Source organism: Struthio camelus, chromosome 7 (assembly GCF_040807025.1).
Source record: "Struthio camelus isolate bStrCam1 chromosome 7, bStrCam1.hap1, whole genome shotgun sequence".
Classification (NCBI taxonomy): Eukaryota; Metazoa; Chordata; class Aves; order Struthioniformes; family Struthionidae; genus Struthio; species Struthio camelus.
The window spans coordinates 37,242,323-37,314,411 of record NC_090948.1 but is presented as its reverse complement, the minus strand read 5'-3'; the positions used below and the strand labels follow the sequence as shown (position 1 = coordinate 37,314,411).

The following is a 72,089-nucleotide window of genomic DNA, read 5'->3' as shown; positions in this document are numbered from 1 at the left end:
CAACAGAGGCATAACTATGTGAACTCAAAAATACGAAAAGTGTTACTCTTAAATGGGACTTCCTCAGCCAGAGCACAGGCACGCTTTATAGCCACCAAAGCGTAAGTGTGTGTTTACTTCCCCAGCGCTGCAATTTGCTGCTCTGATTGGTGCTGCCAAGTATGATTTTCACAGTCATAGTAAAATTATTTAATTTAGTTCAGTTTGCAAAACCCTGTCTGCAACTGGCTAATAATTGACTTGATCTGAGCAAAGCATTCTCAATAATTGCAGTATTATCATTTTTCAATTACTTTTTCAATTACTTGCAATTAAGTGCAAGTTTCTCACCTCTGGATGGCTCTACTCTAACTTAAAAATGAGCACCTTGTTTGCCACTTACAAAGACAACCTATTAGCTTTTCTATTAGCAATTCCCAAAGTGACATAATAGCAAGAAATCTAATAGCCATCCAAGTGCAAGACATTGTCAAGAGGAAATGTTTTTTTTAAATTGTCTTAGGGCAACAGTCATTGAGAAGTGATATTACATTCAATCATGCAAATAGCAATGGGCAGAAAAAAACTGTACGCTTTCTTTCACAGACAATTACATATTTGAGTCATACAAAAGCACACAGAGTGCTTTTCTGAAATTATTTCATTCACCACAAGGAGAAAAAAAGAATCTAGAAAAAAATCAAGGCTATTAATACGGTATTTTCAGAAACATGTTTCCATTTTTGTTATAAACTTTTATTTTGTTGTATTTTCATGAATATTACAAAAAACGTTTAAAACATTTTATCCAAATATACATTTTGTCCAATTTTATTTTGATAGCAAATCAAGAGAAGCTATTTCAGAATGATCTGTTTCCAGTGGGTTTGTTACCTGGCAAAAAAAAAAACCCAAATCTTATTCACAAGCTGTGCTTAAAAGATGTGTGTTTTTATTCTTTGAAGAAAACCTTTATAAAGTTTTCTTTGTTTTTTATATGACAGTCCTTTGAAAGGAGCTGAGGCAGAGCTCAGGAGTTTCACAGTCTTATCTCCTATGTCTACCTAAAAGTAATTAAGTAACTGTAACGGTAGTTTCCTGGGAAACCAGGAGTTGATTTATGAGCTCCCATTTAGAAAGTAGGAAAGACAGTGCTGCTGCTTACCTCCGTAGCTCTGCCAGGGGTGGCATATATGTTTAAGTAAAACGAATCAGACTTGCCTACCAAGCTTGCATCACCGATTTCCTCTTCCCTGAAAAACTTAAGTGCAAAGCTCTACATAGGTGCTATGGTGTGGCAGAACAGAGGCACAGATACCAAAATCATGACATTTCTGTCCAGAAAACGGTCCCAATTATATGAGCTCACCTCATTTCTGCTTTTAGGAGAAGAGCCGCCCCAAGTCATCAATCAAACATTTTCCCTCTGACCTTAAACAAAGCGGCATCCTGCTTCTCAAGCTCATGTTCTGGGGGATTAAAAAAGCTGAACGTATTTAGCCTGGCTAGCAATCACAGTAGAGGTACTAATGAATGAATTAACAAGCACGACGACTAAGCTCCCTGTCACAGCCTTAAAAAAAAAACAACATGCCACCAGTGAGCAATGCCATCTCTACATCTTGACACGGTCATCTACCACTTGATACACTGAAGTTATCAGGAAGTTGAGATGAGGGATGGCAGAAAACTAGGCCTTGAAGTAGCCCTTAATTTGCTGTTTGGTCATTGCTCTGCAGAAGGTTATCAAACAGGTCAGGTGATTTTCATGGACAAAGCGTCTGCATAGTGATCAGCAGTATGATGGAAATAGTGACAGAAGGAATTCATTCTCTTGTCACCTCAGATAACGTTAGAGACATCCTTGCGTAGTTTTACTGTCATGGGATAACAGATAAATTATGTATACGGCACAACATCATGCTGATTTTGGGGAGGTCATGGTGAAGGTGAAATGAGACCTTCTGCTCATTAACGTCAATCTAACTGAAGTTGTGAAAGCCGATATTGCTGTCAGACTGCTACATAACAAAGAGAACAGACGGTAAGTTGTCTGGGTGCTTGCCACGTGCAAGAACTGGAAGAAACTTCACTGTTGAAAAAAGAAACAATCTAAGCTCCCCAAAACCCTTTATGCAGTAACAGAGGTGATTTCATTCAAGGTTGAGGCATATCAGAGTCTGAAAACATTGAAAAGAGTAATGAAACCAGCACTAGTTAAACCCTGATACCAATCATGAGGTTAAAAACCAGCAATAAAAAAAAGGATACAGTATTGGATCTTCCTCCTCATACCCACTGTCTAGATATTCCTTCTTTTCTGGATTTTTCCAGCCCATGGGCTATACACCTCTTCAGATCAGTGCAATGCTCCGTTTCCTCCTTGCCTGACAGGGATTGGTTGTATTTTACAGCATACGGGAACAAGACAAATGCTTCAGCAGTTGTGCAGAATGCAAGTAATCAGCAAATCCTGAGGATACAAAACAGAACAAATGTAAGCAACTCTCTATAGAGGATTGCTTCTAATTTAAATACTTTGTTTACCTTCTTACATACATATATGTACACACTTTCCCCCAGATATGAAGAAGCTCTACATCCTTTCCATATTTTTCATAGTATGTGTATTCATTGATATTATTCTAGTTCCAAGATCATTTCTCAACATACTAATAATAATTGCCGTTACATGACGTAGCAGTAATTCAGCCTGGCCCCTTTCACATTATTTTTGAAGAAGGTTTATAATTTATTTACTGAAAAGTAAAATATTTTGTCTCTGAGAAGTTGCTGACAGCTCACATGAATGCAGGTGCTTAAACCTGCTTTTGCCACACACAAAATGTGAGAGTAAACATTACCACACCAATAGCACTTTCATGTCCTCCCAGGTATCTGTCCTTGGCAGTTGTTTTACAGAAATCCGAGACGCAGCTCTGAATGTGACTGCAGGTCAAAGGCAGCAGCCTGAGCTTTTACTGACTGTATGTGAACCATATGACTTAGTATCACATTGTCTACACAACTTAAACACACATGTCTGGCAACTGAAGGTAGAAGAAACAGTTATGACAGAGGGGAAAAAAGAACTGAAGAGAAAGACTGAGGATACCATAGAATGACCGTCCTAGAAAGTTTCTAAAATATGCATGGGAGTATGACTTTTTTTTTTTTTTTTTTTTAAATCTTCTGACACGACCATGAGATGCCAGCATCGTTTAATACTATATTCCATGCAATCAAACATGTAATTGTTGAGTGTGTGAGGCCAAATATCCCTTAGCTTCATCTGACATGTGTCATTCATATGAAAGAATTTCATTATAGCATTGTATACTGTAGCTGTACAAACAGTCCCATGAATGCATTATCATTGGCAAAAGGTCAGCTTTTTCTCCTTTTTATTCCCCACGCTGTATCTCAAAGAGCAGAGCAACCACGTTACTAATGTCAGGACAGGTTCTGCAGCTAGGTGTGACTGTGATAGAAAACATTTGATTTCTTTTACTCTTTGCTACAGAAGAAAATATTTTACCCTCTTCAGAAAATTGTACTTGCAGGATGCTTTATAGGAAACTCCCAGAAGATCGCGTGGGGTACAGACATTCTCCGGAGAGCTCTGTCGTCCTTCAGAAACAACAGCAGGTCTAAAAAATCACCTTTTCAAAACACCATTTCAGCTTCAATTCTGCCATGCAACATACAAAACAGGACATATCCAGGGCTGAAAAAAGGAACAACATTTGAGTGCTCACTGAAGAGCAAATCTATTATAGTTCATGGTAAAAGGAAGGGTGTTGGTTCACATCACAAACTGATCTGTGGGCAAGAAAGCATTTGTAATAGACCATATGGTAGAGCTGGAGCAACACAACACTAAAAATATGCTTTTATTTGTGATTTCAAAGACAGTGAAAATGCCAGTGTAAAAGAAATTGGACCCTGATCAATAAGAAATCTTTGTTTCTTCCATTATACTTGCTATTAACAAGGGAAAAAAAAATGGGGGAAAAAAATGCTCTAAAGCAAAAGCCTTCCAGGGGACCTCCATGATTAAAATAACTGGGTTGCCTGAGCAATGTGTTCCTCACTTAGTGTTTTACAATGCTGAAAGGATCTCTGTTCTCTGGTTCTTTGTTGACTGGAAGTAGAAGTGAAACAGAAGAAACTTTTAAGATCCTCAAAAGACTGCATCTTTCCACTGCCTTACTTACATAAGATCACTGAAATTAGAATGAGAAAAGGGCTGTGGGTTGCTTATTTTGTCTGGAGCGCACTGGTTAAGGAAGTAGCAGTATCTGTCATCTGCTTGAGGAGGAATACTAATAGGAACTAATTTTCTATTCCTGTGAGCTGTATTTCTTTTAAACTGAGGTTTTGTAACACTCGCTCATTTTTGACTCAAGCAATTTATCAAAATTCAGGATCCTGACAGTTGTTTTGATTAGGAGGAGCTCATGATGGAGCCAGGTAACTTTCTGATGAAATCATATTTACTTACATAGGGTGCATGAAGTTTTGTTTCCATGAACACAGGATCAAACAGCAGAGCCTATCATTACTCCCAGCTTGAAGCTGCATCCAGCTGGCAATCAGGCAGAGCAGGCTTTTTCTTCAGCAGCACAAACCTCGTGACTTGTCCCTCTGGTCTTTTGCTCGCACGCACCCCGCTCTGTTCTGGGATGTACCTTGCTGCTTTTCTCACACATTATCTCAATACAGTTACTGCCCCTTCCTCTTAAACTCGCTAAGAGCAAAACAAAAGCCTTGTTGGACTGCATAACTAAAGCCTAAAACAAATGGCCTTGTGCTTCCTTTTGTTTTAAGTAAAGGCTGTTGGAGTTTTCTGCCATTTACTCTATAAAGTGGCTCCTCCCGTGCTTACATTTTACATCTCTTGCTCACTCAAGCTTTCATGAGGTTTGGCCTGGCTCACAAGCTAAAAATTGTGACGAGTATTAGATGGGATGAAACAGTTCAAGTCCTCTCCCTGACCATATTCTCAGTATGCTAGCTGAATCAGCCTTCCCATAGATAAAACGCTTCACATGAGTAGGATTTCAGACAGAACAGAAAAGCTGTCAGACCACCACAAGAATAACACTTTAAGACAGACGGACACTAACATAGACTTAACACATCCAGATAAGAAGCTCAGTCTGTTAAGAGATTGTATTCAAAAAGCTTAAAATAAACAAAGAAAACACCATTATACCAATGGGGAGGGAAGAGGAATAAAATCATAGGAAAACAGGGTCAGAATGGTACCCGAGGCACCCTACATTTCACCCTGTTGTTCAAATGCAGGATTGGGCATATCTCAGCTCCTGCTCTTTGCAAACATGTGGCCAGCCTTTTCTCTTAAAAGCCTCCAGAAAAGAGTCCTGAACCCTTCTGAGGGATCTGCTCCCATCTTGCACTACCTGTTAGAAAGCTTATCCTAACTTCCAACTTAAATCTCATTCTTGCAAATTAAAACCAAGATTTGCTGTCCTGCCTCAAGGAGAAAAGAGCAATTAGTAGCTACTTTCTGCACAAAACCTCTTAAAACTGGGATACTGTTATCATGTCCTTCCATTTTCTTTTCTTTATATTAAACATAAGTACTTCTGCCAACTTTCCTTATGTCGCATGCCTTCTAAATTCTTCTCTCCTTTGTTGCTCTCCCTTGAGTTCCCTCCAATTTGTCTACATCTTTATTAAACTTATTAAATGAAGCCTGTGTTTTTGCAAGAACATCATATTGCTGACCTATATTCCGCTGTCGTCCAGTCCAAGATCTTTTTCTGCCACTCAGGCTGCCTGGGCGGTTATTCTCCAATTTCCACTTCAGCTTGTCCCTTATCCTCCTCTAGGTATGGGACTTTGCAAAGCTGAAGAAGCTGGTCGTGCGGATTTAAGACTCCCCCTCTCCCCCCCAAAAATCAATAAAGCTCTTTTGAATGCCAATTTTTTCTTCCATTGTCCTTATAGCATATTAGCTTGCTGTCCTCTGTGCATTTGACCCATGTAACCTCTATTTAATTATCCAAGTCTTTAATGAAAACACTGAACAGAAGCAGGCTGCTTCAGCTCCACTTTAATGCTCTCAGCCTGGCAGTGAACAGCTACTCCTTTTCGGGGGGTTTTTCAATCCATTGTGTGCAGTGTTTTCATGCTAGACATATTTCCCTGTGTTGTATATAAAGATACTGTGACAATAAAGTCAAAAGCTTAAGAGAAGTCAAATTATACATCCCCTCTGCGTACTGGGCCTGTTATCCTGCCCAAGAAATCAGATTAGTCTGAGATGATTTGTTCCCAAAAAATACATAGGGTTGGGGGGGGGGGTGAGGGGTTTTTTGGTTGTTTTCTTAAACACTCCATCTTCAGTAGCTGATAAATTGACTGTTTAATAATTTGTCCCAGAATGTTTCCAGGGGCTGAAGTTTGGCTAACTGCTCTAGAACGTCTCAAGACCAGCCCTTTTCCTTCTTTTTCCCACTTTAAATCTTCAAGTGAAAACTTTGTGAAACCTGACCTACTAAATAAAACCTATTCTACAGAAGGATAAACATGATGAATGTGCCAGAAAGAGATCTGGATTAAAAACAAACCAAAAAAAAACCCCCTCACCTATTTACATGAACAATCTCAGGAGTTTTGCAAAGGACAACGGCTCATCCAGTGAAATTGCCAGAAAACAAGAACAACTGAGACTATTTTCACAAGAACATGATCAGAAGGGACATGCTGGAGGGATGTGAATGAGAGCACAGCATGAAGAAGTTAGCAAAATGCTCCAGTTAATCCTCCTGCAATGCAAAACAAGCAGGTATGCAACAAAACTGACAAGCCCACTTTTTAATGATAAAAGGACATTCTCCTCATTTTAAAAATTCAAGGTATGGATCCTCAGAAAGTGCTGCCAACAGTCAACACCAATGGCAAAAGCCTAGCAGGATGCAAGGATTAGACCTTGGTGTAGACGAGAGGCAGGAGTGAACCCAACCCCCTCTTCCCCCCCAGGGAACCCACTTCGCCTTCTCAAATCTACACTGAGAGCACAGCAACAGGGACCAGCTACCGCGAGCAGCCCTGGGGTCTCGGCACAGCTCCCAGTGCACCAAGCACTGACCGGACGATTCGCTGCGTCTCCTAGCATGTCCCTACACATGGGCTTCTCCCACTAATTGGCCACATGCTTCTCTCCCACCCACCCTCCCGCAAACACACCAATCTTGCAGCTGTATGGCACCTGACCAGCCTTGACCGCTTTGCAGTAAGTACTTGCTCCAAGACCAGCAAGTTAATTACACAACTGACCCACAGAGCTCTGTGGTTAAAAGTTGCCAAATCTTCTTTCCCAAGCTCTACTTCTACACCAGATCTGGTGCTCCCATTTCTATCCATTCATTTCCACAACTCACCTGGCCTTTTCCTCACCTTGAAAATTATCCTCTTAATTGAAAAACTGAGCTGAAAGACCCATTGAGCCCAGGACCATGTATTGCTTCTGTTCAGCCTTCTCTTTCTCCTTAACAGCCTTTTTTTTTTCTTTTGCATGATTAAACCCAAACAGCTTTACAGTCTTTTTTTCAAATACCTTTGCAAAGTTCAGCTCAGCACAGCTTTTATTTGTATTCTCATTTTAGCCCCATACTTTTTGCCCAGCAAGACATATTTACTGCACATTGTTCAAAGTTTGCTCTGAAGACAGAACTATTAATTTTCTTAGGATTTTTTATGGCACCTATCATGATGATATTAGCACTTCATAAGTGTTAGAGGTGTGGTGAAATAAATGCCATTTGTTTGAAGGGGGTGACTTCCCCCCTACACACACTTTTAGGCTCAAAACTGAGGCAAACAGAAAATAACGTCAATATACTGCACTTGAACATTGTGTGCCCAAATGAGATGCCTCAAATCTGACTTCTCAAAACTTAACACAACATCATGGTTATGCGCTTAAAGCGCATCTACTACTGACCTGATCTGCCACTGCTAGTCAGCACTTCAGCAAATCAGTCCCCAGAGGCTTTAACGATGCAGCAGGGAAAAGCAGCTCACACAAGCACTCATGAGAAACGTGCTTCGTTCCCATGACCTGCTCCGTGGGCATGCAGTCACAAAGGCACTGAGCAAAGTCAAGTCTCCAGTGCACCATTCGGATGAACCTTCATCATGAAAGCATCTTTTCTTCCTCAGTCTCTGCCTATCTCTGACTATTCGCAGCCCAGACCAGAGGCTCACGCCACAGCCCCTCGCTTGGTTCTTTTTCACTGCACCCTCATTCCTCATTTTTTCCTTATTGTCTTCCTCAAGTAGTAGTTTGCAACTCTCTTCCAGTCTCCATTCCTCCCGCTCTGATGCTTCCCTCCAGTATGCAGTTATGTAATTAAAAGCCATTTTGTAAATGCATGCACGCAGAGGGCTACGTGAAGATCGCACAAGTATTCCGAGCGCTTGACTTGGCAAATTTAATGTCTCTGTAAGCTTGTGGGGGCACATGCCTGTAATACAGAAGTAGTAATAAATAGTAACGCTTTGCACTTATTCAGTGTCTTTTTTCCCCAGAGCAACGGGAAGAACAAACGTCCTGTGCCCTCCATCTCTCTGCACATGCACACACAGAACCACCACGGGCTGGGACCCACCCTGCACGAAACAAGACAGCAGATGGAGCCGAAACTCAGATGCTTTTCCGTGCAGTCGCACACTCCTCTTTCCATGCTCAGCAGTGACAACTCCTTCCTGCTCCCTGGGGCACAGAGATGCAAGACCTGGATTCAGTAGGAAGAGACAGGGAACAGCAGTACTAGGCAGCAGGCTCTTCTGGGATGCCACCGGTACCTACGTATGTGCCACCACCTGCTCCACCCCAGCTAGAAATGACTTGCGTCTTCCCAGAGCAGAGCGAGCCACAGCATCTTACCCCAAAGCTTCCTCCTCTGCTGAATTTTCCATACTCTCCATTTCCACTGGCTCACTGCTACAGGGTCGCAAGTGACCTGTTGAGGAGGGAGCCTAGAAAGCATCTAGATCCTCTAAAATATAAAGTGCCACTTATATAGTGCCATCACAGGTATCCAGTGATACCTGTATAGAAAAGACTCTTCACAAGTGACAGCAAAAATCCTCTCTTCTTTGCTGATGCAAAATCCCAAACTAGGAGGGAGAAAGAATAAAGGGGAATAGTTAAAAAGGTGGAGGGAATTAAAAGAAAAAGGGGAAGGGGGGAGAATCACCAAGAGTTAAATGTGCGTAGCCAGCATTTTATACTGAAGCTTTTAACACAGAAAAAGAATGCATTGCATCAAGGGCAAGGACTCATTCTGACAATTGCATATTGCTGGGACCTTCAGCCAGGGAATGTGAGAGGCACTGTGCGCTTTGGCAGGAGTTAAATTGGCCCATTAGAGATCAGTGATTCAGCTCATTTTGTCCAATAGCCAGCTGTAGGGATCTGCAAAAGAAGGACACTGCAGTTGTGTTTGTTGTTTTGCTTTCAGTACAGTGACCTAACAGCAGTCTATCGCAGCCACTTAATGTGTTTAGAGACTGGCAGAATGATCAGATGTAATCTTTTTAGTGCCCCCATTTTTGCCAGAAAGGCATACGAGAGCAACTGACTTTTTCCAGAAATGCCATGGATTGTGTTATGAAGGTTTAAGTGCAGATTTTACTTCCTCAAAATGGATTTATTTTGCTAGAGGAAGGGGGATTTCTCTGCTTGGCTTCCGATGCAGCGTGTGCCCTTGAAAGATTAATGTTTGCCAACAGAAGGTTTACTTTCCTCCACTGGTGGCTTTGCCATCACATCGCTGCTTCTGAAGCGCTCACGCAGCAGTGAGCTGGGGGGCTCACAACACCTCCTGCTCCCCATCCCCAACGTGGGGCTCCCGCGTACCCAGGGAGAGGGCCAGTGCTCTCTGCTCACCCTAGTTTCAGCAGATGTCACATCCTCAGACCCAGCAAGGATCACCTGTCCAAGAAGCTGAGCTCTAGGTGGCTATAGTAGTAACGTATATTACCTGGATAACAGGCTTTGTCAATAAAAGACCTTTTTCAGTGAGCAGAGAGTTCTTTCTACCAACATGGCAGTAATTACCAAGTTCCTATAAATACTTCAGTGTGAGTAATCATCATCCAGCAATCTGAAGGCTCTTACGAATCACCCACTTTAGGCGAAGAAACTGAGGAAGCTGAGCTAGGCGACCTACCCTGAGCCACCCAGCAATTTCTGTGATGGTGCTGAATACCCAGCAAGCAGATTTTCACCAAAGTTTATTTTGTCTTCTCTGCATTTCATTTCTCCTGCATGTAGTGTTTAGTTAACAATACTGCTCACTAGAAATACACACCATTACTCAGCTACTTGCATCATTGCATGTTTTTACTGTTTATTTCCATTGCGGAAGGAGCCATTGCTTTTGGCAAGTCAATAAAAAAAGCTCCCGTCGTTCCCAGGTTCAGTCCTCACATTTCTCAAATCTATTAGAGGAAAGATTCTGTCATTTACCAGCACTTTTCATTTTGTGTAGCCCTAAACACCAGCAGCTGGATTGAGATTGCCTTTTCAGAGTTCACAGGGGACTTTTACAGCTGTCAGATCTAAGCAAGACTTAAAAACTATTTCTCAAAGCAAGATTTATTGGAAAGCTAGCATCTGGTGACAAATGTTGCAGGAATAATAAAATCCTTTGTACTGTGGAGTTTCCTGACCTGCCTGGTTATTAATGTTCATCTTTCCTCCTAACTAAAAAGCACAGGCCAAACTTTTGACGCATCCTTATGGAAACCTTATGGAAACGAATAAAATAGTGCTGCTTCCTCTGCTTGCCCACATCAGGAAAATCAGTTCATTACAATATTAGCATGGAAGATGCCAATAATTACACTGCACTGCTTTCCCTGTACAGACTTGACCATCAAACCTCTTCCAGTTCCACAAAACAAAAAGAAGCGCTTACTAGTCTCCCTTATACAAATCTAGACTTTTGCACCTCATTTCCAGGGTGCAAGGACCTTAGTCTGACACAACACCCAGGCCCAGGAGCCAGACAACTGTAGGGGAGTAGCCCTTCCCTTAGCCTGCGCTCTCCCCTGCCGGATTTCGTGCTCCCTTCCCTCCTGGACCGCGGCCTGAGCAGTGATTTACACTCTCCTAGAATGAATTTAGAAGGCAAGGCTAAACATTAAACCAGCTAATAAGAAAAACACCCCATCTCACTTCATCGATCTTCTTGAAGGCCCTTTTGTTCTGTGAATATCTTACTGGGAATAAATCATCAAAATAATGCCCCCGATCCAATCGCAATTAATCCTTTTGTATAACCCAGGCGCATAGTGAAAGCTTCCATTATCGCTGTGTTCTTGCAGCAATATAGGCCAGAATCGCATCGCTACAGGATTTCTGTTGCGACTAGCTCACTGTTTACTATAACCATTAACTGGCTGCAACATTGCTGCTTTCCAGGTTTCTGATTTGCACAGGTGTCTTAGGCATCATACTCCTTTGGCAAGTGACTTAGCAACATAGTCAAAGACCCCACTGTGTTACAGAAGTTATCATCATAATAAAAAATGCATTAATCAAAAACTGGTAAGAGTTCCCACCCCTTCTGTGTTCACAACTATCATCCACATTCATGTGTTTCCATGAACATCCCCCAGATTAATCTATTGGCTGGAGATGTCTTGGAAGCAGCTAATTTTAAGTAAACTACACATAATACTTAGGCAAATAAAACCTATATTGTAACTAGAACCCCTTTAGGTACTGAGAAGAACAGGCACACATCAGTAGAAAACAACACAGTTTGATTTTTTTAAAACTTGCTACAGGTTATTTTCAGACACATTTCAACCTGTTCTACAAAGACACGTAGATAGACCCACATCACACCCTGGAATTAATCCTTTTGTTTTCAAAAGATAATACAGTAGCAACAGAGCCCTGTCTCAGGTCCGCTTCCATCTACAGTTTGCAGAGGGACTCCTTGCAACCTTAACTGCTTGTACATACATTTTGCAACACCTATTCCTCAGGCTGGGGCATCAGATACACGGTTTGGGGCAGCAGCATTGTACACTTGGGTCTCTGGGTGTGCTTATATGTGCTTATCCAGTATAGCAACTCCCTAACCTGCTCTTTGTGAGAAATGTGCAGATCTGAACTCAGAAATAAGACTGAAATCCGATGGCTTAATTATAAAGCGGGACAAACTAGTCTTCCTCAACTAGTCTTCCTTCCTTACACATCCCTAATAATAAAGGAGTTTAATTATTTGTAGTAATTATTGAGGGACTTGCTATGAATTAAAAAACAAATTTTAAGAAACCTCATTGGCCACTACCAGGAAATTTGTCAACCAAAGGAAAGAAATTCATCAAATAATTATCCCATGTGAATTATCTGGGCAGCCCTGGTAAATATATAACCTCTTTCCAATTTTATTAGCTGCTGCCCAGCTCCCACACACAAAATGCCAGTGATCGTATATGCAATAAATATTAATGGTTCATAAATTAAATAGCATTATTCTTTCTGACATAACACCATTTTGCAAGGCCCCACGGAAAAGGTACAGGCAGTTTGTTGAGCAAGCTCTGATAGAAGAAAAATATGCCTTGGTTTTCTCTTTTAAAAGCATTTGTCAGGATTTATAGGGTATATCCAGAAGGCAATTAAGGCGACATTTTACGGAAAGCTACCATATGCCTCAAATAACAAAGAGCAATAAAAGGAAAGTGTGACCCGTGAAAACCATTTGATTTATAGAATTACGTTTATAAAATGTAGGTACTTCCAAGTCTAAGCAATTCGTATGGGAGGAGCTTGTGCATACAGATGACCCAGACTCTTGACTGGGGATAAGCCGCATTATTCAATCTCAGCAGTGCTTCACTGCTGAGGCTTCATTTTGGGGTGATAACAGGGAGGTGGCCTCTGGCCCCCAGATGCCACATGCCCTGGAAGACGTGGCATTACTGCCGGGTAAGCTGCAAGACTGGCAGAAGAGGCACCCCCAGAGCTGCTCGGCTGCCACACGAGGAGCTTCAGTCACCCACAATTAGACCGAAAAGGAGAAGCGGATGAGTGAGAAAGGCAAGTGCCATTTTCAGGGCAGTTTACAGTGTTTTCAGCATCTTGGACAGGCCTAGAAGGGTCTTAAAAGTGAAGATACATTATGTGTAGATGGGAAGAAAACAAGCTCATGGAGGGACGCAAAGAGAGTGAAGAGCTCAAATTAACAAGGCGAGAAATGAAACTCAGTAGCAGTGTTTTGAGCGGATATAAAGTGAGTGAGAGCACTTTCATTACTCACTCCAAACACAAGGCGGCACACTTGGGTAAGAGCTTTAGCAGCACAGGCAGAGATGACAGGGCAACAAGGAAGATGGCAGGATGGACACGCGTCCTGGGAGGATGGTGTGATGAAGGCAGGTTGAAGGCAACACTAACATTGCAGCCTGGGCCACAGCACAGATGGCAGTTTTGTCTTCAGTGCCTGGGGAAAAACGAGATAGAAAAGTGGCCTTTAGTAAGAGAAGGGGGAGATACTGAATTTTTTTAGCTGACTTTCCAAAAAGTGTTGTCTGAAATGCCATAATCTGAGCTTGCATTCATCAACTATGCATAGATCCCTGAATCTGAGTCCATATATGAGATTTTCAGTTGACAGTATGTTACAGGGGGGAAAAAAGGAGATGTAGTTAGACCTCCAGCGAAGGTCTGTCAGGAGTGAAGGTGTTTCAGTTCAAAACTGAAGATAAACTGGAGAGGATCTACCACAAGACAGCAGAAAGCCGTTCAGCAGAAAGCTTTAGGGTGAAAGAAGGGATGGAGAGAGGGAAACAGGCCGAAAGGTAGCTCGTTTATTTTAAGGCATTAGAGTGAGATTGTATTTTCAGGGGAGGAGCCTGCCAAATGACAATAGTTGAGGATGGTTAAGGGAGGAACTGCAAGCAGAGGGGTCCCAGGAACTAGGAGAGATTAGAAAAATGTGCTCAAGTAGGTTCCCCCCCCCACCTCCAAAGGTATGCTTAGAGTTGCTAAGGAAAAAGGGGAAGGAGGCTCCCAACAGTGCAGGTGGATTGAAACGTAGGAGCTCATGCAAGGGACATGCTGAGCATTTCCTGCCAAAGCCCTCAGCTCCAGCTGCTGCCAGGAAGAAGCAGGGCAGGCCCTGGCAGGTGGCCCAAGTCACCAGCAAATAAGCTTGATGGAGAGTTTAAGTGGTCCAGTTCTCATCCGAGATGGGACTTGGACAGGCTGAGAGCACTGTGATTTGAGTTAATATAGAGGAATACAAACATGGAAATACTGCTTCTCTCTTTAGATCAGATGTAATACAGGACAGCATTTGCATTGTCTCTCACAAATACTGGGTCACTACAGACGAGCTGAGTCAGGGATCACCACACTTGGGAACACATAAGGAAAACAATTCCTCACCTGCAGGACGTAGAGGGAGGTGTTAGAGGTAGAAAACATGCAGAGACAGCAGACAGACAGCTGTAGAGCAGGAGGACGCCCCAAATCCTAACTCAACTCACAAGCAAGTGCCCAGCACCAGGAGTTCCTTATGGAGTACAAACGCTTTCCCATTATCGACAAGACTTTGGTTCCTCTGACCAGAGAAACAGGGCTCCAAGGCCTCATCCCTACCGTGAAGGCTAATGGAGGGGCCTCAGCTGAGAAAATACCGATATCCGAGGAGAAGCTAGAGAGCAGAAGGATCCCATGCAGTATAGCAGTGCAAAACCAAAGGCACCTTCTGTTTCTATGAAGTAAAGCTATGCCTTCTGCTCACTTAACTTCTTTATAGCATTTCAGAAATCCCCAGGACTGGAAAAGATTCTGCCAGATGTGGCAAAGAAATATTAAGCCATGCTAAGTAAGTTATTTGGACATCACTTAGTTTCAGCTACTCGACAGTAAGTGACAGGGCTCTCCTGGGGGCTCCTTCTCTGCAGTTTTACCGTGACTTCAAACCATGCTTCTGTGCTGCTAGTTCAGCAGTTAATTCCTTTATAAATATAATGTTTCCATTTGCATTCGCTGCCTGGGTCAAAAGAGACATGTATTCAGCATCCAAAGCACCTCCTGTGCCTCTATGTTGAAAGTAAAGGATATAAAAGTGCAGAACACCTGCTTGCCACAACTGCCTGGCTCCGAACTGATGCAACAGGGCAGTAGTCAGTAATTTATAGAGCCACAAAGACAGCACAATCAGAGGCTGCAGTTGTGTGACCAACAAACCAACAAAACAAGAGAGGGAAGGGGGATGTGATTTGAGATAGTCAGACTAAAAATGACACAGATGTCTGCTTCATGCTGTGTCAGCTGGAAAAAAGCACTCCAGCAATGCCATCCATCCTAAAAGACGGACAGCAGTGAGGGAAGGTCATCTGCTGCAGCCACCACATGTTTTATGTGGGTTTGGTTACTGAGAAGGAGTGCAGAGCTGAGGCCGCGGGGGCGGCTGGCTGCAGCGGCTCCTCCGCTCTGCAGCCTGGCCCACAGCCCTCGAGGGCGGCGCTTGCTGCTGGGCTTGTTGGGGAGAAGCACAACATTCAAACCACTACCTCGGCAAATTGCAAAAAGTTGCCTCCTCATGCCATGCCACCATGTGTCTAGGCTACAGACTGAAAGAATTAACTTCTAAAGTGTTCATGCCCTGCAAACAGAAGGACTCTTTTTTTCTCCACCTTAAGCTTCCTGTCCCACAGGCTCACTAGAAGACGGTTGATTTTCAAGAATTTCACAAGCTGGGTACAAGCTGGGTAACAGTCACTTTCAGATTTCTTCTGATAAAAGATTTCAATGCTAGTACATGCAATTTCAGCATAATGAAAACACATAAGTACAGCAAATATATATATATTTTTTTCCAGCCGACAGAAGAAAGGCCATGGCCAGGCTCTCCCCGGCAAGTCTCTGACACCTACCTGGTTTGGGACGCCACCATCCCCAGGTGCCCGTCGCCCAAGGAGGCCTCCTTTGGGACTTTGCTCCTCCTTCGCTCCCTGCAACAAAACCAGTCAGCCCAAGGTGGCTGTTCCTGGCAAGCGAAGGAGCAATGAGCTATCAGGGAGCAAGATGCTTCTGGCCGAAATGGCCCAGCCTTTGGGGCAGCCCTTCGCGGCCAGGGCTGGGGCCTCAGGCCTCATGTATCGTGTCCTGGCCAAACTGGTCAAGGGTTCTCCAGGTTAATCTTGCTTTTATCTAGACAGTGATGTGAAGGCTTTGGAAAACAACCAAATAAACAAATCACGAGCTCACACATTTCCTGAAGTGATGAGAAAAGTAGGTATTGTCTGCATAGTAATTACCCTGGGTGAATTACAGTGAGAATAGTCTTAAAATAAAAGTTGGTCTCCTGCCTCTGGGGGCGGGGGGGGGGGGGGGAATGAGTAAGAAACTATAATTATCTTCCTTACTTATTTCCATGAGAGTTGAAGTATTTCCCATATAGGATTAAAAAGACACTACTTAGCATGAAAATAAGACATTTATTTTCATGAGATATGGAAAATTCTACACGCTACCCCTCTAAAACCTTCTGTTCATTGCCTCTAATGTTCAATAATTTTTACCCCAAAGTAGTACTTCTTAGGCAGACTATCAGCCGCTCCGGAGTCACGTTATTATATGCCAGGCATGTTAATATAAGCCTGCAGTCATTCTGCTGAAGCCAACGTGCTAACAGTGGTCTTGATTATTTTTCCGTACTACCTTAGTGTCAGTGTAGTTGCACAGATGACACTGATAGTTCCCATTTACACAGGGAGAATAAATCCCTAAGATTATACGACTATGTATTTTCAAACCTGCTGATGACTTTCCCCAAGAAATTGCACAAATAAATCACCTGGAAGCAATAACAGCATAGAAAAATCCTACAGCTCCAGACAATGTGCAATCAGCCAATGCACCTGGTATATATTCCTTTGCCTTTATCATGTCTGACAAGCGTACAGTTTGAGACTGACAACAGAGACAGTCTGTTCATCAAGAACAGGGCAGAATTTATAGAAAAACCCTCTTGAAAGGAAGCACTCCAGCTGGAGTGCCAAATCTCCATGTCACCTCCAGCCTGGCAATAACTTGTGCTCTGTTTTCTTGCAACGCAACCTTTTGTTATAAGAATATTCAAAGAGCTTTTGAAGCTGAGTGTAAATACTTCAGCTATAACACTTCTACTAGCATGCCATAGTACAACAAGAAGGAGAAAGAACACAGATGACTCGGGATATAGCAAGGTATATAGATGTGCCTTTGACCTCTAAATTACCATGTTAAAAATAGTCTGGACAGCTGCCTAGCAAATTCTGCTACTGAAAACAGTCCAGCTCCCCATTCATAGGAGCCAGGCTCTGATCTGGATGGACCCAGGTCTACACCTGGGAAAATACCAAGGAAATCAGTGAAGGAAGTGTTGGGGTTTTATTAACAAATCTAAAATAGGAAGTATCACTGCTGCTGTCAATGGCACAAACCCACCATTTTTCCCACCACTGCCACCAGTGGGACTGAAACAGCTCAGCTAAGAGGCCAAGGACTACGTTACACTTTTTTTTTTTTTTTTTCCCTCCATCAGAGCAATACTCCCAGGCTGCAGACAAGCTCACAGCCCTTGCATGTGCTATAGCTACACCCTGCGCAGGTAGTAGCTTCCTCAAGAAGCGATGCAAAAGTACCTCCTTGCCCTTTGGGTATCGCACTGTCACATCTTCAGGCAGATCCAGGAAGATGGTCTGTCCTGTCCCAGCATGCCAGCATTTCTGACGCAGAGGATCCTGCTACATCTGAGCATTTCGGTGGGGCTCGATGATGCAGGCAGGCACAGCCTGGCCCCCACCTCTGCCACAGGAAAGAGCTGGCCCAAAAACTGTATCTTTAAGGCTGTTAACAGTGATGGATGGAAAAGCAGAAAATCATTGGCCTCAGGATCCGAGTTCAGCCTGATGCATGAAAAATGCCTGCAGAAAACAACCTGATACTGCAGGAACTGGGATCGATAACTTATCACTGCTACAGAGAAGAAGGGAAAAAAAATCCAAGCTCTCCCAGGCCTGTTGGTTCTGCCTGCTAAATAGGGCTCGGCTGTAGCAGTCGATATTTTTGCAAGCTGTTGTACTGGATGTAATTCATGCATGAATACAGCATGGACCTGGAGGTGGCAGAGGAGAAAGGGAGATAACAGAATAAAAATTGTGTCTAGTCACTATTTGAGTTTGGAGACTGTACAGAGGCTCTGGTGACTATCAGGTGAGGGAATTTCTTTCTCTATGGCAGCTCAGAAAAAAATTGGTGTCGCAAGGTCACCCTGATTTGTGCTCCCAAGGTGGGAATGAAGGGTTATTGTAATCACGGACAGGTAAGGAGAGAGGAGAAACGCTTTAACTCCTGCCTCTGTACGTTACAAGTGTTATTACAATTTCCCACTATGTCATTTGATTTCTATAAACAAGTATCACACGGTGTCTGTTTTCAGAAGAAATTTTCTGGCATGCTTTAAAAATATAAAATTCTGAGAATTGCTTTTAAAGGAGTTAATATCCGAAAATTGTGTTTCATTTACAGTCTAAATAAAAAAAAATGTAACTAGCTGATCAGCCCTCAAATTGCACGCAATTTGAAGCACGAGTATCAAGTTAAAAATGAGTTATTCCATACTTAAAATAACCAACACTCACTTTCACTTTACGCTGCAGGTCATTTACACAAGCTGTGTATACTAATTTGGATGAGAAAAAGAGCAAAATACACATTTGCATAGACAAAACTATGTTTTTATAATTCAATCCAGTTTTCATATTGTCACTCAGACAAATTAGCTCTACATTCTCAAGACCTGCTGCGTTATGCTGGTGGGGGGGGGGGGGGAAGGTGCATCCCTGCTTTGCTAAATCATGGGGGAGTAGACGCAGTGGGATGGAAAGGAAAACTGATGAAAACAATCCATTTCATGCTGAAGCTGTGGGTAGGCTCCAGGATATTTTGGTAACTCACTCACAAAATACACCACCGCAGCAGGGAGAAAAAACGACACCTCAGAGAAGCAGAGATGGACACTTGCCTCCCCAGTGGCCAAACTGCCCTGGACACTCCAGGTTACTTCTAGAGAGGTCCAAAAACCCACCAAGTATGGCAGTGGCAGAAGAGAGAAGCCACAAGCACATTACCACTCCTAACGCTCATGTCCCCTCTGCACCCCTGTGAGGTGAGGAAACAAGGCAACGTTGCTACCATGTTTAGAGCTGGGAAAGAGAGGCGCAGCGCTCCTGGACCCCAGGATATCCATTGGTGGCTAACGCCACTGAAATCCCTTGTGGATTTGGGCCTCCATTCCCTTACAAGTTCGAATGGGACACAAGTGGTTGCTGCTGTCTCTTTTCCCAAACCCTGACTTTTCTTTCCACCCTTCAGTGAGTCCATAAGCAAGGCAGCAGGTTTAAAGGCAGAGGAAAGCCGAGGTCTGCGGACATCCTCGCACATGTGGGGACTCCCTCTCTGCCCAGCTGGTCCAGGCACCAGCAATTTATGTGATTGAAGTGCAGAATCAGGTTCCCTTAACACCATGTCTGACCTTGTGATAGGCGCTTTCTCCACATCGGGCTGTCTCTGACTACTCAGGATGAACTTTTATCCAACTGGGGAGGAGCAAGGAGAGCAACACCTCTGAGCTCAGAGGACTATGATCACGTTATCCTGCTAAGGTTCATTTTGGGGAACGTTACACATACTCAGAAAAAAGGGCTATAGAAGACCCATGTGCTCTCGACCACCTCATCTCAATGAGCTTCTGGCTGCAGGGAGCCCCAGGAATAATCACCTGCCTGGACACTTTTTCAGCATTCCCAGGTTTAATAGGGAAGCAACGGTCCCGCACTGCCCCGCATGCTCAGAGGCTTGGTGACCATTACTTCTACACCCAGCCATTTTGCCCTTTCATCATTTTATAATGTTTTCCCAGTCATTCAGATTGCATTTTGTGTGCACTGCCCTGCTCGGCTGGGCTATTGGAAGAAACTTTCCTGGTCAGCTTCATTGCTGTGAGGTGCAATAGGAGCAATGCACCCCCAGGACACGCTGCGAGTTTATTATTGCCAGAATAACTCGTTATGTATGGGCCATGAAGCCTCTGCTTCAGCACAGTCCAAACCTTAGGAGAACAGGATTGCTTTGCTACTAGGGCTTCCACATCAAAAGCAGCTTCAACAGTCTCAAGTAAACAAGGGGCAAAAGTTAACGCTATCTGAAATTAAGTGCTGTTGTTTTTCAAACAAGACATCTAATATTCTCATCCTTGGAAAAGCAGTGATATAGAGCCAAAGAAGCTAACCCTGCATCCCAAGGGCTTGAGCTTGAATGCTGAAGAAAATTACTGTGGTTTTTCCCCTACAGAGATAGAAAGATAGCAGAAGTGGAAATTAAGAGGTTTGTTTTGGGGAATTTTTGGAACAAGACTTAGAAGATGCTCCAAATGGTGTAAATTATTAATGCAGTAAGAATGACAACGTGCATTTGATGCACTCAATTAACAATAAAGTTTTGCAAATTGGGCCACTCTGTAGGCACTGCAAGACAGGAAAGAGTGAGCTCAATGGGGCACAAGGCCCCAGCGTCTCCGTCCAGACGCTCACTGCCTCTGGGACTCACCAGGGAGAAGCTAAAGTTACCATATCAGCTGGGTGATATGCTGCAGACTGGGATCTGTCATTTTTGTTACAGAGAACTTTCTGCTGGATCAGACCTATAAAGTATTGGTGCAAAAAAAGTGAAGCCACTGTGGGAAAAATAAGTCAAGTCTCTCAGCACCAGCAGAGCCGCCAGGGAGGAGGTGGCCATCACTTGGTTGCGGCTTGCTCTGGTCTGAGCACGCCACCGCATGCAACACGTGTGTAAAAAACACAGAGGGTGAGAAGAAAAACTCTGCCTTGCAACAACCCTCGGCTGGGTTCATACAGCTTAATAATTGGTGATAAAAACAAACAAACAAAGAAGCCAGAGCTATGCTCAGGAAACGCCTGTTAGCCAACTTAATTCTTACCATACACCCCGAGCAGTCAACTGCAAACACAGTCACAGATCTTGGTAATAAAATATTAATAGCTCTTGTATACTGCTTCCACAAGGTAATGTAGTAAAAAACGAATGTTGCTCACACATTTCCACGTTCTCTCTGGTGTTACTGCTGAAAGCTTATGTTTGAGAAAGTCAGTTTACTGCAGCATTATTCCTGGTTTTCCTGGGGGTATCTTTCCTTCAAACCATAGAGAGTAATTAAAATTTCTCACATAGGACAATGGTAAATAAGATTAGGATCTGCGTTTCAGATGTAGCATGCTAATGGCATTTTTGGACTCCCTAATAAATCATCTCTATTCTATTTCATTAGCAGAGTAAAAGCACAAACCCCCTGAAACGCACATAGCCATAAACGAGTTTCATTCCTTGACGCCAATTTTGTGTGTTCGTATCACTGCCTTCCTTGGATACGTTATGTACTGGAGACCCAATATTCGTTTTTTGTCTATCCCACTATATGCTCATTAACAGCAAACGCCGCAGGAAGCTGGTGGCCCGCCGGTGCCTGGCCGCCACACCGGGGCCTGCTGTTGGTGACCAGCAGCTGAACACGCGTTTGCTCTGTCCAATTCACTTCATCACTTGCTTTTTTAGTGCTGAGCTGAGAGAGAAGCGTTTTAATACCCAATATGAGGACCACTTATTGCAATATGCTATTTCTTTGCTTTCCAAACTCACCTTTTGGGGCTCTCATCTCTTCCATCAGTTTTTGACATTTACATTTGTGCTGCGGAGCTGCAGTTTGCCCCACTGCACACAGTGGGATCATGATTGGATAGTCCCATTACCTGATGGGTTTTGGGCAAGCCTTTCCCATGCTTCCCATCTCCCCTGTGCTTTAGCATGCTGCTTGTTCCCTGGTTTGGGGGCAAATCCAGCTCTCCTGATTCAGCTTTGAGTTCAAGTAAATCCCGACCCTCTATGAAACCATGGGAGAGTGAAATGGCCAAGTTTACACCATGCCTGATAAAACCCATCCTAGATTGCCTGAAGTCCTGCTGGGTTTCCACAATTAGTTAACTCTTAGCATTAATTCCCTCTAGGAAGTCCTTTTGGCTTAACACAGATAACAAACAAGTTTCTGTTTATCCATTTCCACAAGTAGGAGACATGAAAAACAGAGAAAAGATTATGAAATATGGAGTGCACGTGTATTAATTTTCAGAAAATTGTGTAGCTAAAACAGAAGCCATCCCTTCACCCCACCCCCGACATTCTCCCAAATCCCCTTTAAGTTAAATTTTCTGCTGTACTTCACAGGTAAGCAATCAGTCCTGCTTGGCTTCAGCTCACACCATCAATATAAATAGAAATATTGTTACCTTGAAATGCTAACTAACAACGTTTTCTCTCTTTCTGTTGACACCTCGGGGCTGGAGCAGATAGTCCTCACAGGGTCATGACAACAAAATCTGGACTATGGGCTTCCTGTACAGTCTTTACTATTGGCTTCCATGTTACTGTGGCAATGGAAAGGTTGTCCTTTTGAGGCCACCTTTCAGGAAGCTTGAGCTTATATATCACCAGACAAGCTGAGCCCCAGCTGACTCGTGCCCGATTTCGGCATGCCATGGCCGGAGCACAGCTGGCAATCATGGGACCGGCATTAGCCCTGCCCAACGCTGCCTGTGCACAGGCAGCCAGAAGGTGTGAAGTTTAGCCAGAAATTTCGACAGATTTTGACAAAACAAAGCTGCTGCAACCTTTCCTTACCTCAGGGACTTGAAGTGCCACTTCGGAATGAGCCCTGCAATTCAGGGGCCAGGGCAGTAATTTGATTACTGAATTATTTTGAATAGTTACAGCAGTTCCCTCTGGGGCTGAGCTATTTTGCACATGGCTCGTTTGGAGGAGCTTGTTCAGAAACTGCTCTTAACTCTTTTCTGGAAGGTTTCCACAGCAAGGCAGGAGAGTTGGGGATACAGCAGTAATAAGTCTCACACACAAAATCCAATAACTACGAAAATAAACATGCGGTCATTTCTCAAAACAGTGTGCATAATGCCCGCCGCTAACGGAGGCGGACTGATGCGGGCCCCTGCATTACTCCCATGACTTGCCAGCATGGAGCATCACCACATACAGGACATGGTCGCCATGGTCAGCGCGCATCTGCCCACTGCAGCACGCTTTTACAGCCATAAAATCTTATCATTTTGCCCTCTTCACAGCTTATCCTCCTGCCATCCTACCCCACACTGCTCATCAGCACAAGCATGGAAAAAGACAGAAGCAGCTTTTTAGAACAGAACAAAAACAAAACAAAAATCGCCAAATATTCAAGTGTCATCACTCTGTTTTTGTTAGACATCCTGCTCACCTCTGAGCACGAGCGCCAGCGCAGGTCTCCGGAGTACCACGCACGGGGGGCTGCTTCACAGCTGTCCTTTCCCATAAGCAGTTGCAGGCGCAAGCTGCTGGCGTGTGGACAGTTCCCCACCCGCCGCTGCCGGCAGCCCACACGAGGCCTCAGCCTAAAACAAAAAGAACAAAAAAAAAAAAACCACACGAAACACTGCTCCTCTGGGCCGGGTCCCCAGCCACCGCGCCAGCACACTGCCAACAGCAAAGCCAGGCACCTATTTGCAGTTGCGTCCATCTCAGTTTGAATTATTACAGGTAAGATTAAACAGCTACACTTCTGTATATATTACCTATCTAAATTACTCTTCCAGCACGTGAATATTAATCATTGGAAGAGCGGATGAACTCCATTACCAAACGACAGCAAGAAGAGAAAGATTCAAACGAATATTGTCCTAACAAAATGTTTAATGGGAACAAGGAGCCCTCTGACTCCAGCAATATTTCACTGTTTTCTTCTGAGTCCTGAACTGGGCAATAGCGTTCCAACTTGCTGTGCTAATACATAAAAAAAACCTCACTCTTAGCATTGACTTGCTTAGCATAGTCTTGCTTTACAAGATCTACATTTTAATCAAAGCATTTCTACGAAAAATCATACAAATCGATTCCTCCAATCTAAACAGCAGGAGTGAAAAGCAACACATTACCAAGCAGCTTTATTTATTTATTTATTTTAAATAAAAGCTTTCCTGTCAACCATGTTTCTTTTCAAACCTTTCTTAACACGTAAGTAGGAAAGTGGATCAACCCGCTCTGGTGCGACCTGCTGCTAAATCCTACCCATCGCCCCTCTCCCCTCCCGCTGCCCGGGCGCACGAGGGGCAGCCCGCAGGACCACTGCCTCATTCTCCGGGCGCTAGCATCCATGATCTCCAGATCCACTATTTGTGGTTTCATACAGCTTTAATTTCCTGCGCAGTTAACAACAACGCCAGTAAGACTTGACACCAGGCAAATAAAACCGAACAACCACCTTGGCTGTAAGCCTGACCAAAGCAAAGGCAGCAGGGGCATCTCCCAGCTCCCCGATCCACATGTCCAGCACTCCCTTCCCCATGCTGGCCTTCTGTGACAGCGGGGAAGACATTACGTGATCTACCAAATTGGACAGGAATTAGTTTGACATGGCTGAAACTTCAGAATTAGTGCCCCAACCAAAATAACTACTTGGCAGCCAACCTTGTCTCAAAAGAAGAACGCAAACCAAACCAAGGGCTCTGCTAACACGCACTGTCGGAAAAGGGCATTTTGAGGTGATACCAGCCTGTCCAGCAGCAAGGAGACAGCCTAGAAAATAACCTCAACAGCCTCCGCTGGTTGAAGTGCCATTGGCCCTGGAGACGTGACGCCTATGTCTATATAGGGAGATTTTCATCTTCAGTTTCTAAAGAATAAAAAAACTGAAACAAAACACCCACACACCACACAATTAGCAGAGGGCTGAACTTTCAGCTCCTCTGGTCTGACGATAATAACTGAAAACAACCCACAATCGTCACTACCTAGAGATCATCCGTGAAGAAAAACAGTATTTATTTCAAAGCCTTCCCAGTACTAATTGCTACAAATAACAAGTTTCAGAAGCTGGGGTTAAAAATAGATACAACTCCACATTTTTTGATTTGAAACAAGTGCCATTATTTAAAATACTGTCAATAACATGTGAGGGCACCTACCTGGCAGTGACAAGACATCTGACACCTAATCTATTACCATCAGCTAATATTCACCTAAAAGTAAGATGCAGTAGCATTTAAAGTTGTATAGTTCCTTCAGCTGGATAAAAAAGCATGAAAGAAAAGCTAATATGCATTTTCTTAGTTTATATCTCAGTCTGCTTTCACTGCTCATGCCGCAAGTTCTGTGTAGGTTGCAGGGAGTGATATTTGAATTCCTACAGTCTTCTCAGAGTTTCAACTTAAGTTAGAAAGATAGTTTTGAGCTACCAACACTGCAAGACACCACTGAAATATGGCATCAACAGTCAAGCCATTTTAATCAGTGATGCTCCTAGTCACTGAAGCACGTTGCCGATCTTCGGCTAAATCACGCAAAAGAAAATTGCATTCATGCTCCCTGGTATTGCTGCTCCTCAGCAATCCATTACTGCATTGAAACAGGTCAAAAACCCTTTTCTCAAAGGCATCTTTTCTAAGAGCTCTCCCGAGGAAGGCTAAAAGCAACAGGTCTGCAGGCCGCAGTCCCACTGAGGCTGTTTGGTTTGTGCCTGCAGTCCATCACCACCTTTGGGACAAGGGGACACCAAGGTCCTGCACAGTGACAGCTCCTGCAGCCCCAGGAGACACAGCAGGGGAAGAAGGCAAAACCTCCCGGTGCCACAACCCCAGCCAGGAAGTACAGTTTCATCTAACTGCACAATTAGGGCTGGTTTAGGACATGATAGAAGTCTTCCTTGATATTTGCAATCTCCCTGCTAGTCTGAATCCAGCTTAACCCACAGCCGAGGATCAGCTCCTCAGCACTCAGATATGTTGCTGGAAGTGAAAAGCTTCATGAAACTGAGCACTTACCTCCACTTCAAATAACGCATTTCCAAAGAGGAGATGTACATAAATGCTGTTAGTATGGGGCTAGTAAGCATCCAGCACGTTCGGAAAAAAGGTAACCCACTATCTGAAGGAAATACAGCATGGCTGCTTCTGACTTTTATGTATTTTATACGTAATACTTCATTATCATGCTATAATACATGCACAGTTTTGGTTGACTAATTGAATTTCTTCTCGTAGATGTATCCAGAAAAATAATCTCATCTGGAGATTGTCTTTTCTGTCAGTGAATTAAAAGGGTATCTCTTCCATCATCTTGTTCGTTCCTTCTCTCTCTCTTCTTCTCCTTCTCTCCCACCCCTCTTCTTTTTATACCCAGGGTCTTGTTTCTAGCTATTGCACCCACCTGTATTTGCACTGCGCTTAGTCAACACCAAAGCCCAGACAGAGCATATTTGCAGCGTTGGTAGGTTTCATGGATTCTGATGAATGTGTAACTGAATTTTGCACTAACCTTTCAGCAGGACCATAACCCTTGGCACCTCTGAAAGGACATTTACTTCCCAAACCCTGTGTGCTATACACACAGCGACTGAACAGCACTCTGCAAAGCGCTGTAAAATCTTTCAATTATCAAGATTTTATACCACCCTCGAGAAAGAGAGGAGAAAAGAAGCTTCATAGTAGAGACAAAGCAGAGAATAATTGGCTAGGTGAGAGGATGGATTTCAGGCTACAGCAAGCCACCAACTGTATCCAAGTCAAAGCCTCAACGGAAGTAAAAATAACTCTCATTTTGGAATGTATTTGCAGGGATGCCATCACTAAAGAGCCCTCAGGCCAAATCACTAAGCCTTGTCATGTTTGGGGAGTGTTTTTTTTTTTTTTTTCCTCTCCTTTTCTCCTCCGCATTTTGGATCTTCAATTTGCAATTGTGCCCCATTTTTAGCTTTCCCCTTAGCCACAGGGTCACACACTTAAGGCACTTCGACAGACTCAGATTTCTCCAAGATTCATGGCACTGGTGCCAAATGCCACCAAGCCAGTAAAGCTGTGAGAGCTGGTACCACTGCTAAGCAAAGGAGCCCCCTTAAATTACCTTTTCCCGGCTCCCTGAACTCACTTACCACGCAGGAATGAACACGGATCCCTGCAGAAGCATTTGTGTTTCCCTCGATAAATGGAGCCGCTCGGTCCAGGGAGGCCGTGGGAGCCGACTGTTCCCCGGCAGCGCTGCTGGCTCTCGCAGCAGCACTGCGATGCTGCGCTCTCGTAAATCCTGGGTTTCTTCGGCCACATGAGCAAAGGATTCTCAGCTTCACTTAGAACCAGATCCTCTTCTGGGACTGCTAAACCATAGAGAAAGAGCTTGGAGATGCTGGAAATACATCAGAAAATTACATATTACTATTTTTTTAAGCACTGCTGCTGTGTGTTTTCAAAGGTTTATGGCCAAAGTACTGTACAGAGTATCTCAATTTCATTATGAAGCAGGAGGCCAGTATCCCAGGGAGCTCAAGTCCCAGTGACCGCACAACAAGATCTGTCCTTACAGCACGCTTCTGCTTCCGAGATGCCTAGGCTATGGGGTGCAGCTCCTCACGGGCAACCGCAGGCAAAGCCGCACTTCAAGCTCCAAGTCGAACCACTGCTGGGGCTCTGCGGCTCGCTCCGCTCAGCTGCCTCCCTTCCAAATCGCTCTAAATTTGAGTTACCACAGGAAATTTAAAGCTTTCAAATGGCACAAGTGGAGCTCTGCTCCTCGCTGAGGTTGCCCCAAGAGTCATACAAGAACACACAGGCTGCTCACGCAGCTCTCACCAAGCCCAGCTTGGAGAGCGGCGTTTGCCCTTACCTGTGCCTCAAAGTTATATGACCAAGGAAATATAATTGCTGAGTTTATGGGCTCTCAGGCCTAAAGCGTAGGAATAACACTAGGAGCTAGCACAACATTTCACTGCTATTGAATCTAGGCCATGGATCAGCCTTAAACTGGCTTAAAATGCACATGTGAGTTCAAACACACGGTGAAGGCTGCTAGGCCAAAGCACATAAACCTTTCAAAGCCATCACAGAAATCAAGGAAACACAACAGCCATTTCACCATCAGTTGTGAATACAGAGACTGCAAAATCAGAAAGAAACGCAAATCAGAAGCAGAGAGCAGGTTTTATGACCCTCCCTTCCATGTTGTCAAGCCAACATTGGGGCCTAAATTTGCCTAACTTTGACCAACTGACAATTTTATATGTTGTTTCCTAACTAGGCAACTTGCTTTGCCTGTTAACAGTCTGCAAAATCAAAACTGTTTCTTCAAACAGCATTCGTTCAATTTTTTTTTTTTTTAAGCACTTGAGCTTGCAACTTTAGATGTGTGTTTAAATACATCATCTATAACACACAGCTGCCAGACCAGTTTAATTTTGTCCTCAGTGATCCACGGAAAGAAGGACAAGGTCTGACGCTACAAGAAATAAAATAAAATAAAAAGAAGATGAGACTAGCTCCTATATAGTCTCCCCAGCAAATCCTTGCCTGATTGTCTCTTGTCTGCATGATTGATATCTGCAAAGGGAACATAAAAGCCAAGTGGTGAAGAGGACCAGAGATGGTGGTAGGATGAAAGGGGGATTCACCTGGTCATCCCTCATTCACTGCACCATTTGCTGATTTTTCAGTTACAGGTTCTTCCTGCTGTCCTATTAGTTTTTAGCCTCTTTGGGGGAAGCAGCAGCTCAGAGCCCATCTTGGCTCTCCCTGACATTTCACTAAGCAGAGCAGGAGGACACGGTGGTGGTTCTGTCCAAGCTCCCCAGATGCAGGAGCCCCACATCCGTAAGCCACGTGGCCGGGTGTGGCCTTTTGCTCTGCTCTCTGGAAAGTCTCGCGTTCAGGGAGCCCGTGGCAGTGGGCAGATACCATCTGCAGATAGAGAAATGTAGTATCCCCCCCTCCTTCTCCTGTTTGATTCCTGCTGGCCTTTGCTTTGTGGCAGGAGCCCTGGCAAGTCACATCTCCCGTGACGCAGCTGCCACCTGCAGGAGCCCAAGCTCCTCACTGGGAGCCACATCCTCAGGCGCCAACTGCCACCATCGGAGAGGCTTTTCCTTCCCCTCCACCTTGTTTGCTGTTTCTCTGCTTTCCATCTGTTCCTCCCTCCCTGCTCCTGGCCTCGCTACTGTCTCCATATGCTTACCCTGCCAATGTCTATGTTGTTCCTCACCTTCGCATATGCCCGTCTCCGTGACGGGACAGAGCTGCAGTCTAAGCTTTTAGCTGCCACCAAGCGTCAGAAGGAAATTTCTCCTTGAGATGCTGCCACCTGGCACACCACCACCAAAAAAGGTCAAAACCCCTTAAATGGACAGGCCCTTCCCTCCCATCCTCAGCACCAGGAGCCCACTTCAAAGCCCATCCTTTGTGGCTGCTCGGCAGTGCTTATGCCCCTTCCAAGTACGGCACGCTGACTGCAGGGAGAACCTCAGGGGCACCCCACATCTGAGGCCAAACAGGAGGAGACGCCCCAAAATCCAGCCCTCGTGTCCTGCCTAACCCCCTCCCAAACAGTTTCACCATTTAAGATTAACATGCTGAGGCAGGGAGAGGAATTAATGTCACATAGCTCACTCCTCTCATCGTCTCTCTCAAGCAGAGCCTTTTTAAAATTATTTACCTATCTTCGGAAGTAAAGGGCCTATTTAACAAGCCACACGCACCACGGTATCTTTTATCATGTTGTCAGCAAGCTGAGAGTGAAAACTGAAAAACAAGATTGTATTAGAGGGAAGAACTCCTTGTTGCAGCCCAAAATATATTCAATTATCCCTCCTTGCTGCAAAACTCTGCTAATGAAACACGCAGACCCCAAAGGGAAAAAACAGGCCCCTTAGCATAGCATAAACACAACAAGCAAATACTGGCCTTATTTCACTTCTAGCCATCTTTCTTCACAACTGGATGGAGACGATGGAAATCCACGCTCGGCAGCATCACCGCCGCTTTGGCATTTCTCCTCGCATAAGTCATGACTTTCTTGGGCTACCGAACCAAGGAGCTGCGCAGGTACCAGGACACATCTGATACAGCTTTCGAGACCTAAAAAAATTTTTACCTAACCTGCTACAACAGCTAGCAACAGTCTTAAACTCTCCTAAATGTGCTTTGCAACACACAGATTTTGCTTTCCTTGTGACAGGAACATGCTTGGCACCTTCGCCACAGCTCACCCACACCTCAGCCAGATGCACCAGTGCTGCAGCCCAGGGATGAAGTGAGAGGAAGTATGGATTTGGTCACATGGGTTTGAGTTAAAATCAAAAAGGTTTCGTGTTAAAATGTACATGGGTCAATGTGGCAGATGCACACTTGCGTCTGGGATGTTCAGCTGACTTTTGACTCTGAAACTGTAAGAGTCTTGTTGAAGGGGAGTTGCTCTGACCGAGTTGTACCTCTGGCTCCGCAGCTGCCACCAAGCAAATTGCGCCGGTCTCACCTGGGGATAAAGCACCAAAGACAGGATTAGTCCAGTCTGTTATCAAAGCTTGGAAGATCGTCTGCATGACGCAATCCTGACTTGCTTCCCCCTCTCTGTGCACCGCTCTTGTTCATTACATATGTTAATGTGCAATTGCTAGCTTGGGTCACCCTAATGCCCATAATCTTTCGCTGGTGGTGTCCAGGCAAATGAGAACACTGCAAAAAAGTATCCGATTACAAACAGCAAGCTGGAGGCATGGCATAGAGCTGGTTTTCAAAACTATGTCAGAAGCTACTAACAGTGGGCATCAGTGAAGCCACTTTTTTGCCAAACATTCCTTCAGAAAAACAAGCAGGATGTTCAAAATAATTTTTTCTTGTTTTTAAGCATTTCTGAGAAACGAGAGGAACCATTTTAGAAAAAAAAAAAAAAGTGGGGAGATGGGCAAAGAATAAAAGATATCCCGCACCATGCAGTCCTTCCCCAGCTGCACCCAGGTGAGGACATGGGCAGCTTCACTGTCATGCCAGCCCTCAAAGGAGAAAAACAGGCCATTGCCCAAAAAGCTAACAGGCAATGCCTAAAAACGCAACCAGTCACTACCAAGAGCCTGTAAAATCCCAGGGTGGGTCCCACGCAGGCTGGGTGCTCGCAGTGCCTCTGCCCCCTTGTCCGCTGTGTAAATAAATCTCAGCAGCCACCAGGAGCTCAGGAGCAGGGCTGACAGCACAGCAGGGAGTTTCCTGCTATTTCAATATATATTTTTTAGTAAGCCCCCAGGGTGCCGATGTCACCAGCCGCTTTCCTGGCTCTGCAGGTGCTGCCAGCAATGCCCTTGGGAACACTTCCTTGGGGCACGAGGCTGCATTTGGAAATAAGCAATTTCCCCCATGCAAATTGCAGAAAAGTATCCCAAAGAACACATGATAATACCAGAGTGCTCAAATTAATTGCTTGCATGGCAGGCAACCAGTAGGTAAATAACCAACATCAATATTTTCACATTTCAATTTCTATCTTGCACCGCTAGAAATTATTCTCACATTTAAATAGCACACTTACACTTAAACTAATCAGGACTTAACAGTTGAGACACAATTGAAAAATACCAGGGGCATCTTATTTGAGCCGCTAGTGCTGATTATCCTGTATTTTCAAAATTGTAATTGGAGGACTGTAACCTTTTTCCCCCTAGCTACCACAGCAGAAAATTGCCTTTTTTAAGTCACTTCTTCTGAAATTTTTACTGGTATCCGTAAGCACACCTCTTGCCCATATCAAGACTTTTGTTTCCCTTGCATGAACACGTACTGAGATGCTGGCTAGTAACCGAGGGGTTTGTCCTGGCCAATGTTTGAGATACATGTTCTGCCTTAGTTTTGGTACCTTCCTTAAAGGTCAGCACCCATCATACCTAACCCGACTTGTAATTGCCCCAGTAAACATGACTGAACAGATTAATTTAAATGTTTAAAACACACACATTAAACAGCACATTTAAATATACAGGATTATATTACATTTGTTTCTGTTCCTAATGAACCCAATAACAAGAAACGCAGCTACAGCACTTTTCCAGTGCACAGACACAGTTTGTGCTTGTTTCAGTTGCCTTGAAAGGCCCTTTTCCACCCCAAAGGCTGGGTTTGCCCATGCTGCTGATGGGGGCATCCGGGCACTTTGGCCACCAAACCAAAGGGCGATGGAGGTGCCAGAACTCATCTATGCCACCCCACATGCAGTAACACTTATTTAATGGATTAAAATGATAACGGAGGACTGGAGGAGCACATGGCTGAAGCAAACTTCTCCCCGAAACCCCGGCAAGGTCCGTCGTCCCCGGCCACCCGCCGTTGCCCCACACAGGATGGGGCCAGACCACCAGAGCCCTGGCGAGGTCGGCTGCAACAGTTACTGCGTTTCTTGCCAGCGCTGAATTGGGAAGCTCCTGCATGTCTCCATAGCACAACACAAGAAATCCGGCAAACCAAACCGCTTCTATAATGCTGCTTCGCTATCTGTGCCTGCAATCAAAATACAATTTTTCAGCAGCAATTGTGTTTCTCCTGCGAGAAGGGAGCAGAGATGCCAGCCAAAGCCCCAACAGGAGCAGCCGCGGGTTCCTGCGTAAAAAACAAACAGCTCTCGTCCCTCCAAACCCCACAGCTATGATATTTAATACAAACAGCAGGCTCCGTTCCCTGACGGAGTCAGGGTAAAGAGATTATTCAAAAGAAAAAAACATATCGCCCAACAAATAAATATTAAGTGAAACAAAATAACTACAGAAAAATCATAATTTCGAAAGCACAACTCCTGTCAGTGTCTAGCCTAAGAAAATTGTTGGCTGATATTGGACTAATACCCGCAGTGGTGTTGTCGAGCCCACTGAGGACGACGGCGAGACTGCGCTTGACGCACCGCGCCGCTGCCGCACGCCGGGGTGGGAGCAGCTAAATCGGACCCGGGCTGGTACGCTGGGGCAAACGAACATCTCCTGCCAATCTAGAAAAGTGCACGCTGCCTTCCTCCACAAACATATCACATACACAAAACAGGCATGGTAGGACAAGAGGCGCAATAACCTTAAATATCTGCTTTTTGTACATTGGCACGGATGCCCCGGGCCGCCACGGCCCCACAGACGCGCTTTACGTTTAGTTTACTATGCGCGCAAAGTTTTGCCCAAAGGCTCTGGGTTCTGTCAACCTTCCTCCACACGGGATGCTCCAGGCATGTGCAAGCCTGAGCCTATATCTGCTTCCCATGAGCATCATCAAAACACATTTACTTATTCTCTACTCAGCTACGCGTGTGCTACGTCAAACTCGTATTTGGGGATAAGTATGCACGTGCCAAACGTGGTATCTGCACGTTACTTAAGTTTTTAACATATTCCCAAGAGCTGAACAAATTAATACTTTGATTAACTTGCTGCTTGCTCATGTGTGATTATTTTCTGAAATTAATGCATTATTTAAATTTATTCAATAAAATTGCTTCTGGGGAGGTTCTCCTCTGGGCTGATGATAAACACTGGAGCTCAGACACGCGTAACCAGAGGTGAGGGGCTGCAGCTGTAATCATGCAGGTAACGGCCGGGTGCCAGCGCACTCCCTGGGCGCAGGTGCGCTCCCGCACGTGAGCCAAATCCAGCGCTCGGGGCCAGCAACACAACCTCAACATTTGCTTCCATCAGACCTTCAGCCAAATAAATCATGAGACCAATTAAGATTAAGAAAGTACAATTAGTACTTTCTTAACAAACAGTCTTCCATATTCTGTCTCACCTCAGAGCTAAGAAACAGCAACCTCAGGTATTCTGGAAAGTTTCACCACCTTAACTGGCATTAGGAGCAGTGCAACTGGAAAAAAAAAAAGCACCGGCTCCAGCACACTCACGGCACACGAGCAGGTCTGCATTCATGTAGTGAGCAGCGACGTCCTGCCAGCGTACCGTTCCTCCCGACTGCCCCGCGGCGCGCAGTAAATAACCGTGCTTTATTCTGCCCCTCCCAGGCAAACAAACATGTGCAAAATGCGTTTTTCATCCTAAATGAAAGAGTACCAGCTGACAGATAGCTCCTACGCCAAAAACAGAGAGAGAGTGCAGAGGACAACAATCTGTTCATTAGTTCTTTGCTAAACCTGGAATCGGTGGCTTTTTAAACAACCAGAATCAAAAGAGAAAAAGATAAAAGGCCCTGTTATTTAAATTTGTTCGGATCCATTTGGATGCTCCTGTTAACATGCAGAGCGGAGTTCTGCGGTTTATGTACACCGATTCACCTGTTTCTTCAATTCAAATGGCCATAATGATTTTTGACTGTACTAAATATAAGTAATATACTGCTCAAGTGACTTACCCAGTTGGAACACCATTAAAAAAAAAGCAGAATTCAACAAACGTTGCCAGAAGAGTGCCAGTGCTGCAAAGTAACCAGCAGCAACCCACCCCGAGGAAAGGCAGCTCAGGGCATCCCAGAGGGAGCTGTGAAACGCCACTATGGTTATTGGAAACATTACACCTAAAAAGCAGTTGTCAACTCCTTAAATACATGGAGTGCCAGGTTTAGAAGAAGGTTTCTGGCCGAGTTTAAATTTGTTGCCAAGTGCCAAACGACTGCAGAGAAAGGAAACCCGGCGCGTTTCCTCTGTATAAGTTAGCCCCTGCTGCCACCTGCAGTTCCCGTAAAACACGGTCTCGGAGCAACGCCGTTTCCAGGCAGAAGCCGGGCGCTGCCCTGAGTACCAAACCGGGCTGGTGCCTCCAACCAGGCAACTGGCAGTGCCACCCCTTCGTGGTGCGTTTTCTGCCGTTTCATGTCATTTGTGCTCATCGCATGAAGGCGGGCAGCATCCTGCCCAAACCTGAGAGCAGGACACCCAAAACAGGAGTGAAGCTATTAATATCTAAATGTATATATGGCTCCTCTAACCTACAATTTGCATTTTGACTACTGGCACATATGGAAAGCAGCATATTACCAGACTCTTCCCCAGTGACTGAAGGACTGGGCCCAGGAAAGAGGCCAACAGGGCATCCCGCACCCCAGGAGCCTGGCCCTGGGGCTCCCAGTGTGTCCCCAGGCAGGCAGCTTTTTCATCGTGAAAAGACTACATCTGTGCCTTAGCAAACAATGCTTTTTGTCTATGTAGGCAGCACAATTCCCTTCAAGAAATCAAGAGCAAAACCATTTTCTGAATTCACAGAGCGAGGCAGGGTCCCAGCATAACACCACCCCTCCCCAAAACGCTCATCACAGGCTACCGCAATGATTTATTTTTGCTGAGGGTGCCCAGCTCTTAGGACAAACCAGGCAATCAACAAAACTGAACCAAGAAACAACCTCAAGGTTTTGTTCTTCAATCATATATTCATGAGGCAACTTACTGGTATTTGGGATGCAGCGAACGCGTTTCCCAAATCTGCTCTTGCATAAACATTCTTTTTTTTTTTTTGCAATTTACTTCCTGTATTCTTAAAGTCGTTCTCTTTTACCTTTTACTTATCCCTCTTCTCAGTAATTAAGCAGCTTCACCGCAGCGTTATAAGGATTTTCATGCATTTTATTCCAATTTTTTCCACTGCTTTAGAAGACTTTGGGCAAGTATCATATTGTACGTGCTCGAAAATTAAGGCGGTTGCAGAAAGCTGGATTCTGATGGCAAACGCCACATCCAAAAGGAGATTAAACTGAGTACCAGCATCTGCAGCTCATAAACAAAAAAAAAAAACATGTCAAAATGAGGAGGCAGCTTCTCCTGGTGGGAAGAAAGAAAAGGGGGATTGTGTACTGCAAATGAGCAAGATGAAAAACATGAATCAAGCTGTCGCACATGAAGGCATCTGCGAGTTATTATTGTTGTACATCACACAGCAGGTGAAGTCGAGCGCTAGGAATAGCTGGGAAGCCAGAGTGAGGCAAGAGCAGAGATTTCATTTCAAAAGCCATAAAACAAAACTCAAAGATCAAGCCTGTGCCAACAGGAGAGTGTTCAGAAGCCACATTTCAAGACCTTTCATCTTTATTTACAAGCCCATAATACAGTTCTTTCATGGTTTCATTCTGGATAATGCTATTACTGTATAGCAGAAAGCACAGGCTGAAAGCATCAGTCTGATTTATCATGATAACCCCAACTAACTTCCGGGGGTCCCTGAACACCATGGCCAAGCATCCCCTGCTAGCATGGTGCAGTCAGGAGATGGCCTCCCAAAAATTCACGCAGAAAAATGTGGCAGTCTTGGGGAGGGAGGTTGTTTAAGGATTTTGGGGGGGGGAGGGGGAAGTTAAGCAATAAAAATCCTCCAAATGAATACCATCTAAACCTAATATCCCACACGCACAAATATGTGTGCGTGTGTATTTTTATATATTTTTATTTTTATATAAAGTATGCATCGAAATCCCTAATATTGCTAACGTCATCTGCAGCTGATATCCCAGGTAAATGAAAAGAGCCTAGCCAACTCTATTTTCAGCATAAGGATTTAAAGGGTCATGGCTCACATGTAAGATGTTTTGAGCTGAAGGCCCACCAGAGATGGGTCCTGCCACCCATATTCATGCCAAGGAAGTAGAAATCACCATCATGCTAGGAAGTAGAAATCACCATGCTCTTTCTTAAAACCAGATGGATTTCCCCAGGGCTGTCCCAAAACCAGAGGCTGCCCTTCTTCATCCTAACTAGCCCTGAAGTACTGGGCCTGCTTTGATGTAGCCAGAGGTGGGCTACGATATCTGAACCTATTTTGAAGGTCAAAAGGATTTTTTTTTTTTTTAATGTTCTTTTTTCATTTTCAAGATTAAAGTTTGAGTGCTGGATTTTTTATTATAGTCACAGGGATTAATTTTGTTTTCCCTTGCAGTTCTATTAAAAGTCTATGCATTTTAATGTTCTCAAGCAAAGTCTCCAACTTATAGATCCATATTTATCAGTCTTAAGGAAAAGAAAAAAAACCACACCCCTTTGTCTTTTTGCTGTTCTCCCTCAAACTCATTCAAGTTACCTTAAGTTTTTCTGTAATCCATGCAAGACGAAGAGACTATCACCACTCAGTGTTAGCCTCCTGCAGCATAAATACATTAGGTCATGGTCTGTACGCAAGCTGAAATTGTCAATTAAGTATACAGAAAGCATCATCTAGAGTGACAGGGCAGCATCTGATGTTAATCCCATCAAGACAAAATGCAAACAAGCTCATCATAATTTGCTTCCAGCCCTGCCATCATCTGAGATCCAGAAGAGCTGGGTGGATTTTTGCCTAGCCCCCTCAGAGCTGAAGAGCTAACATCATTTCGGGCACGAGTGTATTGATTAACTTTCAAGAGCACTTAAACAAAGACCAGACATTTAGTTAATATTATTGTGCTCTTTTAGCCTTATTACCAGAGGGAAGTATAAAGCTGCCTAAGAGCACAGCATAAAATTTTATTCTTATCCTCCTTCATTTCATTGTCTTTTTATGAACAACAAATTACAAAGACAGAAAGATTACACTTTCTGATACCATTTCCAAACCTCCATGGCTCATCACAGCAGCAAGCATCGTGCCACCCAGAGCACAGAGCTGTGATTTATTGACTTGGGTGCCCCTCCGGCAGGGGGTTTCCACCTGGGAATCTGCCACAGGGAAATCAGAGCAAGGCAGCCATGCCTGTGGGCTACTGCTTTTTCTGCCCAACTTTTTTGCTAGCAATAAAATAAAGATGCCAAGGGGAGCTCCATCGTCCTCCTGCCAGGCTGGAGCCTACCTGCACTGCCAGAGTGTTTTTGACATTGCGTGTCGGAAAGTCAGGTGACATCTGGAGCCAGCTTTCAACTCAGCATGGGAGTGTTCTGGCGAGCTCTCATCACACGGTGCTCTGCAGGTTTGGGAAAATCCAAGGCATTCATAAATCTGTTCAATTTTACTATTCCCAATATATCCTACTAGCACTAGATGTCTGCACAAAGGTAAAATTAAATTAGAGGATGAACTTCCCTCTCTTTGTGGATATACTTTGATATATGAGGAGAGAGAACAAGGGAGAACACCTGTGTCAGCAAACAAGGATAAAACAGACCTTTAAATAAGAGAGTGCTATCTGAAGTTATTTAGAAGCATCTACTAACACTTCATAATGCCTCATTTGACTTCATTTCTTCCTCACTAATGACTGGGGAGGAAATGGCATAATTTACCCGAGTTGCCCAATATTACTGCAGACTCTCGATTATACTGTTGAGTTATGTGCAAAAGCAGCAACACTGAACACGAACATACTCCAGTGAACTCATATGGGCACTGTTGGTATATTTAAAATACATGCTCCTGTAAGCAAACGTTGTACTCTCATAAATCCTCAAACAAGCAAAAATTAACTCAAAGTTGGAAAAAAAAAAAAGATCTGCACCCTACAAATCTTATACACTGATGAGCAAATTCATTGTTACAGAACTGGTGACTGGGGTGTAAGCATTATCAGTACAAACACACAGGTTTTAATTAGGAAAGACCTCCTTTCCCCAATAATCCAACCTGGTGATCACTCCAAATCTGAAAGCAGCTCTAAAGTAGCTATCTCACTACCTGTCGTCTAAATTCAGCATTTGTTGGAATACAGAAGTAGCGTTCTTAAGTACAAAAAATAGTCCATTTGATAAATAAAGTTATAGGAATTTCTGCAAAGTTAAAACCATACATTGTTGCTATAGGAAAGCGATGCAACCTGCGAAACAGGAAGGACTCTTTAGGATGCAAAGCCCATTCACAGCTCACATGAGCTTCATGCGTGCCTCCACCTTGGTGGGTCCTCTTGCTCCCGGCATCACTGGTCCCATCCCGGACACGGAAAGGGGCCGGCTGCAGGCACTCTGGGCTGCTACAAGAGACCGTTTGCATTATTTCCCAGATTAAACCATCTCATACAAACACACACACACACCCTCCCCTCTGTGCTAATACTGGTTTTTCCCTGGTGCCTTTTTATCGATGGTTCAAATTAAGTCTTGAATTTTAATACAAATTTAATTACGCAGAACATCTTATAAGTTCAGTGTAGTGCACAGCTTTCCTAACAAAAGTCCCATTCATAATAAAATGACATGTGCATCCATTAGGGCAGAAATTGAAGGGGTATGGACCATCACAGAGATTTTGTACATTAAGGGAAAAAAAAAAAAACTATCAGGTGCTAATCAAAAGGATAATAGCTGGCAGGAAATAAAACCCACAAACACCAAAGATTTAGTTCATACTCTATTTCATCTTGAGCAGGACTGAAGAAAATATACCCATTTATACTCTACTGGCATAAACAACAATAAAACACCATAGCAACAGCAAGCGAGTGTACAGGTTTAAGGAACAGATGGGCAACAAACTCAGAAGATGAATTAAGCCTGTCCTCACTCCTTTCACTCAGCATCGCAAGTGCAGCTTGGCCTTCTTTCGAGCCAGAAGAAGTCATACTCGTGCCTGCTGCTGGCACCCTGCATTTGGCAGAGGCTGGGGTGAGACACAGAGCCTGAGTGGGGGTTTTAACACTGTTTGCTAGAGCCAGAGACCAGCAAGAGAGGTTTGACAGCAAAGGGAAGGATTTCTGCAGTCCTTTTTGTCCCAGCAATGACAACCAAATAAGTTACTCCTCCTTCACACTAAGTCCTCTCTATTCTAGTTTAGAAATCAGATCTTTTCAGCAGACTATTTACCATCTTCACAATAAATCAGAATTAAAAAAAAGAAGTGCTGAAGGTCTAGGCAGAGATTCTATTTTCTTTAGTGGTTAAACTGCAGCCTCCAGCAAACCTAAACCAGCTTCAAGAAAGGCCTTTCAAACCTTCTCCGTTATTGCACCAGTATGCAAAAAGACAACAGATTTTCCAAGTGGCTCTTTTTTTGCATACCTACTCCAGTGCGTGAGGCCAGTTCCTTCCTTCACAAGCCTCTGGCAACTGTTGGTGTTTTTCGTGTCAGTTTTCTGCCACTATGCCCATCACAGTACAAAGTATTAGCCGCAAACTTTAAATTAGATGTGCTGGAGTATTCATGTTTGGCTTAAGAAATTTATTTCATCCCCTCAGATTTCTTGTCTTCAGATCCCTCAGTACAACCAGATTCCTCCAGCACTGCCCGACAGAATAGACTGCTGGGTAACCTCCAGGAAAACACAGAGGAAATTTACAGTTTTTATTTTCCAAAAAAAGAAACCTATAACATGCTGAGAAATCACGAAATCACAGAATCAGGACAAGCTGCAGCAAAAAGGCTGGCCTTTACCATGCTCACTGACAATCTGGTGGCATCTCAAGAAAACAAAACAATCTACATCTAAGCAATTCCAGACACCCGTACCATCCAGCAAATTGGGGATGGTAGGACATACTATAGGGGGAGCAAACACAGATGAAAAGTCTATTCAAATCATGATTCAAGACCTATTGTACTTTATGTATCCCCGTTATTTACCTGAGGAATTTTGAGCAGTGGCTTCAAGTACAGCACCTGTACGTTTGTGGATAAGCTCTAGACGTCAATAGCAAGTTCTGCAAATTCTGAGTAGCTTGCTTCCTCCTCCCCCCTTTTCTTATCTTTTTGAACTGATCAATTAACCCAGTATCTCATTATAGCTTTTCCAAAGTACATTTCTGGCCTAAAAACACAGCAAAGTATTTGACTCAATTGAGTATTTGACTCAATTTAACTCAACGTTAAGGTGAAATCAATGTAGTCTTAAGGGAAATTTTTTTTTCCATTGAATACATCTCATCTGAGGCATACCATAAACCCACTACACATGTAATTTTATGTAATTAGTCATGTGTTTGTAAACCTACCAGTTCAATCATGTTTAATTAGCCACAATGTAATTGGAACATTTGAGAGTTAAATGTTGTCTTGTTGAACTGATAAATACCTGAAATGGCTAATTAGTTCCATCACCAATAAATTAAATTTAACTAAAATCCGTCATTAATAATTATTTTCCTTCCTTCCTGGTGGACCACTAGGATTAAGATAATAAGCAGCCAACTCAGATCCGCAGCAGTTTAAGATCACAACTGCAAGCGCCCTCCTGCCACCAAATATACTCTTCAACAACACATTCTTTAACAAAGATGACTATTTTTCGCATGTCATTTTTTCCCTTTCTTTCAAATTACAGTTCTAAAACTAATTTTTACCCATTTCTTTGATAGGAATTACCAAACGAAGGCAAATTTTAAAAGGTACTTCCATGTGAGGAGCAGGGAGAAACAATCACCTCAGCATGTAGGTATTTGACTGTTCTGTGGAAAGAGAGACTGTCAGTTATAAGACTTTTTGGAGATGGCCCTGTGCACACAAACGTCCTGAACACCTCCGAAGCAGCTCAGCACAGGGGACGGGCACCATCACTCCAGGAGGGATATTTCCACTCCTGCACGCAAAGGACTCAGAGAGCTGGGATAAACTCTGCAAACCGCAGCTGCACTTACTTTCTCTGGAGTTTAAAACCCAAGAAATTGCAGTATACAAGTGCAACCTCCAGTAGAGAGTAGGAATTAGGTAGCACAGAACAAAGCAGCAATGATAAAAGCTACTTTGTGTGGATGTCCCACCCGGGCTGCTGCAGCTTGTGTGCCGAGGAACAGGGCTGTTGCTGAGGTGCTGGAGGTCGTGTCAGGCTCTCAGTCCAACTCTCCCAAACACTCCACCCGGGGGGAATCAGCCAGGAAAAAATCTCAGAGCATTAAAAATACTCCTCAAATCCCATCAAAGCAGCTCAGGAACTGACCGTGGGGGAACCCCTCCTCTATTTAAAGGGAAGGTAGGGTTCTGGGTCCTCCTCACAGATAGCTGGAGATGAGCCCCTGCAAGTCAGCGTAGTCACTCCAATCCTGGTACAGCGGCTACAGCTGCTACTTTATCAGCAAGGCTTAACACAAATAAGATCAATTACATGCTTAGAGTTTCCTTACGCAAGCAACTTGAATCATTTGCTTACCCATACAGAGACACAGGGATAGATGGACAGACGTAATAATCTAAGGCCCTAGGAAAGCCTCCATTTCTAGAAATAATTGGAACGTTCTGAAAGGAGAGAAACCAGACAATACCATATAACACATTAAACTGCCAGGTGTGTCATCAGGTCGAGTGCTTCTGTTCGTTGTTACTATTCCTGATCAAGGATATCTGCAGCAGAGCCAAGTGGCAGCAGATCTAAAATGATAAAATGAAACAAATCTAATGCAATGTTAGTTTGCTGAACTGACTGCCCTATGATCTCTTGAAATCAAGAGATTAAGAGGCTTTAAAAAAAGGCTTAGACAGTTTTATGAACATAGCTTATCATAAGGATTGAGTAACAGTTCGAAACAGAAGTGATACCTCCGGAGCTGAAGCAGAAAGCCTGGCCAAGGACACTGCGTGTCAGGTGCTGCTGCTGCTCTTCTGCTCTGGGTGGTCAGGCCTTCCACCTGCTGCCCTCAAGAAAAGAGAGAGGGCACATCCTGCTTGTCTACAGGAATATATCCATCTATGATCTTGCTCCTGTGCTGGCTGCTATCTTATACACATGTCCTGCTTTAGCACCCATAGTCCCCATCAGGGCCCCTACACTGGCAATGGGCTTCAGATCTTCCCCCCCCCCCCCCCCTTTAAATCACTTCCCCAAAAGCACACTGGTTGTGGGGAAGAAAGGAAAAAGCTCAAAGGAGCTGCTAAGTGGGCCAGTAGACATATTAACAATTCAGGGCAGCCCTAAGGAATAAAAAAATGCTGATAATCAGGAGAGATGAGATACTACATTTACCAATCTGCCACGCATAACCATCTATTTTTACTCCATCCTGCAATACCCTCCAAGGCCTTAGAGAAAGTTAATCCTCTGACAGTCACCTACTGTCACTGAATACTGACACCAAGCATTTATAAACGTGACCAATCATGAGACTGGGGCTGGTGAAAAGAAGTAACAGTTTCTTTGAATCTGGATACGCACCTGGAGTATCGCCATTTTGTGCACACAGATTCTAGTGTCCTTAAACATGCAGACAACATACTGTATGGTCTTTCTTTTCCTTCTCCTATCAATATAAGGAGCTAGAAAATTCAGTCAGGCCTTTGGTTGCTATGGATGGGATACAGGTAAGAAAAAAGATAAGAGAGAACATAAGAACAACCATGGGAGCAAGACTGTGACACACAGGAGATGAAGTGTTGCAGATGCAGAATTTATCAGGAAAAGAGTTGAAAGGTGAATAGTCACAAGCTTTACTTGGAGTCTTCCAGGAAAAGGACATTCAAATATAGCCAGCTGGACATTGGCAATACTTTTATTTGGCAGCCAAAAATCCAGTACAGAAAGTTTCAGCCCAAATGATCGAAGACGTTAAAAAAAAGTTACTAGCCAGTGAGTCCACTTAGTCTTAGCTGTTGTTAATGTGACTTGGTTGCTATTACATGAAAAGATGTCACTTCAAAGCAGTGCTTCTAGCCCCCTTTTATTAGGAGAAAAGCTGAGAAAAGCCAGTCTAAGCTTGGCATCTCTTTGGGTTGCCACAGGAATCCATGCCATCAAGCCAATTCACTTAGAGTTATACTATACCTTCATAAGCTATCAAAACTCCTGCAACGTGTTTGTTTCCTAAATCACTCATCCTAATACTGGCTTGTTTCCTAAGCCAGGAGGCTTCCCAGGGGACAGGAATACATCTGGTGCAATAAGAATTGTAAACGTTTTACACCAAGTTAAGACGGGCCTGATGCACATCATGCCACAAGCATGTAGGAGTTGAAAACAGAACTTGATTCCCAATCTGCATCTCCTTTACTTTTCAGCCACGTGCCACTTTCCTTTTCCCTCACAAACATCTCCAGCTTCTGTGCTCTGTCCTCCTCAGGTGGGCATGCACAGAAGTATGCCCACTAAACACCACAACCCACACACTGCTTTGCAGATTTGGAAATCCTGGCAAAAAGAAATTCTGTTACCACAAGAAAGATCATCCAAGTTTTACAGATAGTTTGCCTGGAGCTGTACATCTGTTGATCATTTCCACAATTTTAACTCTAATGGAAGGACTGCATCCAGCAAAAATCATCTCCAAGAAACTTTGCATCTCCTGTAGCAAGTGACGCAGAGTCAGATGACCTTTACAACAAACTGCTGATAACTCACCGCGTGGAAAAAATTAAGGCAGTTGTTTGCCTCAAGCAAGCTAAAAATTGAATGGCAGAACCAGCTGGTTACAGATGGTACTGTGAAAAGTTCACTTCCTTCTTTCTCTGCTGCTTAGCTGCAAGAGCATTAGTCAAAGCAAAGGATTATTTGTACTTCACTCTACTCAGATTAAAAAGGATAAATTCTAAAAATGAAACTATAAACTTCAATTCAAGCAATGACATACAGCGCTCTGACAAAACAAGAAATTGCTTTGATGAAACACAAAATGGGATAATGAAAAAAGATCACTGAGATGAGCTTGACACGAATCCTGTGCAAAGTTACTTTTCTGTGAAAAGAACTCAAGTGCTGTCTTCACACCTGACCCAATTTAAAATCTGGGGGGGGGGGGGGGGGGAATCACTGGCCGATGATAATAAAGCTGAGGATATTTGCAAGTCAGGGATATGTAGAGTGAGCAGAACCCCCACTGGCACTGTGTGTTGACCCTACCCTTAGAATAGCTACAGAACGACAACAAGGGAGAAGAAATACAAAAGAATGCATGCAACCAGAGGAGCCACGGGGGAATCCTGGGGACCGACACATTTAGAACAGATACTCTTCCCCTGAGAAGGCGTAAATTGGGGTTTAACCAAACCTGGCCAAGAATTAAAGGATAAAGACTGCATAATGACAGGGAAACACAATTAAAAGGTAAGTGGCATAAATGAATGCTCTAGCTCTGCCTCCGCTCAGCAATCTTAGCTCGTAAGACAGAAAACAATAGCACTTATCAGGAAGAAATACAGTAAGATTAAAGGTGAAACATGGAAGGGGGGGGGGGGGGGAAGAATCCTTTCAGACTTCCTTTCTAGATGGCCTGCATCATGGATGAGCTTAAGGAAAGCACATAGGCCAAGGTAAGGTAAGAAGCAAGAATGAAAGTTTCCCTACCTATTCTCTTTCAGGAGCTCGAGACAAAATACCAGAACCATGTGCCAAACCTGGCCTACAATCATAAAAAAAAAGCAGCTGCAGGTACCACGTATTATAACAGAGCTGTTGAAGAGATCATTAACTTCTTTCCAGGATTCACAGCTCTCTGGCCATCAATCCATTAAATTTACAAAAAAAAATCCACCGAGGCAGAGAGTTCATTAATTCCACATCAAATAAACCGAAATAAGCATGCTCAAAATACAAGTGATATTTGTTTCATGTTTTTTAAATGACGTGGAATAAAAAAAAAGAAAAAAATGCACTGATGTAGGGCAATGCATTTAACATCTGGCAGGAGGGGGGAAATAGACTGCCAACAGATAACAGCAGCCTCAGGAAACTCCTGTTCGGAGTTTTGTTGCTGTTTTATGAATACAACTTTAAAATATGCTATTTCACATTTTCTTTTCTCACAAAAAAACTGAAGTCAACAGTAACAACACTCGGTCCTCACTATTTCTAGTTGATATCATTATCCTTCACAGAGGTATAATCAGTCACTACGGTTATAAATGTTAATGGAATGGAAGATACTAATATTATTCAGAAATACTTTCATCAGCCCATTTCTACTGCTCACAAAAATGAAGTATGACAAAAACAATGAGGAACAATAATCAGAAGATAAAAGTTTGCATCATATTCTGTATTTTGGTGGTCAAACTTCAGCCCCAGAGGTTAAACACACACATACACAGTCCACCACTATGTTAACATTATCTAAGCACTGTTCTGATGGCCAATTAACTTTCATCTCTCTGAGACCTGATCAGGCTATTTGTAAAGCACATGCAGACTGATAAACCCATACATAGCACAAGTTTCCATGAGCCATCTAGGCACAGCAATCTGTGTATACATATATACGTTTGTGTGCATGTATGCATATGCCCGTGCACTTGTGTGGGTGCCTGTTAATTTGCAGAAATATCAACTAACTGTGAAACTTACTCAAAATGCAGAGGCACTTCATCAGCCTTTTCTTATTAGATGCATTAAACAATGGGCCAAAATCAAAATGATGCAAATATTCTTCAAAAAGCCTGGGTAAACATCCTAGTGAAAGAAGCATTCATAACAGACATTTAATAAATTTATTTTTAATAAAAAAAATTGTACTAGCCATCAAGAACTAACATTCATGATGCATCTGTATGTAAATGTAAATATATTAACTGTTAACCAGAATTTTCCTTTTCTCCCTACAACTGAAATTTTCAGTTCTTATAGGAAAAGTCTTTGATTATATATATTACATATATATCAATAATTTCTGATAATTTCTAGCTACAGAGGTGCAGCTAGAACTCAGCAACCTTTGACTGTAAGTATTCATCTCCTCCTTTAAATACTCTTTTCCCCACACTCAAAAAGCTGTTATCTTTTTTTCCGTATAGTATTGTTTTTAACTTTATATATCTTTTCATATATAACTGGATCAAAAAATTACTTTCTCCCCCACTAAAATGCATTTATTCCCCTTTCACATCTCCCGCTCAGTTTGACTAGGTTTCTTACGCTAGACACACTAAGGCCAATAACCTGTAAAAATCTTTGGTATCTTCATACTGTGAGGTATACTGTAATTTAAAGCCAAAAGACCGTCTTGAGAAGATTAGCATGTAGAGAGTGCTGTTACTTTTCACAATTACAGCTTATCTGAACATATAAGGCCACCTAAAGTTAAAATTATACATATCACAACTGCAACGCTATAGCTTAATCTGAAGCTAACAATTACATTTTGTAAAATAAATTAATTGAATACTTCATCATTTTAAGAAGTTGTAGAAGAGTCCAAACATCCAAAGTCTGTTTGTAAGTCATAAGTTAATGCACAGACTTGTCACCTTTTTCACAAGCTTTGATCAATTTTTTCCATCTTCTCAATTTGACTCCACATAAAACCGTTCAACATGCTGCAAATAGCATTATACATAAAATCCTCTGAAATTCCCATTCTGATATCAGGACGCATCAGGACTCTGCCCGTCAACTGTTACAGCACCTTCTCGGAAGCTTTATTTTTCACCAGAGGCACCTTTGGAAATTTAAGTATTTTCTTCTGACTGGTTTACCTGTCAAACAGATGAAAAATATTTATTAAAAAACAGTTTATACATCTTATTTTTCCTATCCAACCGTATAGGCTAACAAAAATTTGGAAGACCAAATTCACTGATTTAACAATTTTAACAAAATTAATTCCAAAAAAGCACAGAAATTATTCCTTTCTCCACCATTTCAACTGAATGCAGGATTACTATGTATTAGACTACTGTAAGCAGAAAGGGCTCGTAATACGATTAAACTGATGAAGTGTACAGTAATTATTAGATAATTAACAAGCTTGCCTATGAAGACATGCATTCGCTTATACCTATACTAAGCCTACTTACTTCCAAGTTAACATTTTCGCTGTTACAGGAAATACTTTGTGAAGCCAACTGCAAAATTCGTAGACGCATTTCACATTTCCTATCATGAGCTAAATAAGTTTCAATTTCCTTACATTGAAGTTTATGATGCTATACAAGTTAAGGCTTTGATTTCCTCTTACTATAATTTACACAAACAATGGAAATTGGTTTGCAGCCTTTGTACTACTAAGTCACAATATAATGACACTCTGAAATTAAAAGCTGAAGACAACGTGATTTTTAAACCATCCCAGCTACACTGTTTGAGGCCTCCAGTTATTGCCTGTTTAAACAAACAAAACTTCTCCCATTTCAAGTGTTTTATTTGGTGTGCATCCGCAACAACAAAACACTTCAAATGGTTCTAACCCAGGGGATTAATAAGGGATAAAACACTTCTTCAAATATATATCTCTACACTGTATTTCACTATGAAACACGAGAAAGAAAAAGGCACGATCTAATACAGGAAACATTTTCTTAGTTGTCTTAGGGTAAAAGTACAAGGCATGTTAGTGAATCTATTCTCCCTGCTTATTTTACAATGCCTTTTAAAATTTGTTTCTCCTTCAGTTAGCAAAACAGCGTTGGCTTACGTGTAATTTCATACATATAAGTGAAAAATTATAGCTTTTTGGACTGTAAGGCACTAAACAACTTAAAAAGGAATACATTTAATTCTCTACTTAATGCAAGAGAAAGACTGCTTAACGAAGTTCATGCTCAGGTTTATTCATGCACAAACTAAGTAATATGCTTATATTATACATGCTAATATCATAGCTTGCCTAAGATAAAGGGAAAATAACACAGACTACAGCCAAAAAAAAAATTACTCTGCCTTTTTGTTTTTAAGCATTTGGTATTTGGGAATCTGAAGATCTTCAACGCTCTCTGCAACTGGCTTATTTAGTGTTTCTGGCAGAAGGAGAGTCAAGAATCCAGCTGACAATCCACTGATTCCAAACACCATGAAAGGTACAGAAGGACCAAGAGATTTCTGAAATTAAAAATCCACAGTAAAAACCCAATATTATTCCCTGCTCTGTAAAATATATTATCCATATGAACTACAGTCAAAACCACACCCACACACCTACCCATGTATTTGCAGAATTACACATAAAGAAACACAGTAAATGTGATTTCACAGGAACAGCTTCTTAGGAAAACTTCTTTAGTGTGCAGGCCTAAAAGTATTCAGATACAGAGCAAACCTTAGCAACACAGACTGCATTATATGATGATCGGTTCCCTAACAGATTAACGCAACACAGAATGTTAGATTCTTTCTGAAAAGAATAACATAGTTATTTTTAAGCATCTTGTTCATTAATTCTTGGAACTGACCAAACAAACTTTATTTAATTTCTCATAAAAAGACGGATTTTTTCAAGGGATTTAATGTATCACAATCAGCAAAATACTTTTGAAAAAACTTAAAATATCGAGTTTTGAAGTAAAAAATAAAATTTTTAATAAAACAATCTTACCATAGACGGCACAAACGGAGCCAAAACGCCTCCAAATCTGCAAGACATGGAACAGACACCCAAGCCAGCATTTCTGTTTGAAACAAAGGACAAAAGATTTGTAATTTTAAAATACGTTAATGATTACAACATGCAGGAACATGCAGCGGCACTGTTGAAACTAACAGCCTACACTTTGTCTTTCTTTTAGTTGTCAATAGGATTAAAAAAAAAAAAAAAAGTTACTGAAGACCTCCAGCAATTACTCCAAGATCTACTACAACAAGCTACTAAAAGGTATATCGCGTTCTTTCAAACGCTAACAAAAGCACTCTGCTATCCAGTCCTTCTCAAAGGTTTGAGTAGATAGGTTTGCCAACTTGCCATATAGAGCAATACAACTGGGCATTCCTGCGGCGGACAAGGAATCATTTCAGGAGTTGGCAGGATCTTCAGAGAAGCAGCCAATCGGTATCTGCACCTCAGCAGCAACCTCTCTGATCCTGCTTCAAGTTACACAGATGAAAAGTTAGTGCTTACTTTCAAACAGAAAATAGCATTTGCTAGTGTGACGCGTAAAACATCTGGCCACGTGTGTCACTAGGTGGGCTGCTGAATTCTGTGCTTCTTTCAGTTTGCAAACAAGTTTAAAACAATCTCATCTAGAACAAATGATAATCAAAGCAGGGATTAGGACAGCAGGATCCTCCTCAAAAGGTACCAAAAAAAAACCCCACAAAAAATACCCTCCTAAGTCTTTCACTTCCTCATCAAAGGCAAGAAGGTTTCCCCTCTCTGCATCACTCCTAAGAAATGGTATTTAGCAGCCACTTCACAGACTAACACTAGCACCAGTTGTGACCAAGAGACTACCAGCAATAACCTCACAATGTCCGTTCTCTTCCTAAAAATCTCTCAGTTGCTTCCTCTAACTGATCACCACTCCCAGTCACACCATCGAGCTGAGCTTTCTCCTGCTCACCCCTATTTGTTTCCTCTCATCTGAACACTGAAAGACAGCGGCAGAATTAAACAACACAAGCACAGAAGTGACCTGGGTCGCTGGTATACCAAAACCACCCATGCCCACGTTGCTTCCTAACAGCCTTTTGCAGAGGTTAAAGGAAACAGATGATGGAAGGACCCAATGAGAACCCAGTGACTTTGGTGTAGAAGCAGAAAGACAAAGCAACCTATTTTCTCTTGGAAAAGGCGGATAACCCCGTAAGACTCATTATCCTAATGAGGAGTGTAGCAAAAGGAGATCATAAATACAATATATTTTGTTTCAATTCCTTGCAAAATGAAAGTCGTCTTTAAAAGAAATGTTTAGGATCTCACTAATCCAGATTTCAGCAGAAGTGGGGTTATTCAGAACAATGTCATGGTAACTGAGCAGAAAAAAACACATTACATGCAGAACGTTTAGGAAGCGTTTATGAGACGCTGCACTGCACAACAGCTCACTACGGCCTCTCCTACCTTAATACCCCATTTCCTCATGCTCACTGGAAGACCTGCTTAACCAGACTCCACAAACACGCTCACACCACACAGAGCTGCACCAATGCAAACCAAAATAGCTCTAGAACCAGGGTAATCACATCAGCACAGCGCTTTGCTCAAGGCAATTGGTCTTGCAGCAGCTGCCTGGCTGATTACAGCACACTGCCCAGCACGCCTCTGGCTGCGCTCTTGTGCAGCTGGGCCCAGCTGGAGCAGTTCAACACTGCAAGCACCCAAAAGCCTGCTTGCTGCTGGGAGCTGACACAGCACTATGCTCACTACGCTTGCAACAGAAAAAGTTATGGAGACTTTCTTTCAGAGAAAGCCATAGATCAAATGGACAAGTGTTGTTAAACAGTACAAACATATCTACCACCACTGAACAAACAAGTGAATATACAGAAGTTTCACACCTTTGTGAAAAAGTATTTTCAGATGCTATCTTAGTCCAGCGGCCTCAACCCCATCACATACAAGGATGCCGTATGTACTTTGTAACCCTTCTCTCATGGGGGGGCGGGGGGAAGCACAGTTTCTTCTCCACCTATATAACCAGACTTACGATTGCATTTTGTTCCCTAACACTTCAACATAAATTTCCTTTTTGTTTAAGATTCAAAAACAGTGATGTTTTCTATTTTTAACTTTTTATATCGCAGCAGGTATTTTAAAGACATGTCAAGATGGCCAGAGGGGAGGGGAACCCCAACGCACAGGCACACACCAGTTTCTTCCCTTTTCCTTCCCATTTCTAGCATGAGATGTATTTGCCACTCTTCAGCGTACCAAGTAGCATGATAAACATGCCAAGCACACTCCTCATTCTTAAAGTACTAAGCAGGTTTAAACAAGGAGTGCTATCACTGAAGACTTTTTTTGCAAAATTTCCTGGGGGGGGGGGGGGGGAGGGTGGAAGGAGGCTTTTTCCACCCACCTCCTCTCCAGTGCCCCTGAAAGGCTACTTAGGGCCTTGAAGCCTGAAAGGCGTCTTATCACACAGCATGATGAAGCTCCACTGTCAGAGGAACGCCAAGATCATTACCAAGCTTTGCAAAGACCACCAGATGGTGCTGATGCTTCGTATTACACTAACCACTTGCCATCACTGCTTTGGTTGCATAAACTAATATTTGCAATTAAAATACCAGACAGATATCAAACCAGTTTTTTTTTTTTTTTTAATCAAAATAAGTTCTCATGTGTGAGAATTTCATACAGTAGCTCCAACATAATAGCTTAGCATATTATTCAACCTGAGTTGCCTAATAAAGCTGTAAAGAGTTTAGGCAATTAGCACTTTTCCCCACCAGCACTCTGTAGCTTTGACATACACCTCTTAGTTAATTTTGTGCCAGAACATCAGCGCAGTGAAGCAGCACTTCATTTGACTAACTTTTTTTTTTTTTTTTTAAAACACTCCTAATCGCAAACATCTAATTTCTAACACACTGAGGCACTACTCTAATTTCTGCAGCATATGAGCTGTCACACATGTGGCACCAAACGGCAACAGGACTTAAGACAAAAGTAACCTGAATCGTGCAAACACAGTAACACCAGCACAAAAGCCAAGAAATTAAAATCTTTTCACCCTAGCTTTGATTCTCTGTTCTCAACTCCCGAAGAGCAGAGAGGACAAGATTCAAGAGAAGAAGAAGAAGGAAAAAAAAAAAAAAAAAAGGTTAACTGGGGAAACTAAACAAACCCCAAAATCCAGTTGCAGTCAGTGCGTTTGGGACTTGCATACTAAACCTAAACCTTTGCCAAGGATCACAAGCTCAGCATTTATCTATTACCTTGGGACAGCAAGAGAGCAGCCTTGCAAAGAGTTGATTATAACTACAAAATATAAAGTCAAGTTTTAGCCCACTTGTTCATGGATTACATGCTGTGCAGTGAGTCATGACCACATGGAAACTCTTAAGTGAGTTGCATTATGAATATTTCAGTCGATAACAAAGATATGCAGAAGTACTTGTTTTTCTAGAAGCAATAAACAGTAACTATATGGCAGGTTCAAGCATACAGAAGCACTGTAAACAGTCCTTACTGCATATTCTATATTTATAATTAAGTTACCATACAGTTCCATTACATTATTAGGTTTGTGCTTGTACCCTTTAATTTTACTTCCAAAATCAACAGTAGAAATGAAAAATACTGCACTTATCATTGTAGTGCAAGAAGGTTGTTTTCCATATTTTCAGTCGGGATTTAGACTTAATGGAAGCTGCCGCAAACAGCCCTGGAGAGCCAATCAGTGCAAACATGCGACTAATATAAGAAGCAGTTTCAAGCCCCGGCAAACTGCACATCTGCTTCGATTACAGGGGACACACGCACATGCGCACACACACAACCCCCCCCCCGAAACACACAAAGCCCTCATATTGTTATTTCAGGTAAAAATAATTAAAGATAAGTATTAAAGCACAGCAGCCATCAGTATCACTGCGTGGAAAAAGCATTTTCCATAGCCCACATGCTTTGCTAAGTTACCTCAGTACTGTTGGGTACAGTTCAGAAGTGTAAATATACACAATGTTGAAAGCAGCGCTGACCATCATTTTTCCACACAAAGCTAACAAAGTGGGGCTGAAGAACAAACCTTTCAGGAGAGAGAAAATAAACTGTAAGCATAAATAGTCTGTTTTCTTATTCTTTTTATATAAAGTTGAAAACAGAGGTATCATCCAGTCCTTTTTAAGACACTTCCACATAAAAACAAAGCTCAGTCTATATTTTTTCAACTACAAGAGTTAACCACAAACAACATCTCATGTTTCTCCTCAAACAACCTAAAACTAATGTAAAGAAGGAATACATGAGATAGAAAATTGTCTTGGTCCTAAATATAACTACTTCTTTTTGGAAAAGCTAAGATTATCACAGTTCTAGAAGGCAGGGCTAAGACTTACAGCTGCAGTGTCAGAAAAATCCTATATGGTAATTGCATTTTTCGGTAAAGAACAAACAAACAATTAAACCTCCTACACTAATTTATTAAATTAAAACCATACAACTTGATCCACTGCTACAGCTTATTTGCTCTCCCAGGACATCCTTTGGAAACTTAAAATGCAGCAGTTCTGTAAATGAAAAGAACAAATGCTAACGCAGAGCCTAGCTTACTAACAGGCGATCCTTTTGACTAAACAGGAGTGCGAGTCTTTTAAGAGTCCCAGAGAAATACGTTCCCTTCGTCAACACTGAGTTCAGAGAAGTTTTGGTTTGGATCAAGTGAAGTTGGCTAGATATGACAAAGTCTGACTGCTTCTCAACCGTTTTTTTGTTTTAATGTCATCCTTGACTATTTTCAACTCTACGCATCTGATCAAGTTAGAGCCTATTTCAACTGAAGCAGAAATTTTATTTGCATATAAACTGAAATCCAGAAACTTGATTTAATTTGCAGTGTGATACATTTCGGCAGTATTTCTGTAATTCATGCAAAATGGACACAGCCTGTTCATCCCAGTTCTCCTTTTGCTGGATTACATGGAGTTGCCAGCTGCAGAGGTGTGAGCCCAGGCCTCAGAGTTCTGCTGGGCACCAGCAAGGCTGGGACACTCCTTTCATTCATCAAGCAAACATGAAGCAACGAAGAATAGATCTGTAAATCTCAAACGCATCTTAAAATTTCCACGCTGTCTCTCTCTCAGCGACACTTAAAATTGAACATGAAAAACCCTACATTAGAAATTTAGCATTGCTGCACTTGGGAAGGTCCGCTCTTATTGTCAAAACAGAAGAAAGAGTTTGTCCAGACAGAAATTAGCACTCAGAAGCTAGGGAGCGAATTTAAAGTGCACTTTCATCTCTGCATTCCCTCCTCAGGGGAGGCTAAAGGCTGTCCACATGAGGAATTAATGCAGGATTAGAAGCACACTAGAAATTCACTACACATCAACTCCTTGTGCAAGTAAACTGAAAGACGTACTTGTTGTATCTTCCTCGAAGTCCTGGAATGTATTTCTACCAACTGTTACGTAATATTCCATGACTTTTCATATGTAAAGTTAATACTACTAAGCAGGAACGCACTTTCTGCTATGTGGATTCTGGTAACCATTTAAAGGTCATTCCCTGTTCAATGAAACATGTCCATGCAGAATCTTTAGTACTTCTGTTATATTTTTGCCTAAGATCCTTTCACCTGAAGGTCTAGAAGCAATAGTCGCATGCACAGAGTTGTGTCTGAAAGAGTGTATGCAGAGACAACTGTTTCAAATTTTGGTTAAGAAGAAAGTTGCAAGTATTTACTAAATGCAAGTATTTCAGTTTCAGTTGTTAAGGGAAGTTCTTCCATTAACTCATCTTCAGAATTGAGGGAAGTGAAACAGGAAAAAAAAGGTAACGAATGTTGCTGATGTTGAGAAGCTGCTGTAACAGGAGTTGCTCTATGATTGAGTTTTGATGTCACCTATGTCGTTAAAAGTCTCACTTACAATGCCATCATTTAAATTAGTCTTTTTGTCGTCACCTTTGAGAAAAAGTTTATTTAAACAACATTTTTAAAACTAAAGGAGACTTTAAATTTATTTCAGAAAATATCCAGCCAAGAAAGTGCAGCTCTGCAGTTTTCTATCACACAAAGGGGAATATCACATGTCAACAAAGCCTGAGACAAAACTCACTCAAAGAACTACAGGCTTTCTTTATTCTGCATACACACCATGTCCCTTGCATGGAAGGCATATCAATGAAAGTCAAACAAAAGTTAAGATTGCTGTGTTTAGTACAACCATGTAAACCTAAATAAGAGTTAAAAATCTAGTTATCCCTAGGCTAGAGCTCTCCTTTGTTTGCTATTGTATAAAGCAGACAAAACAGGAAAGATGTTTTCAGGCTTATAGAAGCTTTTGAAAGAAAAGAATGTTACAGCTTAATTCCCCCTCCACTGCCAGTCTCCCTCACCATCTTGCAAACTGATACTCATATAAATTCATTCATCAGTTCTCAGCAATAGGGTAAGAGGGAGCTGACGTGGTATATCAGTTTTTCCCCTAACCACTGAGAGATTTTGGTCTCAAATTCAGAGCACATCTTTAATAACGAAAACATTCTAACTTGACTTATTCCACTATAACATAATAATCCATTATAATAAAATCAAGGATCTTGTCAATCACTCTAAAGAATGCAGACTCAGACAAATAAGCGGTGTTCTTAGTAATACGAGGTTCAGATTAGAGATGCAACAATCCCCATTTCATTTAGGGAACTGACTCTTCTCTGTTATATTCAGAGCTGAATTTCTTTCTGTTTAACTGACACAGACCGTTCTGGGCCAAGAACCAGCTTTACTCTTACTATAATGGAAAGTAAGACATTTTAATTGGATTAAAGTCAACTCAACTGAGAAAAGGCAGAAATTCCTGAAATTTAGTAACTCTTCAAGAATGATTGTCCTCTACTGATTAGTCATTACTGCTTTTATTTCTTTTTTTTTTTTTAAATAAAAAGATGTACAAAGAGTAAACTTGCTGGAACAAAAAAGAAACAGTTTCAGTAAAAGGATCCATAACAGGTTTGAGGAGTTGAATTAACACAAGCATGGCAAATAGGATTATGGGATATTTTCTCTCCTGCTGTTTTTCTTCCTGAGACTTTTTCTGAGAACAATTTGAAAGCATTGGTATCTCTTAGGGATAGACACAACCTATAGAAGCCTACCTTGGGATCACATCACTGCTGCTCTTGGGTCAAAAAACTGTTAAGGTTAAAACATTTCTACTGATAAGAAAAAAGAAAAACACAAACCAGGAGGAGCCACTTACACTTGACAGTCTCATGCAGACATAAATTTTCAGTGGCTTAAATATCAGTAAAGAAAACTTGTACTTGAAATGGAAAGAAGAGTGAAAATAAAAAGAAACTGCTTGACTAGTCCTTGTGAAATTAGGGACTACACATAAAAAAATTTGATACTCCACTGACAGTATGAATTGTCTTCACAACTGTATAATGCAGCAATATACAAGATGAAATCAAGAACGGCAGCAAGCTTCTTGCCATTCCTACAGCTTCCATACTGCAATTCTGACCTCCATTTCTAGTTTTCAAGTACAAAATAAAATAGTTTTTTAAACGCTGTAAGTTTTTTTTACTTTTTTAAGAAATGATGAATTATACTTCTAAATTAGGAAAACTGCAGTTCCTATTCCTATAAACATTAAATGTTATCATAACAAATGTAAAGTTAAACTCTGCATCTCAAACTGTCAAGATCCAGTTTAACTAACTAACAGACTGCGCTGCAGCCTGGTTATTGACATGAGCATTTTAAGGTAAATGGATTAATAGCAGTGAACACCATGCCAGTATTTAAAAGGGAACATGATAGGTTGGTCTGACCTTCTAAGAGCCAAGAGCTCGGGGTCAGACAAACTTGTTCAATTATCAGGTTCTATTCAGGGCCAAATTATGCCCACAAGAAGTTTAAAATAATACTGATAGCTTGCTAGCTCCTGGACCAGCTGTGGAAAAAGAGAGAGAGACAAAGAAAGAGGGGCAAATTGGTACGCCTTAAGGCCCTGGTAGCCTCAGTCAACAAATAACACTACGTTGCTTTCTCAGCTTTTATTTGAATTAACAAATACCTACTTTGGCAGCGATACATACTTACCAGCATTTGTTGGTAAAAACATGCTAAACATACAAGCAAATCCTGCAAATACCAGAAAAGAGGTCATAGTTCTGCGTCTGCCAGACCTAGAAGGAAAAACACCCAGATAGAGATGGAAATAAAGTTCTTAGGTATTTTTGAATCTCTCTGCAAAAGGCCATCTGAAGTATACAGCAGCATTAGCGACAATTACACATCCATTGCACTAAGATTGTTGCTTCAAATTTTATTTTTCTAGTTCTGTACATAAGTCGTACTACAAAGCTTTCCTATTTCTAGTACAGTTTTGATTTGTAAGCTACTGAATCTCTAGCCTTGAAAAGATGACCATACCTACTTCCGCAACAGGAACTTGCATAAACTTTTTGTTCGTTGTAGTGACGGACACAATTTGTCCTGCTGCTAAAAGAGTATCGTAGTGCATATACGCAAAGATAAAATTAATATTGAGTAAGAAAACTTAATTCCAGTCCTCCTTAATCTGTTTTTTTTTTTAAACAACTTGGCATTATTATATGCAGTTATTACATAAAAGCAAAGCTATTTTGTATGCTTTTTCCACAGGCAGAAATAAGTAATAGCTAATCCTGCTGCATAGTGTTCTGAAATGAAAGAAAAGCAGACAAGACAGAAAAGACGAGCTCATCTCCACATCTGTCACACCTCAGTATTTCATATTGATCTGCAAGGACCACAAATAAAGATATTCTTACTAACAAGCTCAATGCACGCAAGAATACTGCCCACGCTTGTCACTTTGTTAACTCACAGCTATCTCTAATGATTTCCCATAGTAGAAGAAAAGCTCTAGTTTATCTATAACAACATACAATATTTGTTTTTAAAATCTTTTCAAACTTTTTGTGATTAAAAAGACATACTTTAAGGGTACTGTACACTAAAGCTAAATGAAATCTGATCATCTGACCATCTGACCTGTCCTATTTTGCATTAAGCATGTAAAACTAAGCATATCCTTACTTTAAGGAACAAACAAAAAAAATTGTCAAACAAATTGTAAATTACAAAAGGATGAACATGTAGAAAAGAACTTGTGCAGTTTGTGGGTTAAATTTATGCCCTCGACCTAGGTTTTTAGGAAGCGGGGTGGGGGTTGTTTGTTTGTTTTGTTTTTGAGCTTGGCAGAGCTGGCAGCTTCTTTGGTTACCAAGAAAACTCAAAAGGTGACATCCTCACCTTACCGAAGTAAACAGGATTTTTGCCACTGACCTCAACGAGACCAAGGTATTATTTTAAAAAGATACTTAAATTGAAGGTTAGATGAAGCCCTGAATAGCTCTGGATCTCTAGACTAACTATTCAGTCTTTGGAAATAAATACCCATATAACGGATGGCCTCTAAATACAGCGAAAGTATGAAAACACATGGACAATGACCTGCCTTAACGAAAACTGAACTACTCTCACTTCAGAGTTTTCTTTGAAAACTTGCAGTAGAAATTAAGAATGCTGAAAACTGCTTTCAACTGCACTTGGTAAGCTATACAAAAATAAGCCATTCTGAATGAAATAGGCAAAATACATATATGCGCTGTGGATACTTACATAACTAGGATACTAAGTATTTTTTCCATTAAGAATATCAAACCTTTTTTTCCTAGCTTTTGAAAAGCTCAACTCTTGAATATTTCAATAGTTAAATGAAAGAAAAAAATGAAAAAGTAGAAAAATTAGAGTCCCATTTTGGTATCAGCTGCAGAAATCCCTAGAGCTGACTAAAACCTCAAAGTAGTATCTACTTTAGGAGAACAGCAAAGTATTTGACTGGTATTTTTCTGTGCTGTTCACAAATATAGACAGAAAACTAGACAATAAATTTTCTTACCAGGATTTCTCAATAAAAAACATGCAGAGAGGAAACGCCGGAACTTCTACAAGACCATAAAGAGCCACATTTAAATACAGATTTCCTCTTAATTCACCAGCATTTAAAGTTAGCCCATAGTATACAAAGCTGCAGACATACCTAGAAATAACCACACAAGTTAATTATGAACTATTTTTTAGGGCTCAGATAGCACTTAAAAGCTAAATTTGACCGAGTTACATATTAGTTACATCGAGTTACATGCTAGGAAGAAGAGTCTCATTCTCCCCACCCTCAAAAGGGGGAAAGAGAGAATAGCTCCTATTTTAAGCTAGCAAAGTAACTTCTTGAAAAAGAACGCTCATATATGTATGCAACATAACTTGACAAATTATCTATTAACAACTTTCGGTTATTTATAACATTTAATACGTTTAACTCTAATCAGATCATGCTTAACTGTTGCAAAACAATCCTATGCAACAAAGCGGTGTGCCATTGTTTAACACAGAGTGTCTTCCCCAAGCCTAAGGTAGGTTTCCCAGTGAAGCCTATTATCACCCGATACTTTCCTTGGAAAGAAAAACTCCCACCCCCAGGCCAGTAAAATCAGCACTGCGTTGGAAAGGCTAGTATATAACAAAAACATTTTGCCCAACTCCCTAGTAGCTTTCTTACTGAAAAAGGAAATTCTAACAATCTTCTAGTCATTAGCTTCCTCTGATTAGAGCTTTAAAGCTGTTGCTATTACCTTAAGGATAGTCTGGAAGTTTACAGTGCAGATGGCTTAACCAGGCAGAGACAGTATGACATTAGGGGACAATAACGGTGCAATCAGTCACAGAAGCACTGCAAAAGACACCAGCTAACGGAAACAAGCTCACATCGTGTCTAAGCAGAATTTGGGGCATGTGAGGCAGAAAAGAAAAGGAAAGTTCTCCCTGTTGCAGGGAGAAGTACAGCCTGTGCCAGTCACAGCTGATCAGTGGTGTCCAAAAGCTCCCAAGTGCCCGTAACAGCACAAAACTGGGCGGCAGAACAGCTGTGGAGCTATTCCAACAGCTCCGCGCACGTGTGTTTTAACAGGCTTTGTGACAGCAGACAATACTACGATTACTTTTTCCAGACAGCGAGAAAGCCTTTATAGTGTCATTTCACATTGCTATAATTACTTATTTATATTTACCTACCAGCAGAGTCTGAGACACTGCTGGAAAGGTCCTATTAGCAATGATGTTTCTGTCACTTCTGCAAGCACAGCTGTGCAGGACGCTAATCCAACATATCGAACTACTGATTTTTCCATCTACACCCTGACAATTGTCTCAAACGTAACACTGAACTTTAAAGGGAAAACTTCCTGGCATTTTGGAAAAGAGCTATTCCCCAGGTAACAGCAACAGATGTTCCAAACCGGCTTAAGCTAAAACCACCAACTCTACATCCTCCCCACACCCAGGATGTTCCCCGTTTTGCCATATATTGACACTATAGTATATTACCTCCTCCACTGAACCTCTGGGATATGCTTTTTTACCCATACTGTTATTCCAGACCTATATCATTACTGTCTAGTCAGTTTAGTCCCTTTCCTCCTAATATTCCCTTAAATATACATCTTCTCAGCAAATTGCTCCTTCAGCTTCTCATGTCACTTAGAGCAAATATGTTGTCACTAGACTATTTCTTAGCAGGTTTTGAAGGAGCTTAAGCAAAAGCAAGAATAAGATGTAACAGCAATAATAACGAAGCATCACCTTTACAACACACTATTGCAGATGACTGCCTGCCATCATTAACTGACAAATTTACAATTTAGTATTCAAGGGCAACATTTTTAAATGAAAAGGATGAAAATCTTAGTATTTCCTCATGTTTGACTCATTCATGCCATCTCAGCATCTTGTTACTACATACCAGATGTACATCAGTATAACAGTTCGCCACCGAAGGACTGGGTGTTTTACCAAGTTCAAAATACCAGGTGCCGATTCACCCTTCCGCAAAGTTGCTGCAGTTGGTTTTAATTTGAGATTCAATCTCTCTTTTCCATTACCAAGAGCAATATATTGCAACACATGTTCAGCTTCTGCAGTTTTCCCTTGGGAATAGAGCCATCTCGGTGATTCTGGGAGCATACTAACGAGAAAAGAAAAGAAAATCAATGATGAAAAGCTCATTCCTATAAACGATGGATTAAATCGGTCTTGCTGTTTTTCAAAACAGTAATTTAAAAATTAGTACCAATACAAATTTCTGAGAAAAACATTCTATTTGCACTGTTTTGCATATTAGATTTCACATACATGTAGTGTGCGTTTGTGTGTGTACATGTGTGCATGCATGTGTGTATATATGTGGGAATATGCACACAGACACGTATACACATATAAATACACATAGATAGGTATCTATCAGGAAAGTTGCTTTTTTCTTAACTATATAGCATGCTAGACATTCTTTTGTTTTATCACGAAGACAACCAACACACTGATAGCTCTCCATTTCCTCTTACAGCTCTAAATGATAAGGACAAGGTATGTTACTCGATAGGTTACAAGAACATTTTGTAACAACACACGCAAGACAACATTAGCATTTTCAATTCATTAAACACTGTTGTATATCATAACCATTTTTATAATAACATCTATTCAGGAATTCTAAATAGGAACGCCCAAATGCAATAGGGGTAAGAGAACAGACAGGGGCGCTTAAAAACAAGCGGACACACAGAGCAGCAGGCTAGAAAGACAATTCCAAGTGTTCTCACTTATTTCCCACTGCATTCATTTGTCTTGTGAAAAGTAACTCTATAAAAACCTCTAGGAGCACTTCCAAAACTTCTCAAGTGCTGAAACCCTTCCTTGGCAGAAGGCAGTGTTCCTGGCCGATGCTCCAGCTCACGGCCTCTGGCAGGCCTTCCCTTCCACAAGCAGATTTGTAAATGAGTTTATTAGACAGCTGGCACACAGCTGTTCTTTGCAATGCTGGCCACCAGAACTGTAATAGCATGCGGCAACACAAGCTTTTCTTCTGGGTAATCCTGACCTTACGTTCCAGTTAAAATTGCTTCTTGCTTCACTTTAACCCAATTACAGGGCTTTGCAGTATGACCTTCTCTTGCTTGGTTCATAAAGCATATCAAAAAATCCCCCTTGTTTGCACGAGCCTTTGGGACAACGATAAGAAAACAAGTAACTGTTAAATCAGTGCATAATTCTTCCTTATCAGTATAAGGAATGTGAACCACTCACAAAGAAAGAAGAAAGAAGATGATTCCTGGAGTATTTGATACCAAGGCAAGGTAGCGCCATTCTCTCACACAGTAACCCAGCAATGCATAAACAGCAATGCCAACTGCAAACATCAAATTAGTTAAGGAACCTGAAAACACAAAACCAAAAAGGTGACTACAGAAACCAGTAGCAAAAACTCATTTGCAGAAGTCTTAAATTCCTAGCCTGTGATAAACCTAAACACAATAGCAATAAGATCTTCAAAGTATCTTTACGGCACTTGCCAACCAGTTGGCCTAAGTAAACCGTGTAGTCCTCACGGGGAATGCCTTTGTAGAATGTTCCATCTTCCCCCCTACTCCTCCCTTAAAAAGAAAGGCCGGTACATAGGCAATACCAAGAAAGGAAAAGGAACCTACAGACCAAAGAAGATCTGGGGATAGGAAGGGGAATGATGTGATTTATTTAGGTCTACTAAGGTAATCTTGAATAGGGGTGGAAGGCTGGAACAAAAATTGGAAGTGAGCTATAAAGATACAAGAACTGAATTAGGTATGAAAAACAGCTGCAAAACAGAGATATACATAAAGTTTCTGATGAATAAGTATAAATAAAAGTGTTAAAAATAGGGAGTCAACTCCAATTCCAAAAGCCTAGCAATGAACTCTCTGCAGACTGTTCGAGCAGATCTAGTACTAACCCAGAAACTCTCAGCTATTGCACATAAAGCCTAGCTCACAGCCAATGCATAGGAGAGCTCCGTTAACACTGCTGAGCAGTGTTCAGCAGCTTCCTCGTTCTTTCAGCCACTGATCAGTAGTTCAGCACCTCTTTATCAACTGCTGAGAGGAACTAGAACAAAGCACCTAAAAGGACAAGCTGCAGGAAACAGATTCTCTCTTCGGTCCATCAGCAGGCTGCCCCTGCAGGGGAGAAGGCTGGGGAGAGCAGAGATAGACAACAAGGGTGAGGGGAACGGAGGGGTGGGAGAGAGAGGTGTCATGAGTCAAAACACTGAACCCAGCAGAAAAAGAAAACTCAGTGCTTGAAAAACAAAACTGAAGTGAAAAACCTATAACCAAACTACAACCTCCTCACATATCCCCAAGGAGTTCAGAAAAGAAATAAGAAGTAGAGTGAGATAACTGAAGAACTGACAGAAACACACTCACGGCAACAACAAATCAGCATTCGGATCAAATTTTGTCCCCATGTTGTGCCATCCAAAGAAGCATTACAGTTTTGAGTTACTCCAGTTTTACAACAGTATGACAAATAATTGTTACATTTATTTTAAGTCTTGGCAGTGGCATACCAAAAAGGACATTTACAAATATCGGATGGTCAGCACACTGTACAGGCACTAAATCATTCTGTGGTGCAGGGAAACTTCAAAGACTAATTTGAAGAATATTTTCCCAAGACACTATACAGCTTTTTTCTGAGGTTGGCAGGATCTACCAAAAGAGATTTTTTAAATGAATCACTGTCCACTAACTGCAAAATTTTAAGGAATCACTGTGCTTTTTTAAAAATCTTAGAGATTCACTATTTATCACACAAACCCAATCCTGCCTTCCACGTTCAGGCAACATTCCCACAGAAATTAGAACTTGGATGAAACAGCATCACGTTTGACTCATGCTACAAACTGCATTTATCTGCTACAAACGTAAGAATTTAAGATGTAAGGTATTGAGACGAACAATATTTTGCACAGTAATCATGATTAAATATTCCAAATCCCACCTGTAAACGACCAAAATGATTTTCCTACATATTCTTGTGTTAGGACAAAAGACACAAGAGCCATTCCACCATTCACAATTCCAACAAAAAAACGTGAAATTGCAAATATGTCATAGTTCGGTGCTAATGCGGTGACATACCCAAAAACGACATCAAAAAATAGACCTGTAGAGACAGAATAAAATAGAATTAGTACTTATTCTAGGCATCGTGAAGAGGTAGGAAGCACAGTAAATTGTTTGCCCTAGTGATTATTCCGTGCTACTCTAGCATCTCACATTTGGCTTTCTAAACTCACATAATATGAAAACTACAGCCATTCCCAACTCGCCCACCTGAGGTCTGCAATCCCAAAGAGAAAGTTTCCTTGAGACAATGTTATCGTTAAACAAAGACCATTTAGCTGCAAACACAGCTGGGAAACAAACCACCCAGACGCCAGTCACTTGCTCTAAAGAGGTTTAGGTAAATGATGCAATTCCTCTTAAGGAGGGGAATTATTTGTATTGGGAGCAATACGGTAGGGTGACGCACGTTCATGTTTTTAGATACAGTTATATCAAAACCAGGCTATTTTTCCACGGACCGTCCAGTGACCACAAGGACAAAAACACTATGCTGTTCGGTATACACATACTAACCAATTTTATTGTTGTTCCACTCAGTGAAATACTTCTAGAGACCATTAGTACTAACTAAACCATTAGCGGCATCTTAAGGACCTATTCTGGCTTGGACTGACAGCATTAGAGGTCTGGTATGCAGTCAAATCGTAACAGGGCCAATTTCTCACACACTGAGGAAAAAAAAACTTCTAGAGGATCAAGAAGGACTTTACAACCTCAGCGAGTCACACAGTATGAGTACAGGACAGGTAAAGCACCATTATTTACAATTTATAGATAGCAAAAACAGAATAGGAAAACAGAAGATGACATCTACACTCAAGGGCTATACAGGAGTCGCTTGCACAACCAAAAACAGTGCTCTTCACGCCTGACTCACTTCATTCGTTTCTACTACTACAAAATGTATCCTTTAGATTTGAAAGGATCGAGCTCATGTCAAAATAACCTAAACAACAACAAAACGCATCAGATAACACTAACGCTATCAATTTTTAACTATTTAAGGACATGTAGTGCTTTGTCCTTCCAAATAACAGGAAAATATATCATATCATTTTAACTTCAGGAAAACATTGACAAACAAGAAAAAACATTGCATAGCGGGCACAGAAGTTTTTTTGCTTATGAAGTTTGCGATCCCAGTCGATACGTATTTTACACAAAAGAAAATGTATTTTTCATCTTTTTTCATACAATGCTTTTCCAAAAACTTTGCGCTAGTACTGCTCACTTAGTCACACCCTAGAACTTAAAAACCATTCCTGAAGACCCTGAAAGTGAAACTGTATCATTCACTGGATAAGAAAACAAATTAGGTTTCCATAGCAATATATCAAATTTGCATAAATATCTTTAAGCTAATACACTATGCAAAGCACATGCAAAACAAGGAAACGAAACGGTAAAAACTTATCGACTTCACCAATGCCCTTGCTCTGTCGAGCGGAAACAGAGATGATATTATCCAAACAGAAGACTTAGAAAAAACATTTTTAACAGTCTTACCTGATATATAAACTGGTTTCCTACCAAGTTTATCTGATAAAGGGCCAAATGTGATATTTCCAATAAGCAATCCAGCAAAAAACAGGGAAGATGCAAGGTTCACTTTGTAGGCTTCTTTTTCAATTAGGTACCACTGTCAAAAAAAAAAAAAAAACACACACCCTCTCTACTGTTAAAATTAACAGCAAGTTACTGGCCTCCTCAAAAATAAAGAAAACTATCAAAATTCTTCTGCTGCCATTTCCCACTTCTCACTTCGTATCTAATTAAAGATTCATTCACAGTTGGATAGGTAGGATGACAGTCAGATTTTTCCCCCCCTAATATAGGCTCTCACATCTCTCTTCCCCCCCCACCAAGAAATTTCATTACCATATATTAAACACATTAAGTTTCAATTTTCTAAGCTTAATGTATCCTAGTTATCAAGCTTTTACAAAGTAACTTATTCTATGTTATTACAACTAGGAAATACTGAATTTTTAACGGCTCAGCCACTTCAACATTTAACAAGCTTCGTTTTTCCAATGAACAGGTAATAGGAATTATTAACAAAAATAAAGCATGGTCACCACTGCAGCAGTTAGAGCATTAATGCTGATCAGTTATGTTTCTGGGACCATGAATAACCCCAGCTGCCCTCTCCTGACTACACATACGTTCAAACATTGAAGATAAGTCAGAGGATATTATGTAAAGATGTCCTTCAAAAGGCTTGCTTTGTAAGAACTCTAAGAGCTAATCACTGATATTTGTATCATTTTATTCTGCACATGAATTTTTAACCAAACAAAACAGTTAGAAACAAACACTGGGTTTCTTTAGATGATGTACGCTATACCTCACCCGAAGCTAAACTGAGGTAGCATAATTAAAAACTGACAGTTCCACAGAGGGGAGGAAAACGAACGCCACGTGGATTGAAAACTGAAGGGAGCTTAATTAAATAACTCTCGATGGAGCAAGGAATGCAGAGGACTTGTCCAGTCCCCCACTACAAACAGTGAGGATCAACACTCACAGAAATGCACTATTGAGATTACACAGTGAGGACTTCCTGAACTTGGAGGAAAAAAAATAATTAGAAAATCTTATCTAAGTGATTTTCCAAGCAAGGAATTTAACTAATTCCATGTAAAACTTGACCCAAACATTTAATAATTATTGGAAATATGCTGGGAAATTTCCACTGGAAAAAAACAAATAAATATTCACATCAAGACAACATGCTGACTTTTAAAATGACATTTACAGTATGTTCTTTGGAGAAAAAGGAAAGGCAGAAGCAGCCTAATTCCCTTTGGTTCAATGAACTGAAAGGGTAACTCCAGGGAAAAGGCATGTGAAAAAAACACTGTACAACAAAGCAGGGCCTTAGCCCTCACTTGTTGGCCTTGAATTAATACAGATCCCCAAAGAGCATTAGGAGTTTACTCAAACTTTCATTATAGCAGTCTTAAGAATCGTATGTTTTTACACAATCTATCTGGACTCTTATGTTGGCAAGGTACAGAAAGGACATTGCTCTACGCATCCATTACCCCACATAACCATAAAAATATCCTCAAAAAGACCCAGAGCTGGAAAGGATCTACTCATGCATGAAGAAAAGATGGCGAAAGCTGAACCTGTGTGAGATGGCATATTTTGGGGGAAGGGTGAAATGCTGCAGCGTTTGAAGGACGTCTCCTTTAGTCAAAGGCATCCACTTAAAACACTCCTGAGTTTTGGAGGACTTTGGGATACTCTGAAGGTAAGCTCTTGCACAGCAGCATTTGTAGATGTTTTCTACCATACTCCTGCGGGGTAGTAGATTCCACCCTATTACAGTGGCTAATGATGTAGCTCCCAAAACTTATCGTTTCTTAACTTTCTGAAGGGACTCCAAAAATGAAATATTCCTGGTCATGAATCCTCATTCTTCAGCTAGTATAAAAATGACACAGCAGGTCCTCCCCAAGGCAGAATACTGCTGGTATAAGTCCTCCTTCCTCACTCTAGCCCGCCCCAGCATACAAATCACAAACTCGCAGCTTGTGTCTAAAGGATGTTTCAGGTTGATAAGGGACAAAATGACTTGAGTGCCAGATGTTGTTGTTAAAAAAAAAAAAAAATTTTTTTAAATCAATTTCTCAGAGTTAAAGAATCACTTTTATACCAAAAAAAAAATCCTCAAGATATATTTTCTTAATCTCACCTTCTCAAGCCTCATCACTTTTTACGTAAAACAGGGGACAGAGTTGATGCCAATCCAAGAAGCAATTTTAACAATTTTGTTTGCCATGAACTGAGCTTGAACTGTTATTTATGAAACCTTAATTAGGCAAAACAAACTACAATGATTATTTCTTCTTGAACCAGAACTGAACTGCTACTCCAAAGTTTTGCTGAGCTCCAGAACAGAATGGAGTGCTGCCCTCAGGCCAGAACAAAACTGAAAATATTTATTGTTTAAACCCCACACCATCAACAAAATAAAGGAAACAAACTTCAGAAAAGCACTGTCTTCCCTCAGCAAAGGGCAACAGAAAACATTGTTTGAGAGACATTACTTGTGCTTTTTGATGCCTCACTGGAAGATAATCATTTTAACAAGTTTGGTACAATAATCTATGCAAAACTAGGCAAAATATATCTAACTGCATTCTATAGAATGCATCTGTTCTATTAGCACACAAGGAACTTGCTAAATATTTGTCAAAACCAGCTATAGCTTGCCAGCAAAGCATTGCCAATTTTACTATCTCCAAAAGGACATCCTCTCAAATCATGAAATCCGCAGAATGGTTTGAAATTTAGTTACTAGACTGTTAGTATTGGAGCAGGGGGGTGAGGAGGGGGAGATTGGCCAGCATCTAAAGACTGCGTGGGAAAAGTCAACTAGCAAGATAATCAAAACCAAAAAACCTTACCGTTACTGAAATGAATGGGGAAAATAGAATTTGTTTTAGTCAGAATCCTAAAAATTACTCCATCGTTTGGAAACAATGATGACTGCTTCTATATTTTAAAATATAATATTAGTCAGGCCTTGCTGATTTCTCATTATAATTTAAACGTTATACCACATAAGGTATTTTGCTGTGAATCTGAAGGGTGATCTTGGAAAACATACTTATCAAGAAAATCTGTTTCTGACAGAAGATGTGGTCCAATACTGTATCACTCTTTCTCATGTCTAATCAGTACCTTTTCCAAGATAAACATTAAACAGTCACATTTGCGATAACGGGAAGAAAGCAAGAATTGGGCACTGTCCATGCTAAAGGCTAACCTTTCCCAGCAAGTTTACTGAACGCTTGCTCAGGAAAACAATCAGCAGAAGCCTGACTGTTTACACTAGAAGTCAAGCCACCCACCCAATTTTTTTTCCTGCCACTGGCAAAGATGTTTTAGATCGCTTGCCTGAGTGATTACATCCCAAGGACTAACAAAAAGCAAACCCAACTTTTCACGTGAAACTCATAAGACACTAGGGTTAAAGGTCAAGCTTCTGTCCCACTCAACAAATTTCTATTTGTTCCATCTTTTCTTCTCACGACATGCCAAAGTATCCAGACACGTGATGCATGCTTTTAACTTTTATAGTGGTTTTACTCTAAGATGCATCTTCTTTGAAAGCACAATGCAGCTCATGGCAAAGATTAAGTGCACAGCACAAATTGCTTAGACATGACAAAGTGATTTTTTTCTTGATAAAAGACAGACATTAGGAGGAGCCCACACCAAATTCTAGAGTTATAAACTGTAGGTAGATGAAGCACTGAGCATCATTCTCATTAGTAACGACTTTCAAAAAACATCTGAAGGTAAAGAAAACTGAAAACAAAAGAAGCAATCAACATAAAGAAAACTTAACCAAAACTAAATTACTTTAAGTGTTAGACTTGTACTAGGAAAGTTAATAATTTAATCATATATTTTCAGATTTAAAAATACAACATAAGAGAGCCAGATGAGTGGGTTTCAATAATTTTTAATAGCATATACAAAACACTGAACTAAGTCCTATTCAGTTTTCACAAAGTAAAAGTCCTGCACTGATGGCATAAATCCCCAAGTAGAGAAGAAACGGTTAGGCACGACGGAAGTACTTGCCTCAGTTACTATAGATGTGAAGTTATCTGCAAAATGGATGTGTTTGGCAAGCTCAGCTCTGCTAAACGGAATTTCTTCTTGGTCAATACGGTACTCAGGCGCAGCTCCCACAAGCACAATGAGCATCGACTGACAAGCCACATACACCTTAAAACAAAACACAATCATCTACTGTAAGCAGTTCCTAGGGGAGCTCACCCTTGTCTAATGGCATGCTGCAAGCTTTTCATCAAGCTAATAATAAACAACTTCTCTTTACTCAGCATCACACAGACTGAACACAATCAGCTTAATGTGTTTAAACCCACAGATTAGAACTTTCAAGGTACTCAGCAGCAGTAGCTACTACCCCAAAGTTACTGGTGGATTTTCAGTGAAAGTTTCATTTTGTTGCCCTTTTCCCAGTTCCAGAGTCCTTCAAAATGTTTTTTGCTGTTCTGTAGCCAGACACAGAAAAGACAGACATTAAAAACCTTACCATAGTTGCACAGCTGAGATCTAACCCCAAGGCCAAAACTTACTTTTAACATTTTACTTACTGTACGCAAAGAACGTAAGCTGTCATGACAAGTCAAAGGACTGCTAGAAATCCAAGATTGTACTTTTAAGAATCTCTACTAGCTCTTTTCACTGAAGAGACTGAGATACAAGCTTGACCTGATCATTAGGAAAGCTAGAAAGCAGAGGAGAAAAGGGTTGTCACTAAAAATAAAAACACCACACACCTTATGAGGAACTTCAGTCTTCCTACGGGCCTCAAGAAGTTTTGAATGTCTTCTAGATTTTATATATGAATTCATTTTTAATTATCCTTTCAGTACATGCAAGTCTCAGTGATTTTCAACACTTTATTGTCAATGGAAGAGTTCTGAATCCAGAAGTGGCTTCTTTCACAGGGCCACATATCTTTGGGTGGTGGATTTGGACTGACTGAATTTTTACTTTAATATGCTGTTTTACATTGCGTTGAACATTCTTGCAGGAGCAAGCTTTAAAAAAAAAAAAAAACACCACACAACCAGCGCAATATCTTCCTCCCTTACAACAATATTTTAATTCAAAATACGGAACTGCACTAACATGAGGAAGCAGGTTACAAAGAAACTACGAGACAGCCCAAACAGATAAGTGTTTGCACGTGGGGGTGTGGACAGCAGTTAGAGACAGCACCCTGCATGCCACTTCTCACAAGGCAGCGCCAAAACAGCAGAAGCAGTTGGCACAGTTAGATGCCGTTTCCTTCCGCTCGACAGAAGCCTGAAAGGCAGCCTTCAAAGAGTAAAATACGTATCCAGAAATAGTGAAAATAGAAAGGTTGCAACTCTAGTAAGTTAAGTGTGAATTAGGCCAGAAAAAGATTTGGAAGACGCCCTGCAGAAGGGACGAGTCAAAACCTTCCTCAAGCACAAGCGAACCCGAATGAGGGTCCCAGGGCAGGTAATGGCGGAGGGGGAGACAGGGCGCAGGGCCGAGGCCGGGACAGCCGGCCGAGGGCAGCCGCGGGTGCAGGCCGCGGTGCGCCGGAGGAGCCAGCGTTCACCACCCACGCCACCCGAGCATCGCTCGGGGCTGTCGCAGGGGCAGTCGGGGCTCCCAAATCCGTCGGACGCTCGATGAAGACCCTCACCGAAGCCACGAAAAGCCGAGGAGCTCAGGAAAGAGGGGTGCGCCTCGCACAGAAGTCAGTCGGGGAGGACGGCGTCGAGGGCGAGCCGAGGCCTGCGCTGCGGGGGCCGACGCAGCCTGGCCACAGCAGCGGTGTCGCCCCTTCCCGGCCGGCCCTCGGCCCCGTCGGGCAGCAGCCGCGTAAAATAACCAAAATCAAAGGGTGCGCTCAGGCACAAACCTGTGCCAATACAAATAAATCACTCAATCAGTCACGGGCTCTGAGCAGCACCGCTACTTCACCGTTAGTTCCGGCCCGGCGAGAGCCCTGCAGGAGGCGGTGGCGGCCGCAGGTCCCCCCGCCGCGGTCCGTTACGTCCGTTGCGACCGTTAGGCGGCCCCCCCCGCCGGCGCGGCCCCTCACCTGCAGCAGCACCAGGCAGGCGGTGAGGCGCCGCTGGCCGCCGCCGAACTCGCCCGCCGCCCCGAAGGCCTCCTCCAGCTCCAGGGCCATGGCCGTGGCCCCGCCGCGCCGCCTCCCCGCCCCCGGCGCGGTCCCGCCTCTGGGCCGGCCGCTTCCCGCCGCGCCGCGCCGCGCCGCCCGGCCGCCGCCATCAGGGGGCCCCGAGGCAGCCAGGGCGGCAAAGGCGCTGCGCGGCGGAGAGCGTCCGCGGGCCCCAGGTGAAAGGAAACCACTGCAGCGGCAGCCGGGAGGGATGAAGGTGGTCGGCGGTGGGGGACAGCCCTAGTTGGGAGGTTATGCAGGTAGGACACAAGGGAACAAGGGCAAGCGCCCGCTCCCGTGACGAGCTGCACAAAATACAATTGCAAGAGACACTTGAGAGAACAG

General features: G+C 42.1%; 1 protein-coding gene across 7 annotated transcripts; it reads right to left on the bottom strand.

Annotated features, from left to right (window-relative positions):
* Positions 1–39,814: 39,814 nt before the first annotated feature.
* Positions 39,815–71,790, bottom strand: LOC104141192 (solute carrier family 22 member 15-like). Of its 7 annotated transcripts, XR_011142264.1 has the most exons (16): positions 71,664–71,782; positions 69,635–69,781; positions 65,537–65,669; positions 63,903–64,067; positions 62,172–62,301; positions 60,832–61,053; positions 58,933–59,073; positions 57,087–57,172; positions 52,958–53,066; positions 48,974–49,046; positions 48,322–48,480; positions 46,911–47,138; positions 46,012–46,116; positions 42,282–42,373; positions 42,008–42,113; positions 39,818–41,197 (listed from the first exon to the last, which is right to left on the bottom strand). XR_011142264.1 is itself a non-coding variant. In XM_068950850.1 (13 exons), exons 3-13 carry the CDS (start codon positions 69,758–69,760, stop codon positions 47,112–47,114), a joined length of 1,371 nt encoding a protein of 456 aa, XP_068806951.1. In that variant the 5' UTR covers positions 69,761–69,781; positions 71,262–71,480; positions 71,664–71,790; the 3' UTR covers positions 46,138–47,111. The 7 variants fall into 7 exon arrangements, 4 of the variants coding, with proteins under 4 accessions (XP_068806946.1, XP_068806948.1, XP_068806947.1 ...); XR_011142266.1 differs by having other exon boundaries at positions 39,815–42,113; positions 48,317–48,480; XR_011142265.1 differs by lacking the exon at positions 71,664–71,782 and adding an exon at positions 70,360–71,255 and having other exon boundaries at positions 39,815–42,113.
* Between the last annotated feature and the right edge of the window lie 299 nt (positions 71,791–72,089).

Coding starts and splice junctions, on each gene's coding strand:
- LOC104141192 (XM_068950845.1), bottom strand. CDS start 71,753: ATGGCCCTGGAGCTGGAGGAGGCCTTCGGGGCGGCGGGCGAGTTCGGC. Junction 69,782..71,663: donor CCTGCCTGGTGCTGCTGCAG/GTGAGGGGCCGC, acceptor TTTTGTTTTAAG/GTGTATGTGGCTTGTCAGTC. Junction 47,139..48,321: donor AAATGCTTAAAAACAAAAAG/GCAGAGTAATTT, acceptor TCTGTTTGACAG/GTAAACCAGTCAGAAGAAAA.